At 40.1% G+C, this 72089-nt stretch overlaps 1 protein-coding gene and 1 pseudogene across 17 annotated transcripts; both read left to right on the forward strand.

Moving 5' to 3' along the window:
* The first annotated feature begins 41482 nt into the window (after window positions 1-41482).
* LOC122041654 lies at window positions 41483-43961 on the forward strand. Of its 17 annotated transcripts, none has more exons than XM_042601413.1 (6): window positions 41483-41620; window positions 41948-42269; window positions 42447-42523; window positions 42859-42962; window positions 43308-43388; window positions 43748-43961. In XM_042601413.1, the coding sequence occupies exons 1-6, from the start codon at window positions 41608-41610 to the stop codon at window positions 43775-43777; spliced, it is 627 nt and encodes a 208-aa protein (XP_042457347.1). In that variant the 5' UTR covers window positions 41483-41607; the 3' UTR covers window positions 43778-43961. The 17 variants fall into 17 exon arrangements, 6 of the variants coding, with proteins under 6 accessions (XP_042457347.1, XP_042457351.1, XP_042457348.1 ...); XR_006129027.1 differs by adding an exon at window positions 43038-43096 and having other exon boundaries at window positions 41501-42193; window positions 42593-42962; XR_006129024.1 differs by adding an exon at window positions 43038-43096 and having other exon boundaries at window positions 41502-42193; window positions 42440-42523; window positions 42593-42962.
* A 27159-nt stretch (window positions 43962-71120) lies between these two features.
* On the forward strand, window positions 71121-71237 carry LOC122044792 (annotated as a pseudogene).
* Window positions 71238-72089: the final 852 nt, after the last annotated feature.

Raw genomic sequence — 72089 nt, forward strand, 5'->3', positions numbered from 1 at the left:
ACTTATGTTCTAACCAAACATTCTAGCATGAAAATATTAGTTTAGTCCCCTTACCATAAGATACATATCATAACAACCATCATGAACATACCTAGTTGGTTTTTTTTTCAAAGTTCTTTAAACCTTTCTTTTTTTTTTTGCTTTGGCCGAAACCCTCTTGAAACAAACATAGGTTTTTAAGCAATATATTTACATGATAATCATTTAGCTATTGTACCACAGGTGAGGGGAACTTACATCCTTTCGCTTGTGGTTTTTCTTAAGGAGAAAAATATCCTAGGAGCCAAGGAAGGAGATAGCTTCTTCTTCTTGTACCTCTTCTTGTTTTTCTTGCTTGAAAAGGATAGGTCTTGTAGGTGTCCTCTCTAGATTTACTTTTTCTTAAAGAGGAACTGAGCTTAGTGTTCAGATCAAGGAGATGGGGGAGTCCTTGGTCTCGGTGGAGAAAGGAAAAGGAGGAAGGAGGAGGAAGAAGGAGAAAATGAGAGATTTCCTTTCTCATTTTCCATTTATTCACCATGAGGGGAATTTATGCCTTCATTAATTCCCTCTCTTAACTCTCCCATGTCTCTTCTCTTGATTCTCACGAAAATGAGAAGAGGGAAAGGTGAGGAAGGCAACTTGCCTTCTTCTTGTTCCTTCTCTTAACCAAGAGGAAGAAGAGGTAGGAAATTTGGTTTTCTCTTGCTCTTTGCTTTATTTTTCTTCTCTCCTTTAACTACCATTTTTATTCCTTCCTATCCATATGTTACTCATTATCCTAGTGGTGATTATATCATTAGTCTTCCTCCATTATTTGTGGTAGGTTCAAGGTTCAATCCTTGGCCTCCACCTCTTACCATTTATTTTTATTTTGTTTCTTAGTCCTCTTTTTCTCTTATTCTTTCTATTTATTTCCATGCTCTAATGAAAATAATACTCATGTACTTATAAAAATTCGTGGGTGTTACAGTCTATGCCTCACATTGATCAATCTAGATGTCTAGGATAGAAGGTCACTTGTCATATATTGTGAGGAGTCACAATTAGTAGTCACAAGGTGATGTTGGATCTCAACATTCTTGTAACTTGGGTAATAATGATGTGTTGTTAGATACCGCTCATTACTTATGCTCCTAAATGGGTTTAGGGGCATTGCCAACGTTACAAGAACCTATAGGGTCACACACTAAGGACAATTAGATGGAGATTAGGTTCATATGATGAACCAAGAGGATTAGATTCATGTGATGAATCAAATTGGATTAAGAGTAATCTTAATTAGGCTAATTGAGTTAGTCTCAAGTTGATTCATGTGTTCAATGAGTCTAATTTAGATTATGACTCATTGAATCAATTTAATTAGATGAATAAGATTCATTATATTAAATTGGCTTGAATTAAATGGTTGGATTAGATCAACCATGAGAGAGATTAAGTCAAGTTTGACTTGACTTGAGAGGAAGAGGAAGAGTCAAGTTTGACTTGACTTTATGCCACGTCATTTGTGACTTGGCATTAAGTGGCCAATGATGATGTGCCACATCATCATAGTTAACACATGAGTTTGCCACCTAATGGAAGTTACATCTTTTCCTTTGCTTTAATGTGGCCGGCCACATTAATGAGAGGAGTTACACTTGGTGTGGTCGGCCACTCAAAATGAATGGGAATTCATTTTTTTCATTCAAGGCTCATTGACATCTTCTTCCTCCTTGAGTTCTTTCTTCTCTCCCTCTCCTCCTACCTCTGTCGAACCCTACTAAGGTGTTATCACACTTTAGTTTGGTTTTTCTCCCTCTTTGTTCGTGTGGATATGTGTAGAGAGTTGTCTACCTTGACAACTTGAGATCCGGCATCTCCTTGGACAAACGGGACTCGCGAAGGGCACGCTACGAGGGTAAAAACTCTTAACATATAGTTCTAGTGTAGATCTATAGGTTGGTAAACTCGTACTCGTAATGTTTTTGAAATTTTTATTCTTCGCACAGATCCGGTGGCGGGGTTTCGGGGTTTCCGCGACGCGAAAAAGCGATTTTCGCGGCCCGAAAAACCCAACATATGAGAGGACGCCACGTGTCGCCGGTGTAGCCGTCACACGTCCGAGGTGACAGCAGCTGATGTGACATTTGGCTGTTCGAATCCAACGGTAGGATGTGCTCTTCGAGTTCCGGGCTCTAGATCGGATGACTCCGGTCGGCCGCGCCCATCTTTATAAAGCCTCAACGCCACCTTCCCGTCTACGCTTTCTTTGTGCTTTTAGACGGTTTTGCTCCGGCGATTTTGTTTGCGTCCAACATTCCAGCGACTCTGGGCTTCCTCCAGCGGCCTTTCTCTTTGTAAGCCTTTCGACCTTTCCCAATCTTCGTTTGTGCGTAGTTTCCAAAGCTTTCTTGTTTCCCATTTCCGCCTGGTTTTTCTCGATCATCTTCTCTGTCAAACCTTCTGTCTTTTCATTCCCCGGTAATGGCAAGCTCCTCGCAACCGTCCGACCCCGCTCCCAGTCTCTAGTATACTACCATGGAGACTTGGTTCAACGCGGGCGACGACGCGAGTCTCATAAACGTCTACGACATCCCCTCTAACCACGAAATAATTTTAGCCTCCTTGTCCGATCGGCCCAATGACCCGCTGATTGACACAGTTTGTTTCTTTTAGGATCAATTCGTGGCCGGTCTTCAGTTTCCCATCCACCCTTTCATAACTGAGGTCTGCAACTACTTCCGCGTCCCGCTCACCCAGCTCGTCCCCAACTCTTTCTGTCTGCTGTGCGGCGTGGTAGTGTTGTTCCAAGTGCACAACATTCCACTGACCCCTCAGGGCTTCCACTACTTCTACTATCCCGAGCAGTCTGAGCTGGGCACATACCTTTTCCAATCTCGGATCGATCTAGTCTTCTTCGACAAAATGCCTACCTCCAACAAGCACTGGAAGGAGTACTTCTTCTTCCTAAGACTCCCCGAGCAACCCTTCTTCCGGACCAAGTGGCAGGTCGGACTTCCTACTCAACCTGATCTGAAGAGATACAAGACCCACCTGGATTATATCCATGCTGCTAATATGCTGGTCGGCCTGAAGTTCGACATTCACAAGATGTTGCCAGAGGGTGTGATGTACGCGTTCGGGTTAAGTCCGATCCGAACGAAGCTTCCGAGTAGCCTAGGTATGGAATTTCTCAACCTTCTGCCTTTGAGTCTAACTGGTTATGCTTTTCTTTTGCAGCCGACATCATGATGTGCGCCCGAGCAGCCGACATTATGAAGGCCAAGCAGGCCGAGATTGAAGCAGCCGCGGCTAAGGAGATGGAACGGCTCGGCCTGCCTCCTGTCAACTCACAGGAGGGCACAGTTGGGGAAACAGCAACTGCGGGCGACGGGACCGCCGAGTGGATGCCCAGCACAGGAGGGACGACCGACCCAGGATCGATCCGAGCAGCGCCACCCGTCATCCCTGCTGAGGGTTCGGGGTCCTCGGGCAATGAAGTGTCGCTTTCTCGCAAGAGACGCCGAACGAGCGCACCTTCCCGTTCCGCTACCTTGGTCGTCCAAGCCTCTACAGGGGGAGGCACCCCATCCCCGACTCCCGCAACAGTGGAGGCTACCTCTTCCGATCGGACTCCGTCTGTGGCTGAGTTACTAGAGCCGCTCGTCGTGCAACCGATCGCTTCTTTGCCACCAGCTAGGCGGAAGATAACCCGCTCTGCTGTCCTTCCAGTTCCCCATGCCCACACTTCGAGACTGAGCGCTTCTTCTCACTCGGCGCCAAGCGGGCAACGATCCGTCACTACCACTCTTCGCCTGTAGACGGAGGACTTTCTTGCACCAAGCGACTAACCCAGCTCTCCCCAGCATCACGTCTATTTTCGTGGTCATCTCGCTCGCATCTGGGAAGAAGCGAGGGCCCGAACGACCATGAAATCCCCAGGTGCGCTTGCTGATAGCCATTTGGAGATGTCCACCTAGGTTAGTATTGTCAACAATCAATTCATAAGTTACCTCTGCTCAGCACTAATATTTGCTTGCAGTACTGGGTGGAGAATATTGCCATGTGTCAGCGACTGACATAAGTGGAGGACGAGCTGAAGAGGCTCAAAATTTCTGGAGAAGCCTCCTCCCAGGGGCCAACAACCGCCCGTCTGCAAGCCTACCTAAAGAAGGCCCAATAGCTTCTCGCGGAGGAGCAGCAGAAGTCGACCGAACAGGCCAGTAGGATGGGCCAGGTCGAGGCGCAATTGAAGACCTACGATCATAAACTCGAGCTGGCTACCAAAAGGAAACAACGAGCCATCGCCGATTTGGAGAAGAAAAACTAGGATGCTCGGCAATTGGCCGAGAAGCTGAAGAAGGCAGAGGACTTCCTAGTTGTCAAGCGGGATAACCGCTCGGCCAAGGAGGCGGAGCTTCAGGATCGAGTGAAGCGCCTTGAAGATGAGATGACAGCCTCCCGTGCTACTCTGACTACCAATCAGGAGGTCGAGCCAGGTCGCTTCTGTTGGTTAGTCCTAGGAAAACGTACCGGTTCCACTGTATAAAATTTTTTTGTACAAGTGTCGAACCTTTCCTTAAATAATCTATTGTGTTCTTTAGAAGTTAAATTAGGAATCGTAGACGGAACTTAACATCATTGATTCCAAATTTAACTTATCTATTCTTAATGGTTTAGATTTGAATCGCAAGCGAAACTTAACACTATTGATTCAAATCCACCTATGTTATTAATTCCATTAAATATTAATTTCCAAAATTAGCTTCCAGGACTGCATGGCGAGGCACATGACCTTCTTGGATATGGGAGCAACCACCACCGCCTAGTCAAAACCTTTTAAGGAAAGCTAATATTTAATTTCCTTAAATAACTCTAGGATAACCAAAAAGAACAATCGAATCACAAATTCGAAAAAGAAGAAAACACAAACTCGAAAATTAAATTAGATAAACTAGATCTAATTACCTCTTGTATTTAGAATTCTTACAAAGAAAATAACTAGTATGATGCGGAAGAAAACTACTAGTTATACCTTCTCTTTGTAAGCTAATGACCTCAAGATCTTCTGCCATATTCCTCGCCTTGCCTTGGACGTCGTGTGGGCGACGATCCTCTAAGATGAACACCACCCAAAAGCTTCTTCCACTTGTTCTAAAATCCGGCCACCACCACCACCAAGGAGAAGAGAGCAAAAGGGAAAAGAGAAGGGAGAGGGCCGACCACACCAAGAGAGTCTCCAAGCAAGAGAATAAGAGTTGTCTCTCATGAAACCCCTTCACCCCTTCTTTTATATTAGTTGCCCAAGGCAAATAAGGGAAGAATTTTTACAAAAATTAAAATCTTCCTCCAATTTTCCTTTTCCCTTTTAAATTTTCCTTTTCTTTCCTCTTGATTGAATCAATCACCAAAATTAATTGATGATGATTTTATTTATTTTAATTATGGCCGGCCACTTGCTTGGGTACCAAGCAAAGTGGCCGGCCACCTCATCAAGAGAAAAAAGGAAAAAATATTTTTAAAATTTTACAAGAAGTAATTATCTTATAAAATTTACAAGCTCTCTTTCCTAAAGTAAGAGTTAAAAAAGGAAAGTTCTAAAAATTAAAACCTTATTTTAAAATTTAAAACTTCTCTTATAAAATTTTCTTTTTTAACATGATGATAGAAAATTTTAATTTTAAAACTTTATCTTCCTTTTTTTCTTAAACCATGTGGATGGTTAAAAAAGGAAAGTTTTAAAACTTTTAAAACTCTCTATTAAAACATGTGGCCTAATTCAAATAAGGAAAGTTTTAAAAATTAAAATCTCTCTTTTAAAACTTATAGTTTTCTATAAAGAGAAGATTTTAAAAATTCAAAACAACCCTCCCTTTTTGAATTATTGTGGCCGGCCCCTTCATGCTTGGTCACCAAGCAAAGGGCCGACCCTTATAGAACAGGGTGTGGCCGACCCTTGCTTGGTCACCAAGCATTGGACCGGCCCACTTCTTGGACACCAAGAAGAACCTTACATTTGGATAGACTTGAGGCTATAATGAGCCTACGACAGGGACCTAGAGGAGAAATTGGTTTTGGCCTTTCGATGAGCTTGAGTATCCTGTGTTCGCCCCGAACACACAACTCAAGTTCATCGATAATAACTCATTCCACTAGAGAGTTATTATCGCACTACTGCACCAATCTCAAATTACATTTTGGGCTCCTTCTTATCACGAGTGTGTTAGTCTCCCTGTGTTTAAGATTACAAATGTCCATTAATTAAATAAGTTACTGACAACTCACTTAATTAATATCTAGCTCCAAGAGTAGTACCACTCAACTTCATTGTCATGTCGGACTAAGTCCACCTGCAGGGTTTAACATGACAATTCTTATGAGCTCCTCTTGGGGACATTCTCAACCTAGATAACTAGGACACAGATTCCTTCTATAATCAACAACACACACTATAAGTAATATCATTTCCCAACTTATCGGGCATATTGATTTATCGAGCTAAACCTCATCCTTTGATAAGTCAAAGAAATAAATATTAAATATATGTGTTTGTTATTATATTAGGATTAAGAGCACACACTTTCATAATAACTAAGGTCTAGTTCTTTTATTAAGTCAGTACAAAAAGAACTTACCTAAAATGGTCTTACTCAATACACTTAGAGTGTACCATTGTAATTTATTAGTCAAGATAAACTAATATTTAATTACACTACAACTTTTCCGATGGTTTGTTCCTTTCCATCTTAGTCGTGAGCAACTGTTTATAATTTATAAAGAATCGTCAACATGATCTACTGTGTGTGACACCACACACCATGTTGTCTACTATATAAATTAATTAAACAATTACATTTAACAAATAAATGTAGATATTGACCAATGTGATTCTTTTATTTCAAAAATAAATGTTTACAAAAGCTAGGCTTTTAGTATACACTCTAACAATCTCCCACTTATATTAAAAGACTAAGCTGTCATATCTGTTGTCTTACATCTGATTCCCATCCCCTCCACATGTCAATCAAAAGCTTTCGCCGGAAGGGCCTTTGTGAAAGGATCTGCTAGGTTATCTTCTGATGCAATCTTGGCGACGACAACTTCTCTTCGCTTGACAATGTCTCGTATTAGGTGGTACTTGCACTCTATATGTTTACTTGCCTTATGAGCTTGTAGTTCCTTCGAGTTTGCAACTGCACCGCTATTATCACAATAAATTGTGATGATCTTGGGCAAACCAGGAATCACATCTAAGTCCATTAGAAAGTTCCTGAGCCATATAGCTTCTTTGGCTGCCTCAGAGGCTGCCACTTACTCAGCTTCCATGGTTGAGTCTGAGACGCATTTCTACTTAACACTCCTCCATGCAATGGCTCCACCTCCTAGAGTAAACACATAGCCTGATGTTGACTTACTATTGTCCCTATCTGATTGGAAGTCCGAACCCGTGTAACCCACATGGAGCAAATCATCTGCTTGGTAAACTAGCATATAGTCTCTAGTCCTTCTCAGGTACTTTAATAAATGCTTTACCGCAGTCCAATGTCCTTGTCCAAGGTTACTCTGATATCTGCTAACCGTGCCTACGACAAAGTAGATATCAGATCTCGTACACAGCATTGCATACATAAGGCTTCCTACAGCCGAGGCATAAGGAATTACCTTCATGTCCTCTATCTCCTTTGATGTCTTCGGAGACATCTCTTTAGATAAAGCTACTCCATGCCTAAATGGTAAGAATCCTTTCTTGGAGTTCTGCATGCTAAAACGAGTAAGGATCGTATCTATATATGAAGCTTGAGATAGGCACAACATTCTTTTCTTGCGATCCCTTATAACTTTGATCCCAAGAATGTGTGCACATTCTCCTAAGTCCTTTATATCAAATTGTTTGGATAACCATACCCTTACGTCCGATAATACCTTGACATTGTTACCAATTAACAAAATATCATCTACGTATAGTACAAGAAATACCACCACGTTTCCGTTACACTTCTTGTATACACAAGACTCATCCGGACGCTGAATAAATCCATATGATTGGATTACTTCATTAAACCGGATGTTCCAAGATCTTGAAGCTTGCTTCAGTCCATAAATGGACCGATTGAGCTTACACACTAGATGCTCTTTGCCTTTTTCGATAAATCCCTCTGGTTGCTTCATATGGATGTTTTCTTCAAGACTACCATTAAGGAATGCTGTCTTGACATCCATCTGCCAAATCTCATAATCCATATGAGCGGCAATGGATAAGAGTATCCGGATAGACTTAAGCATGGCTACCGGCGAAAAAGTCTCCTCATAGTCGATTCCCTCTTTCTGAGTATACCCTTTCGCAACAAGCCTTGCTTTGAAGGTTTCTAGCTTTCCATCTGTCACTCTTTTCCTTTTGTAGATCCACTTGCATCCAATGGCTTTTACACCATCAGGTGGTTCTACAAGCTCCCAGACCTTATTAGAGTACATAGACTATATTTCAGAATTCATTGCCTTTTGCTAAGATACTGCATCTATATCTTGGAGTCTTCATCATATGTCCGGGGATCAGGTTCATGTTTACCTTGGATCAAGTCCGAAGACTCTCCCAAAAACATGAATCTCTCAGGCTGCCTTACAATCCTCCCACTACGACGAGACACCGTCTATGGTTGTGTATCATGTGTGACACGTGTTGCAGTCTCTTGTGGTACTTCATCTTGTACTGTTGGTACTGAAGTAGACGTGTCCTCTCTAAGTTCTTCTAGAACAATTTTGCTACTGGGTTTGTGATCCATTATATAATCTTCTTTTAAAAACTGGGCATTGGTGCTAACAATGACCTTCTGGTCTTTAGGACTATAAAATAAACCACCTTTCGTTCCTCTGGGATAACCCACAAACACACGAACTTCTGTACGAGATTCTAACTTATCAGCATATAGTTTCAGCACATGTGCTGGACTACCCCAAATCCGAATATATCTTAGACTGGGCTTTCGCCCATTCCATAATTCTGTGGGAGTAGAAGATACTGATTTAGAAGGTACTAAGTTCAAAATGTGCGCTGTCGTTTCCAAAGCGTATCCCCAAAACGAATTTGGTAATTCTGAATAACTCATCATCAATCTAACCATCTCCATAAGAGTCCTATTCCTTCGTTCTGTCACACCATTCTGTTGGGATGTACCAGGTGCGGACAATTGGGATTGAATCCCGGCCTCTGATAAGTAATTACTAAACTCTCCTAAGAGGTATTCGCCACTATGATCATACCGTAGTGTCTTGATACTTTTACCTAGACGTTTCTCCACATCAGCCTTGTACTCTTTGAACTTATCAAAGCACTCAGACTTGTGGCGCATCAGGTAAATGTATCCATATCTTAAATAATCGTCTATAAAAGAGAAAAAATATTCAAAATCACCTCTAGCCTGGATAGACATAGGACCACACAAATCAGAATGAACCAATTCTAACGCTTTTTTGGCTCTATACCCCTTGGCCTTAAAAGGCCTCTTGGTCATTTTACCTTCCAAGCAGGATTCACATGCTGGAAAGTTTTCCAACTCTAATGGACCCAAGAGTCCATCGGCTACAAACCTTTGAATCCTACTTAAGTTAATATGACCAAGCCTTAGATGCCAAAGATGTGTTTGGTTCATTTTCGAAGGTTCTTTTCTCTTATTAGAGTTAGAAGATGTGTTATTAATTTTCATATTTTGCTTTGTGGGAAAAATTGGATTTAAAGTATATAAATTGCCAATCAATGCACCAGAACAGATAATCACTTTATTTCTCTTTATAACTATATTGTTACTAAAGGAAACTGAATATCCATCCAAATACAGTTTAGAAACCGAAATTAAATTCTTTCTAAAACTGGGTACATAAAGACAATTTCTTAAAACTAATTTTCTATTCCTATCAAATGATAAGTAGACATCTCCTACCGCAACAGCCGCCACCTTAGTAGCATTGCCTATGTAGACAGTTATCTCTCCATCAAATAGTCGTCGGGTTTCCTGGAACCCCTGCAAAGAATTGCATACATGATCAGTGGGTCCCATATCTACACACCAGGTGCTGGTAGATAACACCGCTAAACATGTTTCAACTACTAGAGCATGAGATATACCTTTATTGTTCTGATTCCTACGAGGACAGTCTGCCTTCCAATGCCCTGTCTGCTTGCAGATGAAGTACTTGCCCTTCGACTTCTTCATTCCAGCTTTTTGTCCCTGAGGTTTATTCACTCTCTTTGCTGAAAAGACCTATTTCTTCTTCTTCTTGCCTTTCGGCTTAGAAGTAGAACCATTTTCAGCATAGTAAATCTGAAAACTTTGACGAAATATACCTTCTGCTGCCTGTAGTTCTGTCAGAAGTTCCGCCAACGTATACTCTCTTTTGTTCATGTTATAGTTCAGGCAAAACTGCTCAAAACTTCTGGGTAGCGTTTGGAGAATTATATCGACCTAGGTTTCCCCATCGATTTCTCCTCCAAGAACTTGTATTTTGTTCAGATAGGCCATCATTTTGAGGATATGATCCCTTACGGGAGTCCCCTCAGACATGGTCGCTGTCATTAGCTTTCTCATTGCCTCTTGCCTAGCAGTCCGACTCTGGTGCCCAAAGAGTTCTTTGAGATTGTTCATTATATCATAAGCTGTTGGTAAATCTTGATGCTAATGTTGCAATACATTTGACATTGATGCCAAAATGTAACACCATGCCATCTCATCAGCTTTTACCCATTTCTTATGATACTCAATCTCCTCTGGGGTAGAGTCACCGTCAGGTGCATCAGGGCAAGCCTCAGTCAGTACAAACTTATAGCTTTCAGCAGTAAGGACAATGTCCAGGTTTCTTTTCCAATCTATGTAGTTGGGTCCAGTAAATTTGTTCTCTTTCAGTATAATGGCCAGTGGGTTAAAAGTCATCCTAAGAATCACAAAAATAACTTTGGTCAGGACTCTAAATTTAGAATAATATTGATTCCTCAAACAATACTATTTTAAATTAACCAACACCTCAAAACACCGTGAATTTTGTATGGCACGATAGTGTGGACGTATACAAATTCAACATTTGTAAAAGGAGGGTGTAACCCATTAATTTTATTATCTTGTCAACCTAACTTTTTGACAAATAAAATTAATAGTTGGTTTCCTTCGGTCACACAAATAATAGCAGTGACTCCGATGGGGAGGATACTATTAGACGTGCCTAAGTGTATACCATTACTTGATACTAAGTCCATTAATAAGATTGTGCCCTTTCCGATGGGGAAGATCACACGCTCTTAATTAATTTCCTATAGTCATCCAAAATAGAAGTTTGATCTAGTGATCCGCAAATAAACTCATCCGATATGGAGGAAGGCACTCAGAGCCAACGCGCAAGTTTGTTTGCATCACTTACAAACCAGTAATGGAGACCGTGGAATTTATTAAAATAAATTCCTCTCCCACTTTGTTATTTAAAGTGAGGAATTTTAAACTATCCTAGCATACATCACATGCATACACACACATCACAGTAAATAAAAGCAATAAATATGGAAATTATTTTCCAACTATTATGGCATTTTTCCGTTACTATCCTCCATGTGCACCAACCCTAGCTGCTGCCATCTTTAGCCACCGCCATCAGGTCGAGTCGTCGCATCCATCTTGCTTCTTATTCCGCTGCGCCTCTGGTGCTCCAAAAGTACCACGTCTCGCAAGAATCCGATCTGCGACAATAATAGAATTTTACATATATCGATCCTATATTCCACGAGGGAATGTACATGTAATCTAGATCGAAAATAAAATTCTAAAATCCTAGGGCTAATACAGCTCCTGCTATATTAGTTACATACAATCATGCACACACAAAATATTGCCCTTGACATGTCCAAGGGTCCAATCACACACAACATCAATAAGCCATAATAGTTGGAGCCTGCAACCAAAGAGTTAGCACATCCTACTATTATTCTGCCTAAATTATGTATGACATGTGCATAACCTATTTGAATTCTAAACACACAGAGGCAACCCCTAGCTCTGATACCAATTGTTGGTTAGTCCTAGGAAAACGTACCGGTTCCACTGTACAAAATTTTTTTGTACAAGTGTCGAACCTTTCCTTAAATAACCTATTGTGTTCTTTAGAAGTTAAATTAGGAATCACAGACGGAACTTAACATCATTGATTCCAAATTTAACTTATCTGTTCTTAATGATTTAGATTTGAATCGCAAGCGGAACTTAACACTATTGATTCAAATCCACCTATGTTATTAATTCCATTGAATATTAATTTCCAAAATTAACTTCCAGGACTGCATGGCGAGGCACAAGACCTTCTTGGATATGGGAGCAACCACCACCGCCTAGTCAAAATCTTTTAAGGAAAGCTAATATTTAATTTCCTTAAATAACTCTAGGTTAACCAAAAAGAATAATCGAATCACAAATTTGAAAAATAAGAAAATACAAACTCGAAAATTAAATTCGATAAACTCGATCTAATTGCCTCTTGTATTTAGAATTCTTACAAAGAAAATAACTAGTATGATGCGGAAGAAAACTACTAGTTATACCTTCTCTTTATAAGCTAATGACCTCAAGATCATCTGCCATATTCCTCGCCTCGCCTTGGACGTCGTGTGGGCGACGATCCTCCAAGATGAACACCACCCAAAAGCTTCTTCCACTTCTTCTAAAATCCGGCCACCACCACCACCAAGGAGAAGAGAGCAAAAGGGAAAAGAGAAGGGAGAGGATCGACCACACCAAGAGAGTCTCCAAGCAAGAGAATGAGAGTTGTGTCTCATGAAGCCCCCTCACCCCTTCTTTTATATTAGTTGCCCAAGGCAAATAAGGGAAGAATTTTTACAAAAATTAAAATCTTCCTCTAATTTTCCTTTTCCCTTTTAATTTTTCCTTTTCTTTCCTCTTGATTGAATCAATCACCAAAATTAATTGATGATGATTTTATTTATTTTAATTATGGTCGGCCACTTGCTTGGGTACCAAGCAAAGTGGTCGGCCACCTCATCAAGAGAAAAAAGAAAAAAATATTTTTAAAATTTTACAAGAAGTAATCCTCTTATAAAATTTACAAGCTCTCTTTCCTAAAGTAGGAGTTAAAAATGGAAAGTTCTAAAAATTAAAAACTTGTTTTAAAATTTAAAACTTCTCTTATAAAATTTTCTTTTTTAACATGATGATAGAAAATTTTAATTTTAAAACTTTATCTTCCTTTTTTTCTTAAACCATGTGGATGGTTAAAAAAGGAAAGTTTTAAAACTTTTAAAACTCTCTATTAAAACATGTGGCCTAATTCAAATAAGGAAAGTTTTAAAAATTAAAATCTCTCTTTTAAAACTTATAGTTTTCCACAAAGAGAAGATTTTAAAAATTCAAAACAACCCTCCCTTTTTGAATTATTGTGGCCGGCCCCTTCATGCTTGGTCACCAAGCAAAGGGCCTACCCTTATAGAACAGGATGTGGCCGACCCTTGCTTGGTTACCAAGTATTGGACCGGCCCACTTCTTGGACACCAAGAAGAACCTTACATTTGGATAGACTTTAGGCTATAATGAGCCTACGACAGGGTCCTAGAGGAGGAATTGGTTTTGGCCTTTCGATGAGCTTGAGTATCCCGTGTTCACCCCGAACACACAACTCAAGTTCATCGATAATAACTCATTCCACTAGAGAGTTATTATCGCACTACCTCACCAATCCTAAATTATATTATGGGCTCCTTCTTATCATGAGTGTGTTAGTCTCCCTGTGTTTAAGATTACAAATGTCCATTAATTAAATAAGTTACTGACAACTCACTTAATTAATATCTAGCTCCAAGAGTAGTACCACTCAACTTCATTATCATGTCGGACTAAGTCCACCTGCAGGGTTTAACATGACAATCCTTATGAGCTCCTCTTGGGGACATTCTCAACCTAGATAATTAGGACACAGATTCCTTCTATAATCAACAACACACACTATAAGTAATATCATTTCCCAACTTATCGGGCACATTGATTTATCGAGCTAAACCTCACCCTTTGATAAGTCAAAGAAATAAATATTAAATATATGTGCTTGTTATTATATTAGGATTAAGAGCACACACTTTCATAATAACTAAGGTCTAGTTCTTTTATTAAGTTAGTACAAAAAGAACTTACCTAAAATGGTCTTACTCAATACACTTAGAGTGTACCAGTGTAATTTATTAGTCAAGATAAACTAATACTTAATTACACTATAACTTTTCCGATGGTTTGTTCCTTTCCATGTTAGTCGTGATCAACTGTTTATAATTTATAAAGAACTGTCAATATGATCTACTGTGTGTGACACCACACACCATATTGTCTACTATATAAATTAATTAAACAATTACATTTAACAAATAAATGTAGATATTGACTAATGTGATTTTTTTATTTCAAAAATAAATGTTTACAAAAGCTAGGCTTTTAGTATACACTCCAACAGCTTCGCTGTCCTGAAGCAGTAATACATGCTCTCGAACCAATTTTTGGAGAAGGCGACTGATCGGATCGTCCGATCGTTTGATCTGGCTATCGATGCGACGCTCGGCCAACTGAAGGCGAACGGTCATGTCTCTGAGCCCATGTTTGATAAAAACATGAACCGCGTCTAGCTCCTTGAGTCCATTCCTGACGAGGCCTTCAAATATATCGATTGAGTGAGGGGTCGGTGGAGAATGTTTTGAATGTACTCCGGCCGTTCGACAGTAACCAATTATCAATGGAATTTTTTTGGGATCTTTCTTCACATGCCATCTGTTTGCTAAAGTATTTAGCTGTATGGTTCCGATCGGCTATTATGACCGCACTTTCATTATTGAAATATTCGCTAGGCTTGTACCTCCGGGGTTTGTAGTCACTGCTCGATTCTGGGTTTTAATGTCTTCGCTAGATGATCTTCCAAGGCAGGAGTTTAACGTCGTCGCTCAACCGTCAATGGAGACATGGGTTTAACGTTGCCGCTCGACAATTTGGTGAAGATCGGGGTTTAAGGTCGCCGCTCAACCGTCGATGGAGACATGGGTTTAACGTCGTCGCTCGACTATTTGGTGAAGACCGGGGTTTAAGGTCACCACTAGACCGTCGATGGAGACATGGGTTTAACGTCGCCGCTCGACAATTTGGTGAAGACCAGGGTTTAAGGTCGCCGCTCGACCGTCAATGGAGACATGGGTTTAACGTCGCCGCTCGATAATTTGGTGAAGACCAGGGTTTAAGGTCGCCGCTCGACTGTCGATGGAGACATGGGTTTAACGTCGCCGCTTGACGATTTAGTAAAGACTGGGGTTTAAGGTCGCCACTCGACCGTCGATGGAGACATGGGTTTAACGTCGCCACTTGACGATTTGGTGAAAACCGGGGTTTAAAGTCGCCGCTCGGCCGTCGATGGAGACATGGGTTTAACGTCGCCGCTCCACGATTTGGTGAAGACCGGGGTTTAAGGTCGCCGCTCGACCGTCGATAGAGACATGGGTAACCTTTCATTTTTCATTTCAATCCTGCAATCAAAGGGCACAGGAAGAACGGAAAGTACATCTCAATTACATTGGCGTACCTTTCATCCAGCTCGATACGGTTGGAGGTGGTTCGCGCTCCAAGGGCGTTCTAGTTGTCATCCGTCTTCATCTTCTAAGTAGTAGGTGCCCGAGCAGAGCTTCTCCATGACTTTGAATAGTCCGGCCCACGGAGCTTCTAATTTAGTGACATCGCCGACCAGCTTCACCTTCTTCCACACGAGGTCGCCGACCTGGAATGACCTCAGGATCACTCGTCGATTGTAGCTCTACCTCATCCTCTGCCTATAAGCCATCAGCCGAACGACTGCTTTGTCACGCGTCTCATCCACGAAGTCCAGCTCCAGAAGCCTCCACTCGGCGTTGTCTTCGCCATAGTGCTGTATTCGATTGGACTCGACTCCCACCTCGACCGAGACGCCCGCCTCACCGCCGTATACGAGGTGGAATGGGGTTACACCCGTGCCTTCCTTAGGGGTTGTTCGGATTGCTCATAACATGCCGGGGAGCTCGTCCACCCAGCTCCCTCCGATGTGGTCAAGCCGAACTCGTAAAATTCGCAAGATCTCCCGATTGGCGACTTCAGCTTGCCCATTGCTCTGAGGGTATGCTACGGAGGTGAAGGCCTGTTGGATTTCATACTCCTCACACCACTCTCTGAGTTTCTGTTCGGTGAACTGTCTACCATTATCTGAGACGAGTCGACGTGGAATGCTGAACTGACAGATGATATGCTGCCAGATGAACTTTAAAACCATCTGCTCAGTTATTTTGGCCAGCGGCTCAGCTTCGACCCACTTGGAGAAATAGTCTACCGTGACAAGCAAGAACTTTCACTGTCTGGTCGTCACGGGGAAGGGTCCCACAATATCCATGCCCCATTGGTCGAACGAGCACGACACAGTGGAGACCTTCATCTCCTCGATCGGCCGGTGGGAAAGGGGGTGATACTTCTGGCAGGATAGACAGTTGGCTACTGTCCGAGCGATATCTTCCTGTAGAGTCGGCCAGAAGTACCCGGCCATCAGGATCTTCCTTGCTAGCGGCCGACCACCCGGATGCCCTCCACAGAAGCCTTGGTGTACTTCTTGTAGTATATAGTCGACATCCTCTGATCCGACGCATTTAAGAAATGGCCTGGAGAAGGCCTTCTTGTAGAGCTGGTCCCCAACTAAGGTGAAACGACCGGCCCTTTTTCTCAGTAAGCGAGCTTCCTCCCGATCGGAAGGCGTAGCTCCCGATCGTAGGAACTCTATAATGGTCGTTCTCCAATCGCCGGGGAAAGTGAGCCCCTCCATCCGATCGACGTGCGCCACCAAGGATACTTGCTCGATCGGTTGAGTAATGATGATCGACGAGAGTGAGCTCGGTAATTTGGCCAGCTTGTCGGCTGCTTGGTTCTCCGCTTGGGGGATCTTCTGGATGATTACCTCCTGAAAGCTTGCCTTCAGTTTTTCGAAGGCTTCGCCGTACAACTTGAGCCGCGTGTTGCTGATCTCAAAGGCTCCAGTCAGCTGTTGAGTGGATAATTGAGAATCCGAGTGGATAAGTGTTGGTGTAATATTCCCTAGGTCAAGGTTGACCTAGTTGACTGAGCTCGATTTGGTCAAGCTTGAGTCTTGATGTTTGGGTTTCGATGTTTGACAATATATGGAGACAAGACATGGAGATTGCAGGTGCAATTGTTCATGTGGTGAGATTGTGAAGGAGAGTCAAGTAGGTCAAGGTTGACTAGATACTTAACTAGAAAATTCTGGTGAGTGAAGCCAGGTGAAAGTCCTAACTGAGAGGTTAGGCAGAAGAAAGTCCTGGTGAGTGAAGCCAGGCAGATGAAAAGACCTAGTGAGTGAAGCTAGGCAGAAGAAAGTCCTGGTGAGTGAAGCCAGGCAGATGAAAAGACCTAGTGAATGAAACTAGGCAGAAGAAAGTCCTGGTGAGTGAAGCCAGACAGATGAGAAGTCCTAGTGAGTGAAGCTAGGCAGAAGGGAAGTCCTGGTGAGTGAAGCAAGGCACAAGGAAATTCAGATGGGTCAAGGTTGACCAGACATCTGGTTAAAGTCCAAGTGGGTCATGGAGGACCGGACACTTGGCACGAGGAGAAAAGTCCAAGTGGTCAAATGGATTGACCGAACACTAGGTGAGAGAGTCCTAGCAGGTCAAGGGTAGTTGGATGCTAGGCATGATGTACCAACAGACCATGGTTGACCTGATGTTGGTTTAGGAGACTTTGGACTTGGTTTTGGGCAAAAACAAGAAGCTGGATCGATCAGCCGATCGATTGGCTAATGCCCAATCGATCGGTTGATCGATTGGGTGAGTCCCCGCGACAAAGGTTTCCCCAATCGATCAACCGATTAATTGGGGAGAATTGTCGATTGCACAGAATGCCTCCCAATCGATCGGCTAATCGATTGGGAGCCTCCAATCGATCGGCTAATCAATTGGGGGCTGCGATTTTGCGTAATAATCCCTGGATCAATCAGCCAATCGATCCAGGCAATTCCCAGGAGCACAGAGGCGCTCTGGATCGATCGGTCGATCAATCCAAAACCTCTACAATCAATTGGGAGCAATCCAATCGATTGGGATTCAACCGTTGGCGCTGGATAAAGACGTTGGCATGCGATTTCGTCGGCAGATCTCTCGACTTCTTCATCTCTTCTCCACGGGCGATCACAACAGCTCTCCACAGCGATCTTTTCTTCCTCACTGCCCGTTCTTGAAGGTTCTTGGAGGCTTATCCAAGTCAAGAGGTGAGTTGCAACAAGAAGAAGAAGAAGCTAGGGTTTTCATTGTAATCTTGTAAGATTCATTTGTATTTTGCTTCTTTCTTTCTCATTGTTGTATTATGAGGTTGTAAGGCTTCTCCGCCTTCGGTAGTTACCGAGAAGGCGTGTTTTTATAGTGGAGAGTGCGTGAGTGTGTGGATCCTTGGACTAGTCACCTCTTCTTGAGATGGATACCAAGTAAATCCCTAGAGTTAGCGTTGTTGTTTGTGTTTCTTGTATTTCCGCTGCACATCATCCCAAGAAGCGAGCAACGACGAGCAAGACAATCGCGACGAGCTATTCACCCCCCCCCCCCCTCTAGCTACATTTTGACCCTAACAAGTGGTATCAGAGCGAGGCCGCTCTTCACCGGAATCATCGCCGAAAGGGACAATAAGCTAGAGGGTGAAGAAGTTGGAGCAATTCTACAAGTCGAAGACTTCATTCACGAAGCTCAACTTCAAATGGAATTCCAAGATGGACTTGGATTCGATATAAGGGTGCCTCCACCATTCACAATGATGAGCTTCGATCTTTGGAAGTCAAGGATCGAAAATTTCTTAATGGTGGAGATAAAGCAATGGTTTGCTCTTATGGAATGCTTCGAAGCTCCAACAAGTTCAAAGGGAAAAATTCTCAAGAGAAGCAAGTGGAGCCAAGAACAAATTCAAAGGAGCGAGGCCAATGATAAAGTGACCAAGCTTTTGGTCAATCTATTGCCTAGCCACATTTTGGAGCAAATTGGAGAATTCAAGGATGCCAAGGAGCTTTGGAGCAAATTGACAATGATTCATGAGATCCCCTCCACTATACCAGATCAAGAAGAATCCAAAGAGGGTGACTCATTGGATCAAAATCAAGAGGACTCCGAAGTTGAGAGATGCTCAACTTCCGAAGAAGAAGTCCAAGAAGTCTCATCTTCAAAGGAACGGAATGAAAAGGGGAAAGAGGGAGCATACTCTTTGTTCCATATACAAGATGAAGATAATGAAGCCTCCACCTCTAGGATTGAGAGGGAGTGACTTTCGGTGATGTCGGATCAAGAAGAAGGAGAAGCTTCTACATCCGGGTCAAAAGGAGAAGAAGATGATGTATCCTCCAAAAATCAAGAGACATCAAATGGAGGATCAAGTGTCATCCCTATATGTGAAGGTATAAATATTTCATCTAAAAATAAAGATCATATCATATGTTTTGAATGTAGGGGACATGGGCACTACAAAAGCAAGTGTCTTAAATTGGCGAAGAAAAAGGGTCAAGTGGCACCAAAGGACAAGGAGAAGCCCAAGGAGACCGCTCCCGGAACAAAGAAGAGCAAGGAGCACATTGTGTGCTTTTCTTGCAATCAAAAGGGGCACTATCGAAGTCAATGTCCCAAGGGGAAGAAAGTGGTCAAGCCTAAGGGAGGAAGCCTGAGTAAAAGGGGAGCCCCCAAGGTAAAATGAAAGGTATCATTTATTGAGCCTACCTCTTTAAATAATGGTAAAAAGCATGCTAATTCCAATTTTTATCATTTTAATGCTATTTACTATAAAAATAGGAAGCATGATAGTATTAAAGAAAAATATATGGCTCTCCATACTAGGACTATCACACCTAGGGTTAGGAAGGTAGGTAAAAGTTTAGGTAATAACACTAAGGACCATATTTATAAGCCTAGAAATAAAAATGGTCAAGGATTGAAGGGAAAATCAAAATCTATGGATTTATGGGAAGAAAATCAAGTCTTGAGGTCAAGGCTTGATAAAATGGAAAAGACCCTAAAGAGGATGGAAAGTATCCTAAAAGGGCAAAGTGAGCAAAACCTAGGTTTAGCACAACAAGGGTCATCCAAGGGTCATAGGGGTTCGGGATACAAACCTAAAATCAAAAAGGATGTGTCTTCTTACCATATGGTTTCATATAATTATGAAACCAACCCTAGGTCAAATGGTCAAGTCAAAAATACTAAGGAGGTTATCCCTAAAAGTATCTTTGCAACAAATGTGACTAAGACTTCTAAGAATTCCAAGAAAGTCACAAAGAAGGTCACAAGGAAAGAAATCCCTAGACTTGACCTAGTAAATGTGACCAAGGCTTCTAAGAAGCCTAACAAGGTCACTAGGAAGGTATCTAGGGAGGTTATCCCTAGTGAGTACCTAAAGCATCCAAGGAGTACCAATAGGTTTTGGGTTCCTAGGAGCATTTTCTCTACCCCTTAGATGGGATAGAGAGTGTCAACTCTGATTAGAATGGTAGTTAACCCAACTTTGATGAAGTTGACACTCGGAGAGCATTTTCAAGGTTATTATTAACCTTTGAAAATGAAATGGATAACTAAGTTACTCTTGGAAAGGGTAAGATGTGCCATAATGTGAGAAATTTGATTTTAAAATTAAATTGGCACATTTAGGAAAATCATAAGAACTACCAAGTTGGGATTGTGGTATGTTCTTAGGAATTAAAGGCAACTTAAGCCTTAACTTAATTTGTTACTCTTTAAAAGAGTAATTTGTGCCAAAAAATTTGAGGAATTTGCTTAATTTAAATTGGCACAAAATTATAAAAATCAAAAGAAATGTCAAAATTGAATTTTGACATTTTCGTGGGGAATAGTGGGCAATCTAGGTTTTAAATTTTAATTTAGCTAAGGGTTAAGGATACTCCGATAGATAATCTAGGTATCTCATTTATGCTAATTTATCATGCTTTGTTTGCCCATCATATGTCATGACATCATATTTATTCTTGCATTCATGTCTTATTATGAAAAATATAAAAATACCATGTCATGTCATACATGCATCATGTAATTATAAGAAATTTTCTTTTGAAAATTATTTATCTTTGATGTATGTCATAACGCATCATGCATTATTTTAATTCCTTGCAAACTAAGGACAAATGACATTCATTAACAAGTAACATCCTTGCTGGAAGTTCCTAACCTCAAAATGCCTAGATAGATATGCATGATCCCTAGATTAGGGCAAAACCAAAGTTTACATCTCACAAAGACCCATAAGGTGACTTGTATGTGTTTTAGTGCACATTAGATACAAGTGAGATGTTAGGATGATGAACAAAACTCAAGATGTTGATTGAGTGCATTCTTTTGAGTTTTAAGTTCATCAAAACACATAGTTATGTGTTTTCCAATCATTGGGAAAGCTAATGTACAAGTCATGTGCATTGAGCCCAAAGAACATGATTGGATATTGGTTTTGAAAATGATTTTAAAATGCTTTTGGAAAACCTTGGTGAAGACTATCTTTTGATAGTAATCATCATTGAAAAGTTAGACACAAACTAGAAGAAAACACTAAAGTTTTTACAAGTTTTCAAGTTTGTGTCAATCTTAGAAAATAAAAAGTATTTTCATAGAAAACTATTTTTCCTTGATAATATATATTCTAAATAATATCTACATGAATTTTCATGATTTTTGGAATTTTGTAGAATTTTCTAGGAGTTTCTGAAGTTGACTGAAATGGAATTTCAGCAACTTCAGACCTTCAATTGATCACCCTCAATCGATTGGGCGATCGATTGAGAGTGAGCTTCTCACGAACAGAAGCTCACTAGATCGATCCATCAATTGATCCACACTAGATGAATCGATCAGTGGATCAATTCAAGTAGGTTCAATCGATTGGGACCCAACACCAATCGATTGGGGATGATGATTTTGGCTGGGAAGGCTTATTTTCAGCATTTTTGGTCTATGTAACCATTCCTAACCCCTCAAAATATTTTTATTCCTTTAGGGGGAGTTTTCATGATGAGAACAAGGTTGGATTGGTTAAGAAAGACTAAGTAGAGGTTTAGGTTGAGGTTTGGTTTCAATATTGAATTTTTGAACCTCAAAACTTCTAAATTTAGGTTTCCTAAAGGCTTAGGGATTCCAAGTCATTGTTGGTGCAATGACAAAAATTACGTGCATGTCTTTAGGGGGAGTTACTCTTTAAGGACATGAAAATCTATTTTTCATACACCTTGGAAGGTGGTTAACCTTCTTTAGCGTATATGCTCAAGGATAAGCGTTAAGAATAATGAAGGATATGGGACCTTCGTTATTATGTTATGTACAACGAGTGAAGTTGTAAACAACGTTGGGTAACTCTTCAGGGGGAGAGTTTTTGATGTGTGCTAATAGGGGGAGAATGTGTGGTTAAGTTAGACCTTCATTATCTGAAGAGGGAGTTTACCCTCTGGGAAAGGGGGAGATTGAAGGAAACCATCATTCATATATTGGCATGAAGGGAGTTGAGACTATGGGATTAGCCTAACTTAAAAGTGGTATTGTCAAACATCAAAAAGGGGGAGATTGTTGGTGTAATATTCCCTAGGTCAAGGTTGACCTGATTGACTGAGCTTGATTTGGATCAAGCTTGAGTCTTGATGTTTGGGTTTCGATGTTTGACAATACATGGAGACAAGACATGGAGATTACAGGTGCAATTGTTCATGTGGTGAGATTGTGAAGGAGTGTCAAGTAGGTCAAGGTTGACTGGATATTTGACTGAAAAATCCTGGTGAGTGAAGCTAGGTGAAAGTCCTAACTGGGAGGTTAGGAAGAAGAAAGTCCTGGTGAGTGAAGCCAGGCAGATGAAAAGACCTAGTGAGTGAAGCTAGGCAGAAGAAAGTCCTGGTGAGTGAAGCCAGGCAGATGAAAAGACCTAGTGAGTGAAGCTAGGCAGAAGAAAGTCCTGGTGAGTGAAACCAGGCAGATGAAAAGACCTAGTGAGTGAAGCTAGGAAGAAGAAAGACCTGGTGAGTGAAGCCAGGCAGATGAAAAGACCTAGTGAGTAAAGCCAGGCAGATGAAAAGACCTAGTGAGTGAAGTTAGGCAGAAGAAAGTCCTGGTGAGTGAAGCCAGGCAGATGAAAAGTCCTAGTGAGTGAAGCTAGGCAGAAGGGAAGTCCTGGTGAGTGAAGCCAGACACAAGGAAATTCAGATGGGTCAAGGTTGACCAAACATCTGGTGAAAGTCCAAGTGGGTCATGGAGGACCGGACACTTGGCACGAGGAGAAAAGTCCAAGTGGTCAAATGGATTGACCGAACACTAGGTGAGAGAGTCCTAACAGGTCAAGGGTAGTTGGATGCTAGGCATGATGTACCAACAGGCCATGGTTGACCTGATGTTGGTTTAGGAGACTTTGGACTTGGTTTTGGGCAAAAACAAGGAGCTGGATCGATCAACCGATCGATTGGCTAATGCCCAATCGATCGGTTGATCGATTGGGTGAGTCCTCACGACAAAGGTTTCCCCAATCGATCAGCCGATTGATTGGGGAGAATTGCCGATTGCACAGAATGCCTCCCAATCGATCGGCCGATCGATTGGGAGCCTCCAATCGATCGGCTAATCGATTGGGGGCTGCGATTTTGCGCAATAAGCCCTAGATCGATCAGCCGATCAATCCAGACAATTCTCAGAAGCACAGAGGTACTCTGGATCGATCGGTCGATTGATCCAAAGCCTCCCCAATCGATTGGAAGCAATCTAATTGACTGGGATTCGACCGTTGGTGCTGGATAAAGACGTTGGCATGCGCTTTCGTGGGCAGATCTCTCGACTTCTTTATCTCTTCTCCATGGGCGATCACAGCAGCTCTCCACAGCGATCTTTTCTTCCTCACCGCCAGTTCTTGAAGGTTCTTGGAGGCTCATCCAAGTCAAGAGGTGAGTTGCAACAAGAAGAAGAAGAAGCTAAGGTGTTCATTGTAATTTTGTAAGATTCATTTGTATTTTGCTTCTTTCTTTCTCATTGTTGTATTGTGAGGTTGTAAGGCTTCTCCGCCTTCGGTAGTTACCGAGAAGGAGTGTTTTTATAGTGGAGGGTGCGTGAGTGTGTGGATCCTTGGACTAGTCACCTCTTCTTGAGGTGGATACCAAGTAAATCCCTAGAGCTAGCGTTGTTGTTTGCGTTTCTTGTATTTCCGCTGCACATCATCCTAAGAAGCGAGCAACGACGAGCACGATGATTGCGATGAGCTATTCACCCCCCCCCCCCCTCTAGCTACATTTCGACCCTAACAATAAGAACCTTGTTGGCACCGACATGTCGAGTGGCTTGTAAGTCGGCTATAAGAGCCTCGTACTCAGCTTCATTGTTAGTTGCCCGGTACTCTAGCCAAACGGACAACTATACCCGCTCTACTTGTGGGGAGATAAGCAGTATGCCGATCCCACTACCTTACCGTGTGGACGACCCATCCACATATATTTTCCATACTGAGTCGGGCTCAGGGTTTTGCACCTCCGTGACAAAGTCGGCTAAGGCCTGCGTTTTGATGGTCGTTCGGGGATGATATTGGATATCAAACACGTTGAGTTCCGTTGTCCATTTGATCAGTCAGCCGGATGCCTCTGGGTTAAGTAGGACTCTTCCCAGAGGGTTGTTGGTCATCACCACGATAATGTGAGCAAGGAAATACAGACGAAGCCTCCGAGCGGCGAGTACCAATGCAAATGCTAGCTTCTCAAGACCGGTGTAGCGAGATTCAGCATCCTTTAATATATGACTCAATAAGTACACTGGCTGTTCTTCGCCGTTCTGTCGAACCAACGTCGAACCAACATCATGTTCGGTTGAAGACAAATAAATCCGGAGTGGTTCACCGGTAGTAGGCTTAGCTAGTATAGGTAGTGAGTTCAGATATACTTTGAGTTCCTCGAAAACGCAGTCACACTCCTCATCCCACTGAAACTTGGTGGCTCGGCACAGAATTTTGAAGAAGTGAAAGCTCCGATAGGACGACTTGGAGACGAATCGTGATAATACTGTTATCCGCCCGGTAAGGAGTTGCGCTTCCTTCAAGCTTCTTGGTGGTGCCATATCTTGGAGTGCTTTTCTCTTGCTGAGGTTTGCCTCAATTCCCCATTCGGTGACGATATACCCCAGGAAGCGCCCGCTTTTAGCACCAAACAGACACTTATGAGGATTTAACTTTATTCCGTACGTCCGAAGGGTCTGGTGTTGGGATTTTCGGGCCGCAAAAATCACTTTTTGCATTGCGAAAACCCCGAAATCCCATGCCACTGGATCCGTGCGAATATTAAATTTTTCATGTACGTGTTTTCTAATCCTAGATCTACTTTAGATCTACATGTTTAGGAGTTTATACCTTTGATGCGAAGCCCTTCGCTTATCCCGCTCGACCAAGAAGATGTCAGATCTCAAGGGTGTCAAGTGAACACCCCTCTATGTGTATCCACACGAACAATTAGGTGGAGAGGAAACCTTAGAGTGTGCTAGCACTCTTTGAGGGTTTCGGCCAAGGAGGAGGAGAGGGAGAGAAGAAGAAGTAAGGAGGAATAATAATGATCGATTATAAAATAAGAGTAAAAAATGGCTTAAGTATTTTCATCTAATGAAAATACTTAATGCTCATTAACACCATTAATGAGCTTCATTAATGAGCCTTAATGAATATTTAATGAATATTCATTCTTCATTAAATGGCCATTTTGAAACTCATTCGAAATTTAAATCTAAAATTCAAATTGAATTCCATTTATCATTGAATTCAAAATTCAATAAATATCATCATTAAGCCTCACTTGAGTCTAACTCAAGTCTAGCCTCACTTGGGTCTAACTCAAGTCTAACTCAATCAAGTCTTACTCAATTAATATAATTTGGATTACTCTTAACCCAATTAAGTTCATCACATGAACCTAATCCTCTTAGTTCATCAAATGAACCTAATCTCCATCTAATTACCCTTTGTGTGTGGCCCTATAGGTTCTTGTAACGTTGGCAATGCTCCTAAACCCATTTAGAAGCATAAGTAATGAGCGGTATCTAACAACACATCATTACTACCCAAGTTACAAGAATGTTGAGATCCAATATCACCTTGTGACTACTAATTATGACTCTTCACAATATATGACAAGTGTCCTTCTATCCTTGACACCTAGATTGATCAATGTGAGGCATAGACCGTGTCATCCTCTAATCAATCTAAATCTTGAACTCCAAGTATACTCACTATAATCAAATGAGCTCAATATCTCATATTGACTCATTTGGGCATGGCCAGGCACTTAGTGGTATCACTCTATCAAGAATAATGATGTCACTCCCGTCATATAGGAGGGATAGATCCCATCTATATCACTCACATCCCTCCGCATAATTTGTTACATACCCAGTAATCGCCTTTATAGTCCACCCAGTTACGGGCGACGTTTGACGAAGTCAAAGTATGCAACTCCTTATGTAGGGAACCATGGTGACTTCAGTTCCAAGGACTAGTAGTCATACTAATAGCCACATGAGAAAGTATATGACACTCATATAACGATCCATGATACTTTCTCATGGCGGGTCATTCAGTATACATTCTCCAATGCATACTCATGTGTCAACTTGATATCTCTATATCCATGACTTGTGAGATCAAGTCATCGAGTTGACCTACATGCTAGTCTCATCGCATTAACATTGTCCCTGAATGTTAATACTTGACTAGGAATTATTAAGAGTAGTGTTCCCTATATCATCTCACTATCGATTGATATAGGTAAGAACCTTCTACTCAAGGACGTTATTATACTTAGTTATTTAGCACCAATACAAGTAAGTATAATAACCAAAACAAAAACCTTTATATATATAGGAATTGTTGGATCGAGACCACGCTAGAGGGGGGGTGAATAGCGTTCGTGGCTATTTCTTTCGATTTGTAAAATAAACGAGTAAAAGCGCAGCGGAATAAAGAAATAACAAACACAGAGAGATAGGAAGATTTACTTCGTTCGGAGCCTAAAGCGACTCCTACTCGAAGGCCCGCGATCCTTGATCGCTTTCCGTGGGCAATAACTATAAGCACGATAAAAATATTATAGATTAACTACAATTTAAAACAGTAAACAGATTATACCGACAACAAAAGACTAAATCGAAGCTCCGGGTTGTCGGGGTGTCGTTGCAGCACTTTCTGGATCGAGTCGTTAGCAGCTTGTCGCAGGGAGATTACTTAGATTGTCGTTGTACTTGGTGCTGCACCTCGACCCTTCTTTTATATGAGGTTCCGGGCGCCTGGATCCCTTCCGGGCGCCTGGAGTGTGACGTGGCCAACCAACCAGGATGCTCCACGTGTCAACTTCGCGCAGGGGATAAACTTTGGTCCCGGGCGCCCGGACCTGTTCCGGGCGCCCGGACCTCCGGGCGCCCGGATCCATCCCGGGCGCCCGGACAGCCTTTTTCCAGCAGGTTCCTCACCTGCAAACAAAGGTTAGTCCGAGCAAAATCCCCTGCAAGACAGTGTTAGAATAAGACAAAACATCGTAAAGAAGAATTGACAGTCTTCGGACTGTCCGAGTCTGACTTCGGATTTCCAACCGGAAATCCTAGGTCGACCCGACGCCTACTGTTCCCTCTACGGGGAACGCGTCCTCACCTACTCCACTCAGGAGATTTACCTGTTGCCAGTCGATCCTCCAGATCGACTGGACTTTTGCTCAGCACTCGATGCTTCCGGACTTTCTGCTGGACATCCGCTTCCTGGCTAGTCCAGACTTTCACCTGGTTCGCGACACCAGGACTTTCCACCTAGGGTTACCACCCCCTAGGACTTTTGCCTGAAGCCATCGACCTGCCAAGACTTTCCGCATAGGGTTACCACCCCCTATGACCTAGGGTTACCACCCCCTAGGGTTTTTCCCTTTGCCTAACCGCAGCTAGGACTTTCCTGAAATACTCATTCAACCATGTTAGATTACACCAACCCTTAACTTTGAATCTTTTGCCATTATCAAAACTCAGGTTCGATCGTCGGATGCTTCCCGCACCAACAATCTCCCCCTTTTTTATTATGGCAACCCAAATTCAAAGTTAAGTAAAAAAACAAATGCATAAGTATGTTAAGCAAGCTTAAGTATATAAATTCAAATGAACGCCTAACTTAAGCTAACACTTAAACTTTTTGTAAACTTTTTGTGAAGCTCCCCCTTAATACAGGGTTTCCTTTTTCTTTTGAGTTTCTCTACTTTGAATTTCTCTATTCTCCCCCTTTGCCATATATCAAAAATGAGCTAGTTTTGAAAAACTTAATTTTTCAAGACAGAATTAAAAACATTTTAACTTAGGCAAGGAAAGTGAAGGACAACACCTTAGAATTTATTTTGTTTGAATAGACATCGAAAAACATGAGCTCTTTTTGAGTCTATGGAGTCTATAGAAAAACATTGGTTTCCAAAATATTCATAGAAAAATTTCAAAATACAAGTTTCAACTTCAGAGATTTTCAAATAAATTTGCAAGGAAAAATAATTTTTAAATCTTTAACAACTTAATGAATTTTCAAAAGGGTTTAAAAAAATTTCCAAAGAAGAAGATATTTGAAAGTTAAGTTTGGAGAAAATTTTGATAAAACTGCTTAAGGAATGTTTTTGAGATAAATTTCAGGAATACTTAAGGCAAAGGAGAAGAGATAACCTTAATTTAGTTTTAGTAAGGTTTCGGTGTTCTAAAGTCCAAGCATGAGTCAAGATTTGGTTTTGATCAGGTATCAGAGCCCTTAAGTACAAACATGCTTAAACTTTAATATTGCCTCCACCAACTGTCTAACCATTTAGCTACTTGCTGATTGCCTAGAGGGCAACAGTGTTCACCTGGTTAGTCAAGTCAAGTCAATTGATCCAGTTAGATTTGACTAAGGCTGGAAGACTTGATTTGATTACTGTTAATTATGTATTTAATGCCCGGACTCATATTGATGCACGAAAATAAGCATTCTTGAGTCCAGGCTGTACCTATGCATCTCACACCGTTCTATGTTTTACAAACACAATCAAGGTAAACCTAGGTGTTTGTGAGATGCTCTGGCTGAGTCCTGGGGGAACATGTTTTCTAAGGGTAAATCCTAGGCTAAATCCAACTTTTGAAAGTCTAGCAAAGTGGGGATTTTGGAAAATCAATTTTGTCTAGAAGTTAAAAAAAACAAGTAAAGAATATAAAGTTATAGTATCTATTCTACCCAACACATACCTATTTGTCTTCTAAGTGAGCTGAACTCAAGTTCAGGTAAGGGTTTTGTGAAAATGTCAGCTATGTTTGATTTTGACTCAACATAGTTGAGTATAATATCACCCTTAGCTACATGATCCCTTACAAAATGATGCTTCACCTCTATATGTTTAGTCCTTGAGTGATGAATTGGGTTTTTTGTTAGATTTATTGAGCTTATATTATCAATTGAAATTTTTGTTTTATGATAATCTAGCTGATAGTCTTTAAGAGTATGCATCATCCATAACAATTGAGATGCGCATTCACCTAAGGCTATATATTCAGCTTCAGTGGTAGATAAAGCAACACAATGTTGCTTTCTACTTGACCAACTTACAAGGCATTGCCCTAGAAATTGACAACTGTCACTTGTGCTTTTTCTATCTAACTTGCATCCAGCGTAATCTGAGTCAGAATAGCCATGAAGGTCAAGAGTGGAAGTTCTAGGGTACCAGAGTCCTATATTTAGAGTACCTTTAATGTACCTAAGTATTCTTTTAACATAGGTTAAGTGTGACTCTTTTGCACAGGATTAGTATCTTGCGCACATACCTACAGCAAACAATATATCAGGTCGGCTTGTAGTTAGGTACAATAAGCTACCTATTACACTTCTATAATATTTTGGGTCTACTGGTTTTCCTACTAGGTCAGAGTCAATATTGATGTTGGTTGCCATTGGAGTGTTTATTATCTTTGAATTTTCCATGCCGAATTTTTTAATTAACTCCTTAGCATATTTAGTTTGATAAATGTAAATTCCATCTTTAGTTTGTTTTATTTGTAAGCCTAAGAAAAAAATTAAGTTCACCAACCATACTCATTTCAAATTCACTTTCCATTAATTTAACAAATTCTTTTAGAAATTTAGAGTTAGTAGATCCAAAAATTATATCATCAACATAGATTTGGGCTATGAAGATGTCTTTTTCTACAGTTTTTACGAATAGAGTTGGATCTATTTGACCTTGGTTGAAGCCTTTGGAAATTAAGTGATTGGACAACCGTTCATACCATGCCCTAGGGGCTTGTTTAAGTCCATACAAGGCTTTTTTAACTTAAATACGTGAGTAGGATTGTTTAAGTCTTCAAATCCTGGGGGTTGGCTTACATAGACCTCTTCTTTGATGAAACCATTTAAAAAGGCTGACTTAACATCCATTTGGTATAATTTAAACCCTTTATTTGCTGCATAGGCTAATAGCATTCGAATGGATTCGAGTCTAGCTACCGGTGCATAGGTTTCATCATAGTCTAATCCTTCAACTTGACTAAACCCTTTGGCTACTAGTCTGGCTTTGTTTCTTATGATATCACCCTGATCATCCAACTTATTTCTAAACACCCATTTGGTGTCTATTATTGATTTATCTATGGGTTTAGGTACAAGGTCCCAGACTTGGTTTCTTTCAAATTGGGCTAATTCCTCCTGCATAGCTATGATCCAGTCCGGGTCGGGTAGTGCTTCTTCTATTGTTTTAGGTTCGATTTTAGAAATTAGGGCAATCTGACTATGGATTCTATAGGAAGATCTAGTTCTGACTCCTAGGTTTGGATCACCCAAAATTTGGTCAGGTGGATGAGAAGTACTGGCCCTAGTTGGTCTTATAATTGGGTCAGGGGCTGGTTCCTCTGGTTTATTAAGGTTTGGTTGAATTTCATCATCTTCTATATTTCTTGGTTCAACATTCACATTTATATTTGGTAGATTATTTTCTTCATCAAATATTATATTAGTTGTTTCTTCAACTTTTAGGGTGTTTTGATTGTAGACTCTATAGGCTCTACTATTTGAGGAGTATCCTAAAAATATTCCTGGGTTAGATTTGGGTGTGAATTTTCCTAAATAATCTTTAGTATTTAAAATGTGAACTTTACACCCAAATATTTTTAAATAGTTTAAGTTAGGAATTTTATGATAATATAGTTCATAAGGGGTTTTCTTGTGAAATTTGTTGATTAAAATTCTGTTTTGAATATGATTTGCAGTATTTATTGCTTCAGCCCAAAATTGGTGATTTAAATTATATTCATTTAACATAGTTCTAGCGGCTTCTTGTAGTGTTCTATTTTTACGTTCCACTAGACCATTTTGCTGAGGGGTTCTAGGACATGAAAATTCATGTAGGTATCCATTTACTTTACAAAATTGAGTAAATCTATGATTTTCAAATTCTCCCCCGTGATCACTTCTTATTCTTTTAATTTTAGTATCTTTTTGATTTTCTATTAGTTTGCATATATTAAATTTCATAGGTTTCATCTTTGTTTTAGGAATCTTACCCATGTAAACCTAGAGTAGTCATCAATTATTACTAAGCAATACTGGTTCTTGCTTAGTGACTTGGCTCCATGTGAATCAAATAGGTCAAGGTGAAGGAGCTCAAGTAACGAGTTGGTTCTTTCTAGATTTGTTGATTTGTGTGTTGACTTAGTTTGTTTTCCTTGTTGACAAGCATTACAGATTGAGTTTTCAATGAATTTTATTTTGGGCAAACCTCTAACTAGACCATTATGACTCATTTTTGAAATGAGTCTAGTGTGAGTGTGACCCAGTCTTCTGTGCCACAAGTCAGTTTCCTCTTCCTGTGTTATTAAACACTTTATTGAGGATGTGGGTAGATTGATTGAGTACATATTATTTTTCCTAAGTCCCTTAAGTGTGATTTCAGGATTTTCAATATTTTTGACTAAACATCTAGCTTTGTCAAAAGTGACTAAGTATCCGCTATCACACAATTGGCTTATACTTAGTAAGTTGAAATTGAAATTTTCAACTAACAGAACTTTTCTAATAATAAAATCGGAGCTGAGTTCGATATTACCTCTTCCGATTACTTTAAGTTGACCATTGTTGCCGAATGCAACTGATCCTAAATTTTTTAGTTTGAGCTTTGAAAACTTCAATTTATCTCCAGTCATATGTCTGGAGCATCCACTATCCAATATCCATTGATCCAACTCCTACACATAAAGTGAATGAATTGGTTTCTTGTTAATGGATAAAAAGATAGTTTGACTGAAGTGGACTCCTTAGAATTTTATCTTATCCAGGCTAAGTTAACAATAATTGGTCATATTGTTGCAATTGTTTAGAAAAGTGTTTAAAGTTTTTTTATTTATTTATTATTATTATTAATTTAACTTGATTAGCACTGTTTAGGTTGGAGATATTTGAATTAATTTGATTTTGAAGGATGTTTAACTTAACTTTAAGTAAGATTTAAAATTTAGTTTGCTTAGTCATCTCACCTGATCTAAATTGTCAATCAGGGAATCCTATAATTGATGTGAGATGATTTATTGTTGAATTTAAGGGTCTGGCTTAACTTTGTGTTAGATTCAGGTTTAGCTTTGGGTTCAACAAGTAAGCATTCTTTGGATAAACTTCTGGGCTATGGTGAGTCACAAGGAGCTCATTAAAGTAACCATGCCTTCGAGGTTTTCCAAATAGTCCTACCCACTGAACTTAATACTAATCCTTGGTCTAACTAGTTAGGATCCATTTAAGGGTAGCTTCGGTCAGTTCCACTTGGCCAAATGCACCAGGTCGAAGCCATATCTTCCTAGACATGCGATGCCCAAGCTTCCCTAACGTACTATCATCCAAAAAATTTCACCAGTACTGTGGGTCAAGTTAAACCTAGCACATTTTACCTAACCTTAATTACCCTGCCGGGTGGTCTACTCTTGGTTACCCTTATCGGGTATATTAAGTTCGGAGGTGCCAGATAATCTGGAGCCTTCCTTTTAATTTGATTTAATTACTTAATTTCGAATTTTGAATTTCATTTAATTTTTGAATTTAATTTTTGAATTTAAATTTTGAATTTTGAATTTGAATTTCGAATTTTGAATTTCATTTTTGAATTAATAATTTAATTTTTGAATTTATAATTTAATTTTTTGAATTTAATTTTTTAATTTATAATTTAATTTCGAATTTTGAATTGAATTTTTGAATTTATAATTTAATTTCAAATTTTGAATTGAATTTTTGAATTTATAGTTTAATTTCGAATTTTGAATTTATAATTTAATTTCGAATTTTGAATTTAATTTTTGAATTTATAATTTAATTTCGAATTTTGAATTTCATTTTTGAATTTATAATTTAATTTTGAATTTTGAATTTAATTTTTGAATTAATAATTTAATTTCGAATTTTGAATTGAATTTTTGAATTTATAATTTAATTTCGAATTTTAATTTTTGAATTTATAATTTAATTTCGAATTTTTAATTTTTGAATTTATAATTTAATTTCGAATTTTTAATTTTTGAATTTATAATTTAATTTCGAATTTTGAATTGAATTTTTGAATTTATAATTTAATTTCGAATTTTAATTTTTGAATTTATAATTTAATTTCAAATTTTGAATTGAATTTTTGAATTTATAATTTAATTTCGAATTTTTAATTTTTGAATTTATAATTTAATTTCGAATTTTGAATTGAATTTTTGAATTTATAATTTAATTTCGAATTTTTATTTTTGAATTTATAATTTAATTTCGAATTTTTATTTTTGAATTTATAATTTAATTTCGAATTTTGAATTGAATTTTTGAATTTATAGTTTAATTTCGAATTATCGTTTTTCTCTTTGCTCCCTCTGGATCACGGCCTCGATATGGTCTATCGAGGTAATGTATTTGATCCTTCGAGACCCAGTATTGACCAAGTCCAACTTGATTGATCAATTTGGAATTGGGGACCCATGCTTGGGCTGTGTTACTACTTTGTTTGTTTATTAAGGATAAGTAAGATTTATATTTACTTTTATATCCTAGCCCAGTTCTATTGTAAATGGCCCTTTGTGTCCCAAGAATTAAGTCCAAGTTCTTGGAGCCCAAAGAAAACCGTTCTAAAGTAGTTTTTAAATCTTTAACCTGATTTTTTAGACTTGAATTTTCTTCCTCAAGTTTATGAACTTGAGTTGGAAATTCAGTCTGACTCTGGTCAGGTAAGGTTTTAGTGTCAGCCACTTCTTTAAGGACAGATACTTCCTTTAGAAGTGACTTAACTTTCAGGTTTGACTTAGCTAATTTGCGTAATAAATAGCTAACTAAAATGTTTAACCGGGAGATACTTACAGCGGGGTCTGGTCCTTCGGAAATGGATACGGATCCGTGGCTTTGCTCGGACTCCGCCTCGGACTCGCTCTCGCTTCCGGATTCGACGATTTGGTCCCGGACCATTAATGCGAGTAGACTGCATTCGAGCTCGTCGTCGTCGTCCTCCGATGAAGATTCGTCCCATGTTGCCTTAAGGACCTTTTTCCTTCTTTGCTTTTTGACTTCCTTCAGGTTAGGGCAGTTGAATTTGATGTGCCCTTTTTGGTTGCAGCCGTAGCATGTAACTTCAAACTTCATCTTTGAGTTCTGTGAACCTTCCTTCATTTTTACTGCCTTTTTTAGATCTCTTTTGTTGAAGCCCTTCGTTTTGTAGAGCTTCTTCACGAGGTTTACCAGCTCGGTTGTAATTTCAATGTCTTCATCGTCTGAGTCTGGTTCAACCTCCGACTCCGGTTCCGTTCTTCGTCGTGATCTCGGTTCCCGTGTTCGACTTGTACCTGCAACCAACGCAATACCTTTCTCGGTTGGCTGTGCATTAGTCTGCTCATGAAGTTCAAATTCACAAAATAATTCATTTAATTTTATTGAATACAAGTCCTTGGAAACTTTGTAGGCATCTACCATTGATGCCCACAATGTGTTCCTTGGAAATGAGTTTAAAACATACCTTATGACGTCCCGATTCTCTATCTTCTGTCCGATTCCGTGAAGAGAATTGAGGATGTCTTGGATTCTCGCATGTAGAGAACTTGCCGTCTCGCCTTCCTGCATCTTTAGATTATATAATTTATTAAGTAAAAGATCTCTTTTACTTACCTTGGTGTCGTTAGTGCCTTCGTGGAGTTCGACTAGCTTTTCCCAGAGCTCCTTTGCGGAAGAGAACGGGCCGACTCTGTTGAGTTCTTCTTTGGTAAGGCCGCACTGGAGGGTGCAGGTAGCTTTGGCGTCGGCTTCCACCTTTTTTATTAGAGAGGCGTCCCACTTCTCGCAGGGGGTTGGATTGTCGTCGTCATCGGAAGGTAGCTGAAGTCCCGTCTTAATGATCATCCATGTTTCAAACTGAATCTTCAGATACGTCTCCATTCTTCCCTTCCAATAACCGAAATCATCTCCGGAGAATAGTGGGGGACGAACAGTACTGACCCCCTCTTGTTGAGCCATTTGTAATATGCAACAAAAACAACAAAAATATATGTTCCAAGACTACGTCTTGGATTAGTAGTGCGGGAATAAAGAATAGTAGTAATAACGAGCTCGAGTGGTGTTGCACCAACTTCGGGCAAAAGCCGATTCGATAAAAGAATTAGAATAAAGCTTTAAGGATAAATTCTAATTGACTCCGAAAAATATAAAATCGAAAGAAAAATTTGTTTTGAAAGGTGGTTGCACCAATTCAAAACGACCCCGCTCTGATACCAATTGTTGGATCGAGACCACGCTAGAGGGGGGGGGTGAATAGCGTTCGTGGCTATTTCTTTCTATTCGTAAAACAAACGAGTAAAAGCGCAGCGGAATAAAGAAATAACAAACACAGAGAGACAGGAAGATTTACTTCGTTCGGAGCCTAAAGCGACTCCTACTCGAAGGCCCGCGATCCTTGATCGCTTTCCGTGGGCAACAACTATAAGCACGATAAAACTATTACAGATTAACTACAATTTAAAACAGTAAACAGATTATACCGACAACAAAAGACTAAATCGAAGCTCCGGGTTGTCGGGGTGTCGTTGCAGCACTTTCTGGATCGAGTCGTTAGTAGCTTGTCGCAGGGAGATTACTTAGATTGTCGTTGTTTTCGTTGCTGCACCTCGACCCTTCTTTTATATGAGGTTTCGGGCGCCTGGATCCCTTCGGGCGCACGGTGTGACGTGACCAACCAACGGGATGCTCCACGTGTCAACTTCGCGAGGATAAACTTTGGTCGGCGCGGACCTGTTCAGGCGCCGGACCTCAGCGCCGGATCCATCCGGCGCGGACTTTTTCAGCGGGTTCCTCACCGCAAACAAAGGTTAGTCCGAGCAAAATCCCTGCAAGACAGTGTTAGAATAAGACAAAACATCGTAAGAAGAATTGTGTCTTGATCGTCAAAGTGACTGGTTTCCAACGGAAATCCTAGAGTCGACGCCTCTTGTTCCTCTACGGGAAGCGTCCTCACCTACTCCACTCGGAGATTTACTGCGGTCGATCCTCCGGATCGATGGACTTTCTCTCAAGACACTCGATGCTTCCGGACTTTCTGCTAGACATCCGCTTCCCGGCTAGTCCAGACTTTCACCTGGTTCGCGACACCAGGACTTTCCACCTAGGGTTACTACCCCCTAGGACTTTTGCCTGAAGCCATCGACCTGCCAAGACTTTCCGCATAGGGTTACCACCCCCTATGACCTAGGGTTACCACCCCCTAGGATTTTTCCCTTTGCCTAACCGCAGCTAGGACTTTCCTGAAATACTCATTCAACCATGTTAGATTACACCAACCCTTAACTTTGAATCTTTTGCCATTATCAAAACTCAGGTTCGATCGTCGGATGCTTCCCGCACCAACAGGAATATGATATAATGAGTCCATACAATAATCTCCCACTAGCACTAGTGCCAATCAATGTAGGCTCTAAGGCCCAATGACCTAGTGTGACCATCATGCTTTCTTTGTGTCAAAGCTTTGGTCAAGGGATCAGCGATGTTAGCCTCTGTGGGTACTCTGCAAATCTTCACATCTCATCTATCGATGATCTCTCGAATGAGATGGAAGCGCCGTAGTATGTGTTTGGTCCGTTGGTGTGAGCGAGGTTCCTTAGCCTGTGCAATTGCTCCATTGTTGTCACAATAGAGCTCTATCGGATCGGCTATGCTAGGAACCACCCCAAGCTCAGTAATAAACTTGCGGATCTAAAATGCCTCCTTTGCTGCTTCTGATGCAGCAATATACTCGGCCTCTGTTGTAGAATCAACGACTGTGTCCTGCTTCGAACTCTTCCAATTCACAGTACCACTATTTATGCAAAACACGAACCCAGACTGCGATCGATAATCATCCTGGTCAGTTTAGAAGCTAGCATTACTGTAACGCTTTACAGCTAGCTCGTCATCGCCTCCATATATCAAGAAATATTCTTTAGTCCTTCTCAAGTACTTAAGAATATTCTTGACCATTATCCAGTGACTTTCACCAGGATCTGACTGGTATCTGCTCGTCATGCTCAAAGCATACGAGACATCAGGACGAGTACATATCATGGCGTACATGATAAATTCTATGGATGAAGCATAAGGCACTACAAAAAAACTGTAATTTAGGGACGAATATTTGCAACGAATAATATTTGTTGCAAATTTGCAACAGATTTTGCAACGAAAACCAAATTTGTCGCTAATTAGCAACTAAAATAGCAACGAAATAAATTCGTTGGTTATTAGCAACAAATATATTTTCGTCGCAGAATTCGTTGCTAATCAGCGTCGAAATATAAATTTCGTTGGAAAATTTATGCAATTTTGTGACAAATCTTTGGATTGGTTGCTAATTGCCAACGAATATATATTCGTCGCCAAATTTGTCGCAATTTAGGGACAAAATTTCAAATTCGTCCCTAATTATTTTTTTTTAAGTTTAGACTTTTAAAAATTGGAAGATGACCCTAGAGAACTCGGAATAACATGAAACAAGTTTCTATAAGCTCATATCGATCTCCTGGTCTTGTTAGTAGGGTCAAACATAAATTTATACAAATACACTGACGTTTATAAATTTTTGGAACAAGAATTAAATATTTATTACTCGTTCGGGGTAAAAAATTTATAAACATCAGTGTATTTGTATAAAAATATATTTGACCCTACTAATAAGATCAGGAGATCGATACGAACTCATAGAAACTTGTTTCGTGTCATTCCGAGCTCTCTAGGTTCATCTTCTAATTTTTAAAAGTCTAACATTAAAAAAACAATTAGGGACGAATTTGAAATTTTGTCCCTAAATTTTGCGACGAACTTCAGAGTTCGTCCCAGATTAGGGACGAATTTCTAAGTTCGTTGCAAAATTTAATTTTTTCAAAAATCAAAATAAATGCTTATAAAATGTGGAAGGTGGACCTACAGAACTCGGAATCGCACGAAATAAGTTCCTATGGATTCGTATCAATCTCCTGAACACAATGATGACATCAAACATTTTATAAAAATTTTTAATCGTAATAATAATTGGACGGAGTCTATAAGCCTTAAGACTTGACTTAAAAAGAGTTAGAGTTTGAAAATGGTTAGGTGATTTTGATATCCAAAAATCACTCATCTAAATAGATTGTGTGAAAAAAATGTCTGAGAATGTTATTGTGATCGGGAGATCGATACGAACTCATAGGAACTTGTTTCGTGCAATTCCGAGATCTGTAGGTCCACCTTCCGTATTTTATACGCATTTATTTTGATTTTTGAAAAAATTAAAATTTGCAACGAACTTAGAAATTCGTCCCTAATCTGGGACGAACTCTGATGTTCGTCGCAAAATTTAGGGACGAAATTTCAAATTCGTCCCTAATTGTTTTTTTTAAGGTTAGACTTTTAAAAATTGGAAAATAACCTTAGAGAGCTCGGAATGACACGAAACAAGTTTCTATGGGCTCGTATCGATCTCTTGATCTTATTAGTAGGGTCAAACATATTTTTATACAAATACACTGACATTTATAAATTTTTTACCCCGAACGAGTAATAAATATTTAATTCTTGTTCCAAAAATTTATAAACATCATTGTATTTGTATAAAATTATGTTTGACCCTACAAACAAGATCAGGAAATCGATACGAGCTCATAGAAACTTGTTTCGTGTCATTCTGAGCTCTCTAGGGTCATCTTCCCATTTCCTAAAAAAAACAATTAGGGACGAATTTGAAATTTCGTCCCTAAATTTTGCGACGAACTTCAGAGTTCGTCCCAGATTAGGGACGAATTTCTAGGTTCGTTGCAAAATTTAATTTTTTCAAAAATCAAAATAAATGCATATAAAATGCGGAAGGTGGACCTACAGAGCTCAGAATCGTACGAAACAAGTTTCTATGGATTTGTATCGATCCCCCGATCACAATGATGACCTCATACATTTTATAAAAATTTTTAATCGTAATAATAATTGGACGGAGTCTATAAGCCTTAAGACTTGACTTAAAAAGAGTTAGAGTTTGAAAATGGTTAGATGATTTTGATATCAAAAAATCACTCACCTAAATATATTGTGTGAAAAAAATGTTTGAGGTCATTATTGTGATCGGGAGATCGATACGAACCCATAAGAACTTGTTTCGTACGATTCCGAGCTCTGTAGGTCCACCTTCCGCATTTTATACACATTTATTTTGATTTTTGAAAAAAATTAAATTTTGCAACGAACATAGAAATTCGTCCCTAATCTGGGACGAACTCTGATGTTCGTTGCAAAATTTAGGGACGAAATTTCAAATTCGTCCCTAATTGTTTTTTTTTAAGTTAGACTTTAAAAATTGGAAAATGACCCTAGAGAGCTCAGAATGACACGAAACAAGTTTCTATGGGCTCGTATCAATCTCTTGATCTTATTAGTAGGGTCAAACATATTTTTATATAAATACACTGAGATTTATAAATTTTTTACCCCGAACGAGTAATAAATATTTAATTCTTGTTCCAAGAATTTATAAACATCATTGTATTTGTATAAAATTATGTTTGACCCTACTAATGAGACCAGGAGATCGATACGAGATCATAGAAACTTGTTTCGTGTCATTCCGAGCTCTCTAGGGTCATCTTCCAATTTTTAAAAGTGTAACCTTAAAAAAAACAATTAGGGACGAATTTGAAATTTCGTCCCTAAATTTTGCGACGAACTTCAGAGTTCGTCCCAGATGAGGGACGAATTTCTAAGTTCGTTGCAAAATTTATTTTTTTCAAAAATCAAAATAAATGCGTATAAAATGCGGAAGGTGGACCTACAGAGCTCGGAATCGCACGAAACAAATTCCTATGGATTCATATCGATCTCCTGATCACAATGATGGCCTCAAACATTTTATAAAAATTTTTAATCGTAATAATAATTGGACGGAGTCTATAAGCCTTAAGACTTGACTTAAAAAGAGTTAGAGTTTGAAAATGGTTAGGTGATTTTGATATCCAAAAATCACTCACCTAAATATATTGTGTGAAAAAAATGTTTGAGGCTTTTATTGTGATCGGGAGATCGATACGAACCCATAGAAACTTGTTTCGTACGATTCACAAAATTTAGGGACGAAATTTCAAATTCGTCCCTAATTGTTTTTTTTAAGGTTAGACTTTTAAAAATAAGAAAATGACCCTAGAGAGCTCGGAATGACACGAAACAAGTTTCTATGGGCTCGTATGGATCTCTTGAGCTTATTAGTAGGGTCAAACATATTTTTATACAAATACACTGACATTTATAAATTTTTTACCCTGAACGAGTAATAAATATTTAATTCTTGTTCCAAAAATTTATAAACATCATTGTATTTGTATAAAATTATGTTTGACCCTACTAACAAGATCAGGAAATCGATACGAGCTCATAGAAACTTGTTTCGTGTCATTCCGAGCTCTCTAGAGTCATCTTCCAATTTTTAAAAGTGTAACCTTAAAAAAAACAATTAGGGACGAATTTGAAATTTCGTCCCTAAATTTTGCGACGAACTTCAGAGTTCGTCCCAGATTAGGGACGAATTTCTAAGTTCGTTGTAAAATTTAATTTCTTTAAAAATCAAAATAAATACGTATAAAATACGGAAGGTGGATCTAGAGAACTCGGAATCGCACGAAACAAATTTCTATGGGTTCGTATCGATCTCATGATCACATTAATGACCTCAAACAATTTTTTCACCAAATATATTGAGGTTAATTAATTTTTTAAAATGAAATATCTAATCCTTGTCCAAAAAATCTATAAATGTCAGTATATTGGATGAAAATTATGTTTGAGGCCATTTTTGAGATCAGATATGAACTCATAGAAACTTGTTTCATATGATTCTAAGCTTTATAAGTTTATCTTTCAATTTTATGGAGTATTATTTGAAAAAAATATAAATATATATTTTGGGACGAATTTAGAAATTCGTCCCTACTTTGGGACGAACGATTTCGTCCCAAATTTGCCCTGATATTCCCAATCCATTCCAAAATTCTCTATCTCCTCTTCTCTTCTCAACTCGGTGACGGCAGCAGCGCGCAATCCCTCTTCTTCGTCGATGTCTCCGGCAGGTAAGTTTCATTACTCTCCCCTCACCTCTCCGGCATTTTCGGCGCACTGCGGCCAGCCGTGCCTGGTCGGCGCGGCTGGCCTTGCACGGCAACTGCGGGGCGCCGGATCTGGCCTTGGCTGGCCCGCTGGCGGCCCCCTGTCGGCCGCTGGTGGCCCAGCCGGCTGCTGGTTGGCCAGGAGGGCCGCTGGCGGCCGATCGCCGCCCCCTGGGCCGCTGTGGCCCCCTGGCCGCTACCAGGCCGGGGTGGCCGCTGCCGGCCCCTAGGTGCATCGAATGCATACTGCCTTCAGGGACTATGAGAGGAGTTACGACGCCCACATCGCAGGGTCACTTCACTATGCCAGTGACACTTTCTCAGAGAGGATGTCGGACCTCGTCCACGCTGTCAAGGGCAAGGACACCCTAGTCTTTCATTCCGCCCTCAGCCAGGTCGCCCCTTTTCTTCTCTTGTCAATTGTTGTGGCTGGCGCATTGGTGGTCAACTCCACTGCTGTGCGTGGTGGTTTTAGATGCGTTTACGCACCGGGATTCACTGGAGATGGTTTTGCTGGGGGCACTGGATGTCTTAAATGTGAGATTGCTGGACTCGAGTCATTATTTATATTCACTGCCTTACATTCCAATACAACAAACAAACAAAAAGAAAGGTAGCATTTTGATTTGTTGCTTTTCTTTCCCATTTTTGTATATAGCTTGTTTTCTCTCAATAGGTTTCATTACGATGGTTTACTTGTTCGAATCTTTTGCTAACTAAGTATTCTAATGTTTTTTTTCTATTACTAAGATTTTTGTAAACAAAATTTAATTTCATTTAAAGCTTGTAGCAATGATCCTCAAGATGAGAATGACGTAGGGTGCTATAAGGGGAGGTTTTGCAGAAAAAGAATGGTTATTCTTGTTGGTACGTGCCCATTATCTATCTTGTTTCAATTGTATATTTTTACATCTCCGGATCTTGCTGGCACCTCAGAATGAATATTGCGTCTGAAATTGCAAGTGCCCTTGCATACCTGTAATACGAAATATCAATATCAAATTATATTGAAGATCTCAAGACCAGTGACATACTTATAGACACTTACTATTCTGCCAAAGTTACTGGTTTCAAGTTCCTCAAATCTGGACTTGTTGATGGATCCTACTCATTCGTGGTCTCTCATGATACTTATGCCATCTACAGCCTTAGTCTTATGTTACTTGAACTAATCATGGGCTCCAAACCTGGAAATCTTTCAGATACAATCTTGCCTAAGATTGAAAGTAACAAGTTTCCTGAGATTGTGGATCCAACATGTGCAGACAACATGTGCAGCAATAGCAGAATAGAGCCTAAACTAGAGGTGACATTTTCAAACTCTAGCCTTTTACAGATGGTATTGATGTCTCCTGATAACATGCATGCTTCCTTTGTCCAGAATACAAACTAGAACATATCAGAGATGACCATTCATCGGAAATGTGTATTCCTTTTGAGGTATTGTATGCATGTATGGATGAACATGACCCCCCTCTAATGTGTATTAATTTTCTACTGCCATTGTTATTTAGATCCTAAACCTCTTCTAAGTTCTTATGGTTGAGTTTGACGTTATAGGAAACTTTCTACGTGCTTGTATACTTTTCGTACTCTGACATTGTTGATATATTGTAACTTCTATGAATAATGAATGTGTGTTTCCATACAGGAAAGAAGTTTGAAGGTGATTGTGTTGAAGGCAACCGGACAAGCAATCAAAAAAGTTGTAGCTGCTATTGGAATTATCAAGGTGGAAGTTTTACTTGTTTGTTTGTATATTTTTTACTGTACTAATCCATGTAAATTTAGCTAATATGTTTTGATAGTTTTATTATGTCATGGAACATTTGATACCTGTATTTTTTATTTCATGACCTACACACTTTTTTTAACGCTTAGTTATAAGTTTCATTTCATTTATGTATATGTTTCATACAAATAAGGATGAATAATATTTTTTTACCATTAAGCCTTGGATATATTATGATAATGATTTAAGTTTTGTTTAATTTGTTCTAAATGTTAGATATAGATATATCATTGATATGTTAGATACATTTTTGTTTTTGTTATAAATGTTACTTATTATTTATTTGTAATTTGATGCAGGAAAAGAAGAACGGAAAAGAAGGCGAATGAAGTTCGGGATGATGATTTGTATTGTCTTTTTTTTTTTTTTGCTTTGAATGTCTTGTTAGATTTGTTGTTTGGATTATGACTTGTTGACCTTTGTATTTTGCATATTATATGACTTGTTGTTTGAATATTGTTTATTTGTGTATGAATATGATGTGTTTAATTTTGAATGACTTCTTGGAATGTTGATATGGATGTTTTGAATATGTTTAATTGAATGTGTTGAAGTATTTGATATGTAAATATATAAACAAGATAAAAGAAAAAAGAGGGGAGATGTTGGAATTTTTTCTTGTTTTGGGACAAAATTTGTGATGAAATCTTTTCGTTGCAAAATTATCATAAATTTGGGATGATATTTGGGACAAATTTTGGGACGAATTTTGGGATGAATCTAAATTCGTCCCAAATTTTGTCACATGGGACGAAACTTTATTTTCGTCTCAAATTTGCGATTGTAAATATGTTTTCTTATTGATTTTTTTTAGATTTTCATCCCAAATCAACGATGAATTTGGGACGAATCTGGATTCGTCCCAGATTCGTCCCGAATTTGGAACGAATCCAGATTCGTCCCGAATTTGGAACGAATCCAGATTCGTCCCAAATTAGGGATGAACCCAGATTCGTCCCAAACTTCGTCGCAAATTTGGGACGAAAATCTATTTTTGTCGCAAATCTGTGAAGGTAAATTTTTTTTTGGCCGAGCTTTTTCGCAACGAAATGAGATTTTCGTCCCAAATCTGCGACGAATTTTGGGATGAAATAAAATTCGTCGCAGATTTTGCAACGAATTTTCAACTTTTCGTCGCAAAAATTAGCAACAACAGATTAGCGACGATTATATTTTCGTCCCAAAATCCGTCGCAAAAAATTTTGCAACGAATTTTTTTTAAAAACTCGTCCCAAAATTTGTCCCCAAAATCCTATTTTTTTGTAGTGAGGGATCTGATCCATGCGGTCTCTCTCCTCTCTAGAAGAGGGACCTTGAGTCTTCGAAAGACTCACACCATATGACATCGGCAGAAATCCCTTCTTGGAGTTCTGCATGGCAAACCGTAGTAATATCTTGTCAATATATGTACTCTGACTTAGGCCAAGCAATCTCCTAGATCTATCTCTATAGATCTTTATGCCTAGAATGTGGGATGCTTCACCTAAGTCCTTCATTGAGAAACAAGTCCCTAGCCAAGTCTTTACAGACTACAGCAAAGGGATGTCGTTCCCAATGAGTAGTATGTCATCTACATACAATACAAGGAAGACAACTGTGCTCCCTGCAACTTTCTTATAGACACAAGGTTCGTCTTCATTCTTGATGAAACCAAACTGTTTGATTGTATCATCGAATCAAAGATTCCAGCTCTGAGAAGCTTGCTTTAGTCCATAAATAGACCTATGCAGCTTGCATACTCTGGTAGTATGTTGTGGATCTACAAAACCCTCAGGTTGTGTCATGTACACATCCTCGAGCAGGTTTCCATTCAGAAACGCAGTTTTGACATCCATCTGCCAGATCTCATAATTGTGGTACGCTGCAATAGCAAGCATAATCCGTGTAACGCCCCGGCCCGGGCGGCCCCCCCGGACCGAACCAGGAATGACACCAGAATTACCTATCGGTTTGATGACTAGATCCACAGACCACCGGAGGTCCTTTCAGCGTGCTTTGTCCTCACTCGCACGCACCCTGGAAAACTTCCCAGGAGGTCACCCATCCTCAGATTTCTCCAAGCTAAGCACGCTTAACTTTGGAGTTCTTAAGTTTGGGCTTCCGAAAAGGAAGGTGCACCTTGGTGATATGAATAGTACCATCTAACCTTTTAAGTCATACTTAACCAGAATATCAGAACCGGGGTATTACAATCACCCCCACTTAAAGACACAACGTCCTCATTGTGTAACCACAAATCACACCACAAACAAATCCCAGAATCTCCCTCGCTAGGTGGTGCCCTGGGTGCTCCTACCACAGGCGCACTCACCGCCCGGCCCGGGCGGGCCCCCCCCCCGGACCGAACCAGGAATGACACCAGAATTACCTATCGGTTTGATGACTAGCTCCACAGACCACCGGAGGTCCTTTCAGCGTGCTTTGTCCTCACTCGCACGCACCCTGGAAAACTTCCCAGGAGGTCACCCATCCTCAGATTTCTCCAAGCCAAGCACGCTTAACTTTGGAGTTCTTAAGTTTGGGCTTCCGAAAAGGAAGGTGCACCTTGGTGATATGAATAGTACCATCTAACCTTTTAAGTCGTACTTAACCAGAATATCAAAACCGGGGTATTACAATATTTCTTCCTTTTGTCTACATTAATTCCATCCATCATAAATCATGCATAGATGATTTATATTCTCAACTTTATTTTCTTTCATAAAGTTTTAATCATCTAAATCCTTCCCATCTTAATATTTAACTTAGAATATCTACACCTTCTTTTCACTACATTCGTACTCTCATTACCCTTACTTTCTTATCTAGGCTTTCTAGGGGTGTTACAATCCGAATGGACTTAAACATCGCTACAGGAGAAAAGGTTTCATCATAGTCAATACCATGAATTTGCTTGAAACCTTTAGCTACCAGATGACCCTTATATATAAGTCCATCCATGTCAGTCTTTCTCTTAAAGACCCACTTACACCCAATGGAGTTCACCCCTTCAGGTGGATCAACCAAAGTCTATACTTGGTTGGTGTACATGAATTCCATTTCAGATCTCATGGCTTCTAGCCATGACTCAGAATCTGGTCTCATCACAACTTCCTGATAAGAGGTAGGCTCATCCTCAATGAGCACAACATCATCATGGTCAGACAAGAGAAATGAATATCTCTCAGGCTGACGACGTACCCTATCAGACCTGCGAAGAGGTAGGTCTACTTGAACTAGTTGTTGTTCCTCAACTCCTTGTAGGACAACATCATCCACAACACTTTGTGGTTCCAGTTCAACTTCTATCGAGGCTTCAGTGCTATGGTCAATATCTTGAACTTCTTCAAGATCGAACGTACTCCCACTAGTTTTTCTAGAAACAAAATCCCTTTCTAGAAATACCCCAATCTTAGCCACAACTATTTTATGTTGACTGGGAACGTAGAAGTAATATCCCTTAGTTTCCTTGAGATATCTAATAAAATAGCACTTATCGGATTTGGGTCCCAGTTTGTCTGAGACTTGATGTCGAACGTAAGCATCACAACCCCAAATCCTCATAAAAGACACCTAGGTATCTCTCCCAGTCCATATCCTATATGGTGTCTTTATCACAGCCTTGGATGGAACTCGGTTGACTATGAAGGATGCTGTGTCTAGAGCATAGCCCCAAAGAGACATAGGAAGATCTGTGTGACTCATCATAAATCACACCATATCTAATAGGGTACGATTCCTCCTTTCGGATACACCATTCCACTGTGGTGTTCCAGGAGGAGTGAGTTGGGATAGAATCCCACACTCAGCTAGATAGTCACGAAACTCATGGCTAAAGTATTCACCACATCGATCTGATCGAAGTATCTTAATACTCTTGCCAAGCTGGGTTTGCACTTCATTCTTGAATTCTTTGAACTTTTCAAAGGATTCAGACTTATGTGTCATCTGATACATATAACCATATCTTCTGAAGTCATCAGTAAATGTAATGAAGTACATATAACCACCTCTAGCAGCGACATTGAAAGGTCTACATACATCACTATGTATAAATCCTAACAAGTCATTCGCTCTCTCGTTGTGTCCACTAAAGGTAGTCTTGGTCATCTTGCCCAGTAGGCATGACTCACATGTCTCATATGATTCAAAATCAAATGAGTCCGGCAAACCATCTTTATGGAGCTGAGATAAGCGTTTGTCATTTATATGACCTAAGCGATAGTGCCAGAGATAGGTTTGGTTCATTTCATTTGATTTGGACCTTTTGATATTTATGTTATAGATGGGGTTCTCTAAGTCTAGAATATAGAGTCCGTTAATCATAGGTGCACTACAATAGAACACATCATTTAAATAAATTGAACAACATTTGTTCTTTATTATAAATGAAAAGTCTTTCTTGTCCAAACAAGAAACTGATATAATGTTCTTAGTAAGAGCAGACACATAACAACAATCATCTAATTCTAGTACAAGTCCAGAGGGAAAAGATAGAGAATAAGTCCCTACAGCAACAGCAGCAACCTGTGCTCCATTGCCTACGCGTAGGTCCACCTCACCCTTCGTCAATGCTCTGCTATTTCTCAGCGTCTGCACATTAGTACAAATGTGAGAAGGACATCCGGTATCTAATACCCATGATGAAGAAATAGATAGATTGACTTCTATAACATATATACCTGAAGTGGAAGTCTCACTTCTCTTCTTCTTAAGATCTTCCAGGTACACTTTGCAGTTCCTTTTCCAGTGCCCGGTCTGACCGCAGTGGAAGCAAGTAGCATCCTTGGCAACCCCTCCTTTGGGTTTCAATGCCTTGCCTTTGCCCTTGGCTTGGGACTTTCCCTTGCCTTTAGGCTTGCCCTTGTCTTTGTGCCTTTGCACCATCAGAATGAAGTTAGGCTTAACCTTCTTAAGGTTGAGCTTAGCAGTTCTCAACATGCTAAGCAGCTCGGGCAGTGGCTTGTCAATTTCGTTCATGTTGTAATTCATGACAAATTGACTGTAGCTCTCTGGCAAGGACTGCAAGATCAAGTTAGTGGCCAGCTCTTGGCCAAGGGGAAATCCCAACCTTTGTAGGTTTTCTATGTACCTAATCATCTTGAGTGCATATGGACCTACGGGAGTCTCGTCTTGCATCTTGCACTGAAACAGTGCCTTAGAGATCTCGAATCTCTCGTGCCTTGCTTGTCCTTGATATAGTTGACGAAGATGTTCAACCATATCATAAGCACCCATCAACTCGTGTTGCTTCTAAAGCTTAGAGTTCATGGTCGCGAGCATGAGATAGGACACATCTAATGCGTCATCTTGATGCTTCTTGTAAGCATCTCGGTCAGCTCAAGTGGCAGTGGCAGGAGGTGCCTCAGGAATGGGCTGCTCCAGGATGTACAGTTTTCGTTCCTATGTGAGAACTATTCTCATATTCCTGTACCAGTTCAGGAAGTTAGCTCCATTGAGCTTGTCCTTATCGAGGACAGAACGCAGGGAGAAGGAGTTCGTGTTTGACGACATGACAATCTACAACAAAAAAATACAGAAAATAAATATCATATTCCAATTATCATTTAATTAGACCTTTAATTAAACGATGTTCCCACTGAATTATAGAACTTTTGTAGAATCAAGTCAGGGATGTGGTCAAACCACACTTACTAGATTCTAAGCAACTAACTATAATTTTGTGGGACAAGATCCACATCATACTACACCTTGAGTTAGCTTTGGCTAAATCGCCCAAGACTTAGTATGATTGGTAGGTAACTAATTACCAATTACATCTCTATGCAACTCTTGTTTATAGGATCAAGATCCGCATGTATATTAAAACTTGAGTTAGCTTTGGCTAAATCGCCCAAGATTTAATATAAATGTGTTTTTGTCCTATCTTCCAACTATTGGATAATGCCTACAGTTAAATCCGATTTAACTAGTTATACTCAATCTAATTGAGTTTGTCGTCACCCATGCGTTGATAGACAGGGCCAAGATTGTCCCTCCGCACCCTACTAAGATAATATGTGTTGCTCTGCTTTGGCAGATTCAACAACAACATGTGATCGAGGTAGTGATGGGTATCACGACATGGTAGGCATTTTGAGTTGACATGATTTAGATCTAATCTAATCGTTAATATGTATCATATACGCGATTTAGATCTAATCTAATCGTGGTGCATCATATACGTGATTTAGATCTAATCTAATCGTTAAGACACTAATTAATTACTCTACTCTAGCATGCATCACATACAAACACACAAGCAATTAATTAAATTGTGATTAGTCATGGCCCTACTACGATCTTCTCAAACCAATGAGAAGATCGGATGGTCAACCTAGGGTCAACAGCTTCTCCAAGCTCCTCCCTTTGACCGCCATGTGTTGCTCGCACCCTCCTTGTAACTCCTTCTCGAGTGGGCCTTCCACCGCTCCAATTTTGTACATTACAAATTTGAAACTCGAGTTACATTTGAGTATAAACTATTTATAACAGGAATATAAAATAAAGGAAGGCACGATGCGCAGGTCGCGATCATATACAACACGCACATACACACAAAATGGCACTCATGCCATATTATGAAGTACAACACAATTTTTCCAATCAAATTGGGTTCTTTGGACCATTACCATCACAATATCATACATAATTCTAAATTATGTATTTTATATAAATTTCTGTGATTTTACTGCTATTTTTACAATTTTATGAGTAACAATTTCCCAGCGATCCCGTTTAGCGATTTTCGGGCGCGATCGCGGGACAATACCCCTTGCGGGGTTAGGAGCAGCACCCCTTCTCGTGAAATGAGTCTCACGAGTGTCCCACGATGATCTTACAATGCCCTAAGCCGTTGTCCCAAAACATTTTGGGCAAGAACTTGCCGTTTCGGAAAATTTTTCTCGGTAGTCGAAGCCTACAAGTGTCCTAGCACTCGTTGCTTCGCTTCTACGAGAAAAATACTCATAAAAATCATAAAATCACAAAAACTTACAGAACTTTAATTTTTCATAAAAATTAAAATAAAAACAAGTACATGTTCGCACGTGGCTCTGATACCACTGTTGAGATTTTCGGGCCGTAAAAACTGCTTTTTGCGTTGCGGAAACCCCAAAATCCCATGCCACCGGATCTGTGCAAATATTAAATTTTTCATGTACGTGTTTTATAATCCTATATCTACTTTAGATCTACATGTTTAGGAGTTTATACCTTTGATGCGAAGCCCTTCGCTTATCCCGCTCGTCCAAGAAGATGTCAGATCTCAAGGGTGTCAAGTGAACACCCCTCTATGTGTATCCACACGAACAATTAGGTGGAGAGGAAACCTTAGAGTGTGCTAGCACTCTTTGAGGGTTTCGGCCAAGGAGGAGGAGAGGGAGAGAAGAAGAAGCAAGGAGGAATAATAATGATCGATTATAAAATAAGAGTAAAAAATGGCTTAAGTATTTTCATCTAATGAAAATACTTAATGCTCATTAACACCATTAACGAGCCTCATTAATGAGCCTTAATGAATATTTAATGAATATTCATTCTTCATTAAATGGTCATTTTGAAACTCATTCAAAATTTAAATCTAAAATTCAAATTGAATTCCATTTATCATTGAATTCAAAATTCAATGAATATCATCATTAAGCCTCACTTGAGTCTAACTCAAGTCTAGCCTCACTTGAGTCTAACTCAAGTCTAATTCAATCAAGTCTTACTCAACTAATCTAATTTGCATTACTCTTAATCCAATTCGGTTCATCACATGAACGTAATCCTCTTGGTTCATCATATGAACCGAATCTCCATCTAATTGTCCTTTGTGTGTGACCCTATAAGTGCTTGTAACGTTAGCAATGCTCCTAAACACATTTAGAAGCATAAGTAATGAGTGGTATCTAGCAACACATCATTACTACCCAAGTTACAAGAATGTTGAGATCCAACATCACCTTGTGACTACTAATTGTGACTCTTCACAATATATGACAAGTGTCCTTCTATCCTTGACACCTAGATTGATCAATGTGAGACATAGACCGTGTCATCCTCTAATCAATCTAAATCTTGAACTCCAAGTAGACTCACTATAATCAAATGAGCTCAATATCTCATATTGACTCATTTAGGCATGACCATGCACTTAGTGGTCTCACTATATCAAGAATAATGATGTCACTCCCGTCATATAGGAGGGATAGATCCCATCTACATCACTCACATCCCTCCGCATAATTTGTTACATATCCAGTAATCGCCTTTATAGTCCACCCAGTTACGGGTGACGTTTGACGAAGCCAAAGTATGCAACTCCTTATGTAAGGAACCATGGTGACTTCAGGTCCAAGGACTAGTAGTCATACTAATAGCCACATGAGAAAATATATGACACTCATATAACGATCCCTGATACTTTCTCATGGCGGGTCATTCAGTATACATTCTCCAATGCATACCCATGTGTCAACTTGATATCTCTGTATCCATGACTTGTAAGATCAAGTCATCGAGTTGAACTACATGCTAGTCTCATCGCATTAACATTGCCCCTGAATGTTAATACTTGACTAGGAATGATTAAGAGTAGTGTTCCCTATATCATCTCACTATCGATTCAACCAATCGATTGATATAGATAAGAACCTTCTATTCAAGGACGCTATTATACTTAGTTATTTGGCACCAATACAAGTATAATAACCAAAACAAAAACCTTTATATATATAGGAATATGATACAATGAGTCCATACAATAATCATCATATGATTGGCTCTAGGGCTCTAACTAACATCTGGCAGGTCTCCTTGATGTATGCACAAAGATCGACGGCTCGGAGGGATTTAATTAATATGTCGTCGACATATACCTCCATGTTGTGGTCGATCTGCCTCCAGAAGACTTTGTTCATCAGCCGCTAGTAGGTGGCTCCCGCATTCTTCAAGCCGAACGACATTACGTTGTAGCAGTACGTGCCGTCGGCGGTGATGAAGCTGACTTTCTCTTGGTCTTCACGGGCGAGCGGCATTTAATGATACCCTTGATAGGCGTCCAGCATGCATATTAGCTCATATCCGGTTATGGAAGCTACCATCTGATCGATCCTAGGCAAGGGATAGAAGTCCTTCGGGCATGCCTTGTTAAGATCCCGAAAGTCGATGCAGATCCTCCACATGTTGCCCGGCTTGGAGACCAGCACCACATTGGCGAGCCAGCTCGGAAACTGGACCTCGCGTATATGGTCGACCTCCAACAGTTTCTCAATCTCCGCCCAGATGATCAAGTTTTGCTCGGCGCTGAAGTCCCTCTTCCTCTGCTTCACCGGCTAAGCGTCCGGTCGGACGTGGAGCTTATTCCATGCGACATTCAGGGAAATGCCGGGTAGCTCATGGGTAGACCAGGCGAACATGTCATGATTCTGCTGAAGGCATCTGATCAGCTCGACCTTCTGTTCGACCTCCAAGTCAGACACTATGAAAGTCGTCGCCTCCGCTCGGCTCAGATGTATCTGTACTTCCTCCTTTTCTTCATAAATTAAAGTAGGGGCTTCTCGGTTATGGTGTTTACCTCCATCCGGGGTGTCTTCCGAGCAGTCTTGGCCTCGGTCTTGACCATCTTGACATAGCATCTCCGAGCAGCCAGCTGATCTCCCTTTATATCTCCAACTCGATCTTCTACCAAGAATTTAATCTTCTGGAAGAAGGTTGAAACAACTGCTCGGAATTCATTGAGGGTCGGACGACCCAAAATGACATTGTAGGCTGAGGGGGCATCTACTACGATGAAGTTGGTGGCCCTTGTCCTCCGGAGTGGTTCCTCCCCGAGCGAGATGGCCATCTTGATCTGGTCGATCGGCAAGACTTCATTGCCAATGAACCCGTATAGAGGGGTCGTCATTAGCAACAGTTCACCTCTGTCAATTTGGAGTTGGTCGAACGCCTTCTTGAAAATGATGTTAACCGAGTTGCCTATATTAACGAATATACGATGAATAGTGTAATTGTTGATTACCGTTCGAATAATGAGTGCGTCGTTGTGCGGCACTTCGACTCCTTCGAGATCACGGGGACAGAAGCTGATCTCGAGTCCGCTGGCCTGCTCCCGACTACAGCCCACCGAATGGATTTCTAACCGCCGGGTGTGTGACTTCTGGGCACGGTTGGAATCCCCGTCGGTCGGCCCGCCAACTATGATCTTGATCTCACCTCGAGCAGCATTGCTCCGATTTTCCTCCTCCCGAGCGGACGGCCTGCTTCGCACGCACCTGGCTCTTGTCGGCTCCGCGCTTCTCTGATGAGGCCACCTTAGTGATCGCCTTGCTTCTTCTTGTGGATCGGCCCGATGATGCTCAAGTCGTCAGTCGGGAGAAGGGGATCGGCGCCGATAACTCCTAGGCACCGGTTGGGTGACCGGATCGAACCCGTGATAGTCGCGGGTATTGTGAGATACAGACTGATGGAATAAGCAGAACAAAGGGGTTCATACCTTCCCCTTGGGTTTCGGTCGTTCTGCGGCAACATGCTGGACGACATGTGGCCTTGCTTCCTGGTGTGAGCGTACTCCCTCGGCTCGGGGCCCTCTTGGAGGTTGATGGCTGGACTGCGGTCGTCGCTCGATCGGCGCCGATGGTTCGAATGGAGCCTCCTTCCTCTGGGACGCCTGGGCTTCTTCCACGTTTATGTACTCATTGGCCTTCTTTAGCATGTGGTCGTAGTCGCGAGGCGGCTTCCTGACGAGTGATCGGAAGAAGTCCCCGTCTACGAGCCCTTCCATGAACGTGTTCATCATAGTCTCGGACGAGACCGAGGGGATATCCATTGCCACCTGGTTAAAGCGCTAGATGTAGGCTCGTAGAGTTTCCCTCTGGCCCTACTTTATGAAAAATAAGCTAGCGCTTATTTTCTAATAGCGCTTGCTACTCGCGAAGTGGTGAAAGAAAACTGTTCGGAAGTCTTTGAAGTTTCGGATAGACCCGTCCGACAATCTCCGGAACCATCATTGAGCCGAGCCAGAGAGAGTGGTGAGGAACACTCGGTACTTGACTCCATCTGTATACTGATGAAGAGTGGCAGTGTTACCAAACTTACCGAGGTGGTCGTCTGGATCAGTCGACCCGTTATACTCTCCGATCGCCAAGGGAGCGTAGTGCCTTGGCAGCGGATCTTGCAAAATGGCTTCGGAGAACTGTCGGTTGATCCGCTCGAGCGACGAATCAGCTTGGGGCGCTTTACCTTTTCTTTCATCCCGACCGGGAGCCTCATCTGAGGAACCCCTATCCTGGTTAGCCTGAGCAATCTCTAAGGGCGTTTGAAATAACGCCCGATGAAATGGAATGGGCGTTGGCGAAACTTCTCCAGGAGTGCCGGTCGGCATCTTGTTCTGTCCCCATATGGAGAGTGGCTCCGGCCGATCTTCATGCGTCGCTCGGCCTCCAGAGGTCGATGTTGCTTGTTGTGCCAGCGGATCATCCAGCGCCTTTTGTTGCTGTTGTTAGACTAATTTTGTCGCTCGTACTTGAATGAGTGCATCAAGCTCTTCTGAAGTGAGCGTCACGGTGTAGAGACGTCCAGGGTCCTCCATCTTCTCCGCTCGGATTCAGGTGTGTTCCCATAGACAGTGGCAAATTTGATCCTGTCTGAGAGCTAAGTCGATGGATGTTGGGGATATAGCGCTCCTGTTGATTGGTCGAAGACTTCGAAGGTGTAGATCTCCCGCTACCGTTGACCTGCTAGCACAATGCCGAGCAGGGGGGGGTTCCCCGGCGATGGCCCTCCGACGCTCAAGTAAGATCTTTGACGGAAAGAAGTAGAGCAAAGAGGAAGCGAAAACTGTAGCTACAGTAAAGAAGTGAGTATACCTCCGTCGAAGTTTAGGAGTCCTTATATAGGACTCCCCAGAGGCACGTACACGCTCCTCAAAACATACTTGGAATGGACATGTCAGAAAAGCATGTCTGACGTCATACCTTAATAGTACGAGCATATCCTTGACGTGATAGTGGAAGCTTCCACCGTACGATTCTCTGGCTAACCATACCGCCGACCATGCCGCCTGTCGATGACACTGTTCCCTAAGAAGATATCGCCTGCTGCTTCTTTTGTCCTTTACTGGGCCGAGCGGAGGAACCGCTCGGCTAGTGCCTTTCGGGCGATCCCATGGCCGGGCTGAGCGGGATGCTCGCTCGGCCAATCATCTGTTAGTTAGAGCCCTAGAGCCAATCATTTGATAATTGTTGCATGGACTCGTTTTATCATATTCTTATATATATATAAAGGCATTTGTTTATGGTTATTATGCTTACTTGTATTGGTGTCAAATAACTAAGTATAATAGCGTCCTTGAGTAGAAGGTTCTTACCTATATCAATCGGTTAGTTGAATCAATAGTGAGATGATATAGGAAATACTACTCTTAATCATTTCTAATCAAGTATTAGCATTCAGGGACAATGTTAATACGACGAGACTAGTATGTAGGTCAACTCGATGACTTGATCTCACAAGTCATGGATATAGAGATATCAAGTTGACACATGGGTATGCATTGGAGAATGTATACTGAATGACCCGTCATGAGAAAGTATCATGGATCGTTATATGAGTGCCATATACTTTCTCATATGGCTATTAGTATGACTATTAATCCTTGGACTGAAGTCACCATGGTTCCCAACATAAGGAGTTGCATACTTTGGCTTCGTCAAACGTCACCCGTAATTGGGTGGACTATAAAGGCGATTACTGGATATGTAACAAATTATGTGGAGGGATGTGAGTGATGTAGATGAGATCTATCCCTCCTATATGACGGGAGAGACATCGATATTCTTGATAGAGTGAGACCACTAAGTGCATGATCATGCCCAAATGAGTCAATATGAGATGTTGAGCTCATTTAATTAAGTGAGTCTACTTGGGATTCAAGATTTAGATTGATTAGAGGATGACACAGTCTATGTCTCACATTGATCAATCTATATGTCAATGATAGAAGGACACTTGTCATATATTGTGAAGAGTCACAATTAGTAGTCACAAGGTGATGTTGGATCTCAACATTCTTATTACTTGGGTAGTAATGATGTGTTGCTAGATACCACTCATTACTTATGCTTCTAAATGGGTTTAGGAGCATTGCCAATGTTATAAGAACCTATAGGGTCACACACAAAGGGCAATTAGATGGAGATTAGATTCATTTGATGAACCTAAAGGATTAGGTCCATGTGATGAACCAAATTGGATTAAGAGTAATCCAAATTAAGCTAATTGAGTTGGACTCTATTTGGTTCATGTGTTAGATGAGTCTAATTTGGACTTAGACTCATTGAGTCAATTTAATTCAATGAATAGAGATTTATTAAATTAAAATTGACTTGAACCAATAGTTAGATTTGATCAACCATGGGAGAGAAGTGGTCAAGTTTGACTTGACTTGAGAGGAAGATGAAGAGTCAAGTTTGACTTGACCATTTGCCACCTCATTGGTGAGTTGGTAAAGAGTGGACCAATGATGATGCTCCACATCATCATGGTTGCTTAAGTGGGATGCCACCTCATGGGAGTCACCTAGAGTTGTGACTCTTGGTATTCCATGGAGGTTATTAACCTCTTAATGTGGCCGGCCACAATTTATTCAAGAGGGGAGTTTTTCATTTTGTGTGTAACTCTCATCGTCTTCCTCAAGCTCTCTTCTCTCCCTCTCTTCCTCCATTGCCGAGAGCCACAAAGGGTGCTAGCACACTCTAGTGTCTTTTCTCCATCTCCTTGTTCGTGTGGATACACATAGAGGAGTGTCTACTTTGATATTCTCGAGATCCGACATCATTTGGACGAGCGGGATTAAACGAAGGGCATCACTTCAAAGGTATACCTTCTGATCTTGTAGATCTAATGTAGATCCAGAGTAGAGAAACTCGTACACGAATTTTTAAACTTCGCATGGATCTGGTGGCATGGGATTCGGGGTTTCCGCAACGTAAAAAGGCGATTTTTGCGGCCCGAAAATCCCTACATCATCCTATTGTCCCGGCTCCATCTTGCCAAGCGAAGAAACCATATCTACCGGGCCGAGCGGGGGGTGCTCGACTCTCGTTCCTCCCTGCTAGTCATGCTTTGAGTCTTCTAAGCGTTGGAAGTTTGACATCAGGCCGAGCTGTAATGTAGAATCGGACACACCACACGTCCACTCAGCTGGATACTCACAACGTTGACCGTTGACTCTGACCTCCTACATGGCTCAGGACTAACTGTAGGATGGGGCCCCTCGTACCGCCGGATCAACGACCTTTGTGGGGTTGGACTGCTGTGATTTTGCAGAGGTCTTCATTGGGTCGCAATAAAGACGGGTGGAATTATAGTGGGCGGGCTGGCCATTTGGCCGGATGCTTCATTTCGGCAGATTAAGAAATCTTTCAATTCATAAACCTTTTTATATATATATATATATATATATATATATATATATATATAAAGATTAAATTTTTTAAATTTTGGTTATGGAGGGCTCGGCTTTGATGGAACCATAATTAAATATATTTTAGTTTGTGATAGGGTGAATAAGATGGGATTTCTTCGGATCATTCCTCGGCAGATAATGACAGTTAAAGTGAAGAGGGTGAACACTTAGGATTATCTTAAACAATCGTCTCGACCAAAAGAACATCCGATCAAATCCTTGGATGTCGAGCCCTTCAATATTAGTATTGATAAAACTCTAAGCTGAATCAGCACTATCCAGAGCAAGGTTCACTTCATCAATCAGAGCTAGCACGATTAATTATTTTGACCGAGTGATCTAACCAATCGGACCTATGATCCGATTGGATAAACTGGACATTTAGTTTGACTAAACTCTGATGCCAAATGAAGAGATTGAGTGAAGGATGGATCCCCGACAACATTCCTCAAATTTGATCAGGTCGCTTTTATAAGCAATAGTTGATTGGACTACATAAGAGACTTGGTTGATTGATCATTTACACAAATTGAGAGTGACTACAATACTGAGTTTACAAAATCCATTAGTATTGTAATTAACGTAGGTTTTGTAAATCAAATAACCCAACGTCCAATTTTGGACGCTGGATTCAAAATAATTTAAAAAGAAAAAAAAATGAATGCCAAGAGAGAGGGTGTTGTGTATACACCCTCTCTCCATGAGCGTGTGTGCTTGTGCAGCATGCACGCGTAGGGGCATGAGCCCCATGCATAGTGGTCGTCAACCACTTGCCTTTTAAATTTTTTTTTATTTTAAAAAATAATTAATCAAATGATCAATGTTTTACAACAACTATTTCTTATTATGTTACAGAACGGTTAGAAGGTTAGAAATAACTATTTCATATTATTTTAATTTTTTAAACATTTTTTTGTCTTATAAATAGAGAAATATTTTTTATTTCCTTACTCACTATCTAATTTATGTAGGTTTTTATGAGTTTTTTAAATAAAAAAGTGTTTTTATGTTGTATTACCGATACAAACTAGCAGTTATAATATAACCATTATAAAATAATCATTATAAAAATAATCGTTGTAAAATAACCGTTATAAAGTAGTTGTTGTAAAATTACCATTATAAATTAATCGTTGTAAAATCATCATTATAAACTAGTCATTATAAAATAGTCGTTGTAAAATAGTCATTTTAAAATAGTCATTACAATATCAAAATATATATATATATATATATATATATATATATATATATATATATATATATATATATATATATATATATATATATATATATGTATATATTTGTGTGGAAGTTATGATCCTCCATTCTATTATATTTGTGATTTGAACCACTTAAAATTTTAATTATCTTGGAAATATCTGAAGATCTCCATCGCTCTAGATTAAATAACATCCGTGAATTTTGAGAAAATGAGACGTGGGAAGATGCGGAAGATGATGTTGATGGAATGATAATTACACTACTTGAGCAAGAAGAGCAGAGACGCCAAGAAACTCGAAGCTCTTCAAGAGCTACAAATCGGAGATATGTGGATCAAGATTGTGAAGACGGCCATGTTCGCTTTGTCCAAGATTACTTCTCGGATGTTCCAAGATTTCGCATTGAAGTCTTTCGACGACGATTTAGTATGCGAAGAGAGTTATTTGTTCGCAACCCTGACAAATCATTCAGAGTATTTTCAGTGGAGGAGAGACGCAATTGGAAGGAAAGATTTGTCACCACTTCAAAAATGCACGAAGGTTATTCGTTAATTGGCATATGCAGCCCCTGCCGACTCTCTGGATGAGTATGTACGGATGGGTGAGAGAACTGCCTTTGATTTCTTGATCAACTTCTGTCAATGTGTGATCGCTGTGTTTGAGGCATAATACTTGCGAAGACCCAATGCCGCTTGCTTTAAATGCATGAGCAGAGACACATCTTTCCTAGAATGTTGGGTAGCCTTGATTGCATTCATTGGCAGTAGAGGAATTGCCCCATCGTTTGGAAAGGTTAGTTTACTAGAGGTGATTACGACATCCCAACAATAATTCTTGAAGCGATCACCTCTGCAAACTTGTAGATATGACATGTTTTTTTAGCGTCGTAGAGTCACATAATGATATAAATGTTCTTAACAAATCACCATTATTCAACCTCGTCCTATAAGGAAATACTCTGGATGTTAATTTCATGGTAAACGAGACATTATATACAAAAGGATAATATCTGACAAATGGTATATACTCGGAATGAGCTACATTCGTGAAGAGCTTTCCATATCTTGAGGATCCCAAGAGGGAAAAATTCAAGGAGAGATAGAAGGTTGTAAGAAAGGATATGGAGCAAGTAGTTGGAGTGCTCCAAGTTCGTAGGGCAATAGTTAGAGGTCCTATGTAATCCGTGTACAAAAATGACTTAAGGGATATCATGTATATATGCATTATTTTACACAACATGATCATTCAGGATGAAGAAGATGCATAAAGTCGCTTTTTGGATTTATAATTGTGGGGAGAGATTTATAAAAGTTGTGGGGTTTTCACTTTTAATGTGGCAATGATGTGACACAGTAGGTTCTATAATGAAGTTGGCTTTATAGGTTCAAGGTTACCATTACCCTAAGGTCCCTCAACCCAACGGTCTCACATTCCTTTTTAGCATTTTGTGCTATAGATGACAGAGAATATTCTATATACAATTTGTACATTAGAAGCTTCCACCCTACCAAACGTAGTGATTGCGGGTCTATTTTGGGAAAAGCGCTAAAGACTCTTTATGGTCTGTCCTTTTTTGAAAATGCTTTGAGATTCATGAACAGACAAACAGTAATACTATAAAAAGGGGCCTCCATCTACTAGCACAGATATACAATGTTGTAACGCCCGAACATTCTCAAAACTATTTTAGAATTATTCTATGATTTTTCTGGAATTTTTAGATATTTTTCCGGAATTTTCCGAGTATCGGAAATAGCAAAAATAATTAAAACCGCAAAATAGCTTAGGCGGGAATCGAACCCGAGACCTATGGTTTCGGGATAATGTTAGTAACCGGTTGAACCCAGCAGGGCCGTGCTGGAAGAAAGAGGAACCAATTACATTTATATTAGAGTTGGGTTTAATAATCCACTTAATATAAATTAAGAACTTAAGTTGGGTTTGGTTTAATTTGGTTCGGCAACCTTCTCCTCTCAAAACCTCACGCCACCTTCTCCTCTCAAACCCTCACCGCCGCCTCTCCCTCTCCTCCTTCTCACGGCATACCAAGCCCCCAAGGGCCAAGGGAACTTCTTCCGGCGACGACTCCAACACGAAAAAGGTTCTTCTCCGCGAGAGGAACGTGAAGACACTAGTGGATCGTCGAGAGGATCGTTTCCATCGGAAAACCAGCGATTTGAATCGTAAGAAATTACGAATAGGAGGTAAGAAACCCCTCACCTGCAGTATAATAGCTCCGTTTGGTTTTCTACGCATTAGTTTTAGCTATATGCAGGTTTTTTCGGCACATAGGGTGTGTTTAAACCCTCCTCGAGGATTAGGGATCTAGTTGAGCACCTCTAGACGGGCCGGACACGTTGGTATCCTTTAGTTGGAGATTCTAGACGTTGTCGGGTGCCTAGAGTGATCTCCCTATTAGAGGAGAGAGTTGGAGCACACCAAGTGTTCGGTAAAATGTTAATGTAGCTAAATACCACTTCAGTTATGTTTAACAGCTCAGTTAAATGCATTAGTAGCATTTAAATCAGTATGTTAGTCTAGTTTCAGCTTACATGGGACTACGGTCCAATGGGTGGGCTCCCACAGTCGCCTCTAGGTTTAGATAACCTAGCTCTAGCTTCAGATAACCTAGAAACAGCAAAATAAGCAATTAGTAGCTATATTCAGTATTTTATTTTCAGTGGCACTGGACTGGATCAGATATCCATTGGGTTGGACTCCCACAGTCGTCCCTAGGTTTAGATAACCTAGTTAACCCTACTAAATTCAGGACTTGCAAACCCGGGTCTAGTTAGGGATGTGCGCACAGCAAGTACAGTTGCCGGGCCCAAACAGCACGATTACTATTTTCACTTATTATGATATTAGCTTTCAAACTCTTAATCTAATCCAGTGATTATAGTTTAAGATTAGTTTTAGCGCAGTTCAGTTTCAGTTCAGTATCATGCTCCAGTTTAGTTTTTCCCTGTGAATATGCATGATAACTTTATGTGCAGTTGTTATACATGCTTTTATGTTCAGGTTTAGATATGCCATGATTGTATGCTTATATGTCATGCCATGCTAGTTTATTCAGTATATCCAGCACATGTTTTAAACAGCATGATTTAAAATCATATTTGCATCGTTGCATGTTTTTGTGAGGTAGATGGTTTCTTACTAAGCTTTAAGCTTACAGATACTATTTTTCCTTATACTGCAGATAAAGGTAAAGGAAAGATGGACTAGCAGAGGGAGCTGGAGGACAATGCAAAGGATGGTGTGTGTGGCAGGAACTGGAATAAAAGGCCTTGGAGAGTTTAGCAAATTAGAAACTAGTTCTTCCTTAAGACATTTTCTTATACTTTGCTTTTTATGCATTTCTAGTAGTTAAAGGTTATGAGTTGATGAACCTTGCTTTAGCTTAAGTTTAGAATTGTTACTACATGTTATTAGAATAGTTTATCATGTATTGGATAGTTGTTATGCGGTATTTTGGCACGCCAAAGTGCTGAAATCAGAGTTCCCAGGCGAAATCAGAACTCTGATCGGTCTCCAGACCGATCAAGGCCTGAGCGGTTTGTAACCGATATGAAAGACTCGAAGATCCTTCTCGAAGTCGCTCATGTCATCTAGATCACGGCGTATCTGATAGTATCCCGGGAGAATTCCAGGTTCCTGGATCGGTCAGCCGACCGATCCAGACATACCTGGATCGGTCTGCCGACCGATCCAGCCACACCTGGATCGGTTTGCCGACCGATCCAGTTGGGAACAGAACGCTCCCCAGCTTCGATCGATCTGTGGATCGATCGGCAGGTTTGTAGGTAGTTGGGAAGGTTAGTTTCTAGTCCCTAACTCAGTTGGGATGTTCAGTTTCCCTCCCCTAGCATGTGTACAACTCCTAGGTACACCTAGAACATTCAGATTAGTTTTTTTTAAAGGATAATAGTTAGCAAAATTTTAATTAGCCCAGCTTTCCGCACAGTATAGCACAGCATAACTGTAGCGATTCGACCTTACAGCCTAGTAGTAGAAGGCGGGTCGTTACAAATGTTATACAATTTTACATACTCATAGCACTGTTCATTTTACTATTCATCGTCTTCAACTGGATCATTGATTTGAACATCGAAGTGCTTGTACCGATCACCCCCTTCCTGGTCCGGTTGCTAACATTCTTTTAGATATGCATTGTTTGGAGTCTTCACATAGTCAACACAAGACTCATTTACTCAGTGCACTATCTTTCTTATTTTCAGACAGGATAAGTGTATTTATTATCTTTGGAGATTCTTTTCCATGAATAGATTATGGAAGGATTGATGATTTGGAGTACATGTTTAGTTATAATTTATTAACTTTTTCGTAATGAAGGGTAGAAATCATATAATTTTTTTAAAATTTAATTATACAAAAAGAACACATCTAAATCTCTTATTCTTGTTTCTTCTGTTATTTGAGAAAAAATTTCTTCAGAGATTATTTTTTCTCAATTCGTAGATCAACCCAAGTCCGTCATGGACTGAGTTATACGGGTCGTAGGTCTAGACGGGTCAGTCCATCAAAATCTGCCTTTAAATAGGTTGACAAAATTTCAACTCAATCCTATTAAATTATTTGACGAGGCAGGTCAACCCAACATGCCCAATCCAAATTGATGACTTTAAGTCTCATAAGCCCTTGTGGCATCGCAAAATTGCTATATGGGATCGCAACAACAACCTCATGGGATCGTAGTGGCTTTTGTGACCTTGTGAAGATTATAGCAATCCTATTGTATTTTGTTGTATTGATGTGTGGTATTTCATTGTGTCGATGTCGGACTATGGACGGAATGGTAAATTTTATCGTATGATATGAAATTTTAAATCACGTATAGAATTATATATAAACATGAGATGTAATGATGGTGGTAATATCCCATGAGATGAGAAATTACCACCATCATTACATCTCATTGATCACATTATATATATTTTTTATTGCAAAAATATATTTCATTAAAAAAAATAGATCCTTTGTCGTATAGTTGAACAGATTATTCAAATGACAATTTTATACTTATGCACGGTAAAAACACTTAAGAATGTTGTTGAAATATTCTCGATAATTAATCACCCGATTAACGTGTATAATTTATGGTTTCATATCAAAGATAATTATATTTCATCTAACATTTTAAAATAATTAGTAATTATTAAAATGGAAAGATATTTAAATCATTTACTCATTCTTAAATTGCATAGAATTATTCATATAAATTTGATTTGCAGTTGCACCTAGTTAATTTATTTTAGGGAATTGACCGGACAGCTATTTGTGAAATTTTCAAATCATACTCTAAGAAAGATCAAAAACTCACTGATTTAGGTGGCATTTCCATTCTATCCCTCCTACCAATATGAGTTTTTAATACATTCAAGCCATATTTTTAAAAATTTTAATTTGAAAATAATTTGTATCTCATTATGTCTCTCACTCACTCTCTTCCTTGTGTGATATTGAGTTTTATGATTAGAAAAAAAAAATCTTCACACACCTAGTTATTTGACAGTCGACTATAAATTAATCCTATAATTTACATCTCTTCACATAATTTAGTACGGATTATAAGTAGCACATGGGGTGAGCGTAATCATCTTTTATTACAATGAATTTCATACTTACCATGCCTCTTCCTAATGTTATAAACACAATGCCATCATGAACAAGACTTGAAATAAGTAATGAAGGACACAATTGGACTCCTTATATCCTCAAAAACTCACAGGACCTAAAATGGATCCAATCAGACCCATCTAGGTTGATCTATGGGTTTTAACAGAAACTTACTAATGGACCTAGACAGGTCTGATTGAATCCATTTCAAGTAATGTGATCTTCTAAGATTGCAAAGAGTCCAACGGTGTCCTTCATTACTTATTTCAGCATCTCTAGTTATGCTAAACTATTATATTAACTTTCAGCTAGAACATGATCCTTATTTTTGAGAAATTAGGGTCACGTTGGGTCTAGTCTGAATTAGACCAATCCCAAAGGATCTGAATCAATACTACCACAGGCCTTGTCTGATTCAAATCAAGTCCAACATGGGCCTGATTAGGGTTGTAAACAAGTCAAGTTGAACCAAACTTTATGGTATTAAAGCTTGTTTGATAAGGTAGTCGAGTTAAGCTGAGTCAAGCCTAAAATGAACCAAATCGTTAAAATGATTATTCAAGGTTGACCTGATTTCTTGAGCTTGGTTCATTTAAATATTTTCGAACTCTCAATTTAAACTTGTTTGATTATTTGATTTTTTTACATTTTAAATAACTTGATAATACAAATTTGTTTATTCAATTTAAAAGGTTTTATTTGTTTATTTAGTAAGTTGATAAAAGTTTTATTGATGAATATGATTCACGAACATTATGTTGGTGCGGTTAACACTAAAAGTCTAACTCAGGTTTTGATAAATGACAAAGTATGTTAAGTTAGTTTCATTGTGATATAATACTTTGAGTAAGTATGCAGGAGAAGTCCAGCTAGGTCGACGGACTGACCTGATAGCTGGTACGAAGCCCAGCTAGGTCGACGGGCCGACCTGATAGCTGGCACGAAACTCAGCTAGGTCGTCGGACTGACTTGATAACTGACATGAAGTCCAGACTGGTCGACGGGTTGACCTGATGTATGGCACGAAGCCCAGACTGGTCGACGGGCTGACATGATGTCTGGCACGAAGTCCAACTTGGTCGACGGCCTGACATGATAGCTGGCATGAAGTCCAGCTAGGTTGACGAGCTGACTTGATAGTTGGCACGAAGTTCAGAAGGGTTGACGGGCTAACCGAACGTCTAGCAGGTAAGTTAAGGTAAGTCACTGGAAGGGAGTGACTTGATGAGGATGTGTTCCCCGTTCGAGGGAACAGTAGGCGTCGATCCAACTTAGAAGCATTTCGGGAATCTAAGTTGAGATCGTGACTAGATTCCGGTCTCGGTGAGACGGAATCTAATTACTACCCTTTTCTTTAATTATACTAACCTTTGTTTTGTAGGGTAGTATAATTTGCATTTGCCTCAGACTAACGTTTTCTTGTAGGAAGTTGATTGCTGGAAAATGGGGGTCCGAGCGCTCGGAAAGCAAATTTTATCCCAGCAATCGTCGCAACGTGGAGCTCACTGGTTGGCTGGGCTACGTCACGGTCCGAGCGCCTGGAAGGGATCTGGGTGCCCGGAGCATCCTATATAAGGAGGTCTCGCCCTGGAGCAAACAAACAACAACGTCTTCCAACGACTTCTCTACTGCGCTGTGCTCCTCTGACGCTACTTCTCCGACAACCTGCTAAAGTTTTCTTTCTTTCATTATTGTCGGTATTTTTCTTAATAGTTCTAGTACTCAATATTGTAATCTGACTTTGCGAAATATTAATGATTGCCCAACGAAAGCACTCGACAAATGCGGGCCTTGGAGTAGGAGTCGACTAAGGCTCTGAACCAAGTAAATTGGTTTGTGTTAGCATTGTTTTGCTTTTATTCTTTCGTTATGATTACTCTAATTCGTTACGATAATTTTTCGATTGCTATTCATCCCCCTCTAGCGACTTTCACGATCCAACAAGTGGTATCAGAGCAGGTGCTGCTCTGAATTGGTGCAACCACCAATTAAGTAAGGGGGTTCCTTTTTTTTTAAAGAAAAATTAGATATCATTTTTGCTTAAAATATATTCTTACGTCTTTCATTTTTTCCCTCCAAAAGTATTTTTGAAAAAATTATTTTCATTTTTTCACCGTCGGCTAGTGTGTGACAAAATATCACGTTTAACAAAATTTGTAATAATATTTTTTATTTTTTTTAAAAAATATTTTTTAAAAAAAAAATTTCATGCATATTTCTTTATCTCTCACATTGCTTACCCTAAGACAAAGTCTTGGAAATTGTTCCTTGTCTATTTGTTTTTTCAAATATACCAATGTCTATTCAAGAAGGACGGAGCATCCACGAACCACCACCATACGATCAAGAATATTTCAACTACTGGAGGCGAGGAATGGAATGGTTCTTAGGAAGTCTAAATTTTGATAATTTGCTGATATTGAGAAAACCTTATCGGGACTCTGAACTGAACAAAAATGTAAGTAAATTTATTTGTAATATTTTACCTAATAATGTTTTATGCAAACTAGAAAAGTACATGAATGCACATGAGCTTTGGACCTAATTGATCAAGCTACACGAGTCGTTAGAACTAGAAAATCAAGTCAAAATCAAATCTGGACTTGAGTCAAATCCAATCAAAAAGCCTACTGAATTAGGGGATGCAGCTAAGGTTAATATAATTGACCAAAATACCCCTATCAATAGTAGTTTAAATAATCTGCATGATAATTTAAATAAGCATGAAATTATCCCAAGTATGGTACATGATAATCTAAATTTACATGATTCAAGTTCAAAATCACAAAATAATCTATATTCTGATCAAGTCAATCAAGACTTTGATCAAATCAGTATCAACCTTGACTTGGTCAAACAGAACAATGATCAAATTGTTGGATCGTGAAAGTTGATAGAGGGCGAATATCAATTTAAAATGTCGAAAAGAATATTGAGTACGCAACGGAAAAAAAAATTAAAGCAACGCTAACACAAGTAATTTTTTACTTGGTTCGGAGCTTTGGTCGACTCCTACTCCAAGGCCGCACTCGTTGAGTGCTTTCATTGGGCAATCTACTAGCAATTCGAAATTTTACAAATGAAAGTACAATTGCTAAAAAAATACCAACAATAATAAGGAATGAAAAAGAGGCACGTTGTCGGAGGAGCTTCACAGCGTCGCAACAGCACGGTAGAGCAAGCGTTGGAAGATCTTGTTGTTTGTTGATACTTTGCTCCAGGGTGCATCCTCCTTATATAGAAGGCTCCGGGCGCCTGGAGTGTGACATAGCTCGTCCAAACATGAAGCTCCACGTGGCGACGCAGTGTGGGAATAACTTTTGCATTCCGGGCGCCCGAACCTACGGGCGCCTGGACCTTTGTTTTTCTAGCAACCTGCAAAAAAATATTAGTCCGAGGAAAAATGCAAAACTACCCTGCAAAACAAAGTGTTAGCACAATTAAGTTATAAGAGTAATAAAAGTAGTAATTAGATTCCGTCTCATCGATATCAGAATCTAGTCACGATCTCAACTTAGATTTTCGAAATGGATATAAGTTGGATCAACGCGTAATGTTCCCTTCCTGGGAACACGTCCTCACAGTCACTCCCCTCGAGTGACTTGCCTTAACTTACCTGTCAAATGTCCGGTCAGCCCTTCGACCCGTCTGGACTTTGTGCCAGACGTCCGATCAGCCCTTGGACCCATCTGGACTTCGTGCCAACTATCAGGGCAGCCCGTCGACCTAGCTGGACTTCGTGCCAGACATCTGGTCAGCCCGTCGACCAGTTTAGGCTTCGTGCCAGCTATCAGGTCGACCCGTTGACCTAGTTGGACTTCGTGCCAACTATCAGGTCAGCTCGTCGACCTAGTTGCACTTCGTGCCAGACATCCGGGCAGCCCATCGACCAATTTGGGCTTCGTTTCAGCTATCAGGTCGACCCGTTGACCTACCTAGACTTTGTGTCAAACATTCGGTCAGCCCGTCGACCAGTCTGGGCATCGTGCCAGCTATCAGGTTGACCCGTTGACCTAGCTAGATTTTTCCTGCACACTTCGTCAAAGTGTTTAGATAGATATGAAACTAACTTAACCTACTTTGTCATTTATCAAAACTTGAGTTAGACCATTAGTACTAACCGCACCAACAATCTTCCCTTTTTTGATGCAATGACAACCTGGGTTAAGTTAGTGAGAACTATGCAAGTAAAACAAGCAATTATAAGATTTTTAAGTTAGTCTTATTTTTATATTTGGCATTTCATTGTTTAAACTAACTTAAACCACCTAACTCTCTCCCTTTGACATTCATCAAAAATAACACAGAAAAATAAGTGATTTAGGGAAGTAAAAGAAATTCATCAAATAATTAAAGTCAGATTGACTTGGGGGAGTCTAAAGTAGAAAACATAGAACATCTTACTTTAAACTTTAGCTTTTAGCTTTTTCAAAAAATAGCTAAGTTTAAGAGATCGTTTAACTTAGAAAGATAACTTTGTAAATTTTAGAATAATTTTCAAGGATAAACATTTGCAAAGTTGACCTAATTTTTAATATAAGCTTTGTAGGTTTAAAATAATTTTTAAACACAATCTTTCAACAATAAGGATTATAAAGACTAATTTTCAAATATACCATTTTTACAAATCCAAATTTCAACTCAGTGGATAAAATTGATTTTCAAAGTTTGTAAAATCTAATATTCAAATCCAATTTTCAAAACTAGGTAAAATCTCTTTTTCATAACTAAGTTTGTAAAATTCAATTTTTAAAACCAATTTTCAAAAACCAAGTAAGATCTAATTTTTAAAACTAGGTTTGTAGAATCCAATCTTCAAATTCAAAACTTAGTTAGTTTTTTTTAAGGATTTAAAATATTTTTAAGGAAATATTTTTTAAAAATTAATTTCAAAATAAATAGAAATAAGTGTGAAAATAATTAATTCTCCCCCCGAACCTGACAGTATTTTAAAAATCTATTGAAAATATTTGCAAAAAGAATTTAAAGTAAGATTTTCAAAGTATATATCCACTTGTTGGATCATGAAAGTCGATAGAGGGGGGGGGTGAATATCGATTTAAAAAATATCGTAAAGAAGATCAAGTACGCAGCGGAAAAAATGAAATTGGAACAATGCTAACACAAGTAATTTTTTACTTGGTTCGGAACCTTGGTCGACTCCTACTCCAAGGCCTACCCCTCCAACCTGAGTGCTCCACATGGCGCCGTGTATCGAGGATAACTTTTGCATTCCGAGCGCCTGGATCCCTTCCGAGCACCTGGATCCCTTCCGAGCGCTTGGACCTCCGGGCGCCCGGACCTCCGGGCGCCCGGACCTTTGTTTTTTCAGCAACTTGTAAAAAAACATTAGTCCGAGGAAAAATGTAAAACTACCCTGTAAAATAAAGTGTTAGCACAGTTATATTATAAGAGTAATAAAAGCAGTAATTAGATTTTGTCTCCTAGAGACCAGAATCTAGTCATGATTTCAACTTAGATTTCTGAAATGGATCTAAGTTGGATCGACGCCTAATGTTCCCTTCCTGGGAACGCGTCCTCACAGTCACTCCCTTCCAGTGACTTACCTTAACTTACCTGCCAGACGTCCGGTCAACCCTTCGACCCGTCTGGACTTTGTGTTAGACGTCTGGTCAGCCCTTTGACACGTCTGGACTTCATGCCAACTATCAGGTTAGCTCGTCGACCTAACTGGATTTCGTGTCAGACATCCGATCAACCCGTCGACCAGTCTGGGCTTCGTGCCATCTATCAGGTCGACTCGTTGACCTAGCTGGACTTCGTGCCTGACATCATGTCAGCCCGTCGACCAGTCTAGGCTTCGTGCCAACTATCCGGTCGACCCGTTGACCTAGTTAGACTTCTCCTGCACACTTCGTCAAAGTGTTTAGATCAATATGAAACTAACTTAACTTACTTTGTCATTCATCAAAACTTGAGTTAGCCCGTTAGTGCTAACCGTGTAACGCCCCGGCCGGGGCGGGCCCCACCCGGACCGAACCGGGAACGCCACTAGAATTGCCCATCGGGTTGATGACTAGCTCCACAGACCACCGGAGGTCCTTTCAACGTGCTTTGTCCTCACTCGCACGCACCCTGGAAAACTTCCCAGGAGGTCACCCATCCTCAGATTTCTCCAAGCAAAGCACGCTTAACTTTGGAGTTCTTAAGTTTGGGTTTCTGAAAAGGAAGGTCCACCTTGGTGATATGGATAGTACCATCTAACCTTGGATTCCCTGGTCTAGTTGGTAGTAGTTACCACCCAACATATGGGGAGATCATGGGTTCAAATCCAAGTAGGGGGAGGAGAAAGAAAGAGGTATTTTAAGCAGGGATAGCTCAGTTGGGAGAGCGTCAAACTGAAGATCTGAAGGTCGCATGTTCGTAGAAAGGAGAGACGGTTGGCATCTCCCTTGATAGGGACGAGAACGTCTTTCGGGCTTTCCTGTAACACATACGGTTAAGGCTATCTGAAGAGCTTAATTTATACTTTCATTACCTAGTGGCATGGAGAAGGAGGCTATGAGATTAGCCTAACTTACATATGGGATTGTAAGTGTTATTGTGGTATTGTCAAACATCAAAAAGGGGGAGATTGTTGGTGCAATATCCCTCAGGTCAAGGTTGACCTGGGTAACCAAGCTGAGTCTTGGTTTGGGTTTAGATGTTTGACAATAAGATATTGATTGAAGAAGAGTCAAGTAGGTCAAGGTTGACTGGATACTTGACTGGGAAGTCCTAACTGGGATGTTAGGCAAAATGAAAGACCTAGTGAGTGAAGCTAGGCAGTATGAAAGTCCTGGTGAGTGAAGCCAGGCAGAAGAAAAGTCCTGGTGAGTGAAGCCAGGCAGAAGAAAAGTCCTGGTGAGTGAAGCCAGGCAGAAGGAAGTCCTGGTGAGTGAAGCCAGGCAGAAGGAAGTCCTAGTGAGTGAAGCTAGGCAGATGGAAATCCTGGTGAGTGAAGCCAGGTGAAAGTCCTAGTGAGTGAAGCTAGGCAGATGGAAATCCTGGTGAGTGAAGCCAGGTGAAAGTCCTAGTGAGTGAAGCTAGGCAGATGGAAATCCTGGTGAGTGAAGCCAGGTGAAAGTCCTAGTGAGTGAAGCTAGGCAGATGGAAAACCCTAGTGAGTGAAGCTAGGTGAAAGTCCTGGTGAGTGAAGCCAGGCAAGGGAAAATCCAGATGGATCAAGGATGATCGGACATCTGGTGCTGGGAAGTCCAAGTAGGTCAAAGGATTGACTGGATACTTGGCATGAAAGAAAAGTCCAAGTAGGTCAAAGGGATTGACCGGATACTTGGCACAGAGAAAAGTCCAAGTGGGTCAAAGGGATTGACCGGACACTTGGTA

The sequence above is a fragment of the Zingiber officinale genome, chromosome 2A (genome assembly GCF_018446385.1).
Source record: "Zingiber officinale cultivar Zhangliang chromosome 2A, Zo_v1.1, whole genome shotgun sequence".
NCBI classification, from domain to species: domain Eukaryota; kingdom Viridiplantae; phylum Streptophyta; class Magnoliopsida; order Zingiberales; family Zingiberaceae; genus Zingiber; species Zingiber officinale.

What these genes read in the sequence shown, in the direction of transcription:
- LOC122041654 (XM_042601412.1), top strand. Translation starts at nt 41,896, where the DNA reads ATGCATACTGCCTTCAGGGACTATGAGAGGAGTTACGACGCCCACATC. An exon ending in ACAAACAAACAAAAAGAAAG is followed by an intron (nt 42,270 to 42,446) that starts GTAGCATTTTGA and finishes TAAAGCTTGTAG; the next exon opens with CAATGATCCTCAAGATGAGA. An exon ending in AAGAATGGTTATTCTTGTTG is followed by an intron (nt 42,524 to 42,858) that starts GTACGTGCCCAT and finishes GAAATCTTTCAG; the next exon opens with ATACAATCTTGCCTAAGATT.